General features: G+C 43.8%; 4 protein-coding genes across 4 annotated transcripts; all 4 read left to right on the top strand.

Moving 5' to 3' along the window:
• The first annotated feature begins 16685 nt into the window (after nt 1-16685).
• On the top strand, nt 16686-20403 carry LOC123427227 (BRCA1-associated RING domain protein 1). Its single transcript, XM_045111223.1, has 14 exons — nt 16686-16888; nt 17143-17196; nt 17277-17347; nt 17436-17543; nt 17658-17926; nt 18069-18174; nt 18257-18315; nt 18430-18530; nt 18689-18875; nt 18979-19073; nt 19166-19298; nt 19397-19562; nt 19784-19902; nt 19989-20403. Exons 1-14 carry the CDS (start codon nt 16809-16811, stop codon nt 20304-20306), a joined length of 1866 nt encoding a protein of 621 aa, XP_044967158.1. The 5' UTR covers nt 16686-16808; the 3' UTR covers nt 20307-20403.
• Nucleotides 20404-20590: 187 nt separating this feature from the next.
• LOC123427228 (actin-related protein 2/3 complex subunit 2B-like) lies at nt 20591-23276 on the top strand. The gene is made up of 9 exons (XM_045111224.1): nt 20591-20841; nt 20932-21040; nt 21136-21202; nt 21300-21653; nt 21741-22053; nt 22155-22246; nt 22333-22389; nt 22740-22791; nt 23020-23276. Exons 2-9 carry the CDS (start codon nt 20982-20984, stop codon nt 23214-23216), a joined length of 1191 nt encoding a protein of 396 aa, XP_044967159.1. The 5' UTR covers nt 20591-20841; nt 20932-20981; the 3' UTR covers nt 23217-23276.
• Nucleotides 23277-29041: 5765 nt separating this feature from the next.
• LOC123430527 (very-long-chain aldehyde decarbonylase GL1-7-like) lies at nt 29042-33024 on the top strand. The gene is made up of 9 exons (XM_045114392.1): nt 29042-29149; nt 29329-29552; nt 29642-29874; nt 30056-30275; nt 30449-30830; nt 31302-31502; nt 31614-31712; nt 32157-32327; nt 32484-33024. Exons 1-9 carry the CDS (start codon nt 29090-29092, stop codon nt 32643-32645), a joined length of 1752 nt encoding a protein of 583 aa, XP_044970327.1. The 5' UTR covers nt 29042-29089; the 3' UTR covers nt 32646-33024.
• A 7316-nt stretch (nt 33025-40340) lies between these two features.
• On the top strand, nt 40341-45986 carry LOC123430525 (very-long-chain aldehyde decarbonylase GL1-7-like). The gene is made up of 10 exons (XM_045114391.1): nt 40341-40452; nt 41354-41577; nt 41727-41959; nt 42987-43206; nt 43405-43786; nt 43861-43968; nt 44218-44418; nt 44520-44618; nt 44922-45092; nt 45238-45986. The coding sequence occupies exons 1-10, from the start codon at nt 40393-40395 to the stop codon at nt 45397-45399; spliced, it is 1860 nt and encodes a 619-aa protein (XP_044970326.1). The 5' UTR covers nt 40341-40392; the 3' UTR covers nt 45400-45986.
• The last annotated feature ends 24190 nt before the right edge of the window (nt 45987-70176 follow it).

The following is a 70176-nucleotide window of genomic DNA, read 5'->3' as shown; positions in this document are numbered from 1 at the left end:
ATGCTAGTGGGAATCATATTATCATTACTATAAACTTGGCTTGCATATTCAGATGGCAGGCTTCCTCAAATGCATGAGGTCTTCATGAGCAAGCAAGTTGGATGCACACCACACTTAGCTTCATTTGAGATTTCATACACTTATAGATCCAGTGCATCATTTTCATGGCAATCCCTACTCCTTGCATTGACATGTATTGATGGGCATCTCCATAGCCCGTTGGTACGCCTAGTTGATGTTAGACTATCTTCTCCGCTTTTACCCCTTTGATATCTACCACCATATGCTATGTCCATGGCTCACGCTCATGTACTGTGTGAAGAATAAAAAGTTGATTCACTTTGAAAAAGTATGATCCAATTGCCTCACTTAATACACCATGGTGCTTAACATTTTATTAATGTGGTGAAGACGAAACCATGCTTTGCTAATATGAAAGATTAATGGGGGTAAACCATTCTTTAAGGATCGTACACTTTGAAAGATTGGTGATTTTGTTGCTCGTGCTTATAATTATTACTATGTTGATGTTTGTTAATTCATTGCTTCTTAATGAGCATACATGCAAAAGATTACATATTGGATAGCATTTCACATAAAAAAAATTGTTTTTATCATTTACCTACTCGAGGACGAACAAGAATTAAGCTTGGGGATGCTTGATACGTCTCCAATGTATCTATAGATTTTTATTGTTCACTATTATATTATCATCTCAAGATACTTTTTGGGGCGTAATGCACCAATTTATATTATTTTTGAGCACTAACCAATTAACCCAGTGTCCAGTGCTAGTTGTTGTTTTCTGCGTTTTTTGTGTCTTCAGGTTTTCAGTACTAAACAAAGTCCAATTGCCATGAAACTTTTTTATGATTTATTCTGGACCAAAAGAAGACATGGAAGCTTTGAGAGAAGACCTCAAGCCACACGAGGATCCCACAAGGCAATAGGGCGAGATGCCTTGTTGCCTCCCTGTGACCCTCCTTGCCTCGTTCTGTGGCCTATAAATCCATAAATATTCTAGAAACCCTAAAGATATCCATGAAACACTTTTTACACCACCACAAGACTTTGTTCCACAATAACCCCATCCAGAGCTTTGTTCCGGAACTCTGTTTGAGGGGGATCGATCACAGAGGGCCTCTTCATCAACCTTGGTGCCCTCGTGATGATGTGTGAGTAGGTCACCAAAGATCTACAGGTACGTAGTTAGTATCTAGATGACTATCTCTCTCTCCCTCTTGATCTTCAATACAATGATCATCCCATCTTCGCTTTGATCTATCCAATGTAATCCTTTTGTATGGTATGTTTGTTGGGATCCGATGAATTGTGGGTTTATATTCAGATTATTCATGAAAAGTATTTGAATATTCTCTTACTTTTATGATTCTTATTTGCATGATCATCTTAGCTTCGTAAATCTATCTGATCTATTAAATTGCTTTGGCCAAGTAGTTTGATCTTTCTTAAGTGGTAGATGTGTGTTATAGTGGGTTCAACTTGGCGAATTTCTATATCCCAGTGATAGAATGGGACAAGATGCGTCTTTATGTTGCTGCCACTAAGGATAAAACGTTGGGGTTTATTCATATTGATTGAGTTTACTTTGTCTAAATCATGTAATCATTCCCCAAGCATTACTCTATTTTACTTAATAATCTAGATGCATGCTGGATAGCGGTCGATGGGTGGAGTAATAGTAGCAGGTGCAGGCAGGAGTCGGTATATTTGCTTATGGACCTGATGTCTATATATACATGATCATTGCCGCGAAAATTGCGTAACTGACCGTTGTTCTATCAGTTGCCCAACAGTAATTTGTTTACCCACCGTATCTTGCTTTCATGAGAGATGCCACTAGAGAACACTACAACCCCCGGGTCTATTCACTTATATATTTAGAAAAATTATAATTTCCTCACTGTAATTATTTGTATTTTATTTTCTTTGTAAGTCACAACTATCTACAATTATATACACACCTCATTCGCTTGCAAATAACGAGATCAAGGGGATTGACAACCCTCTTGACCGCGTTGGGTGCAAGTTGTTTGCTCTTTTGTGTGCCAGCGCTGAAGACGGTTGAGGATTAATATTCCTATTGGTTCAATAAACCTTGGTTTCTTAATAGAGGGAAATATTTACATGCATTGTGCTGCGATAACCCGTTCCTCTTCATGAAAAACCCAATGCAAATCACAAGCATCGAGGGGTGAATAGGCGCTTTAAAATAATTATGGTTTAGGCTTGAACAAATGCAAAATAAAACTAGCATTTAATATGTCAAGAACAAAACCTAAAACAACTAGGCTCACCTATGTGCACCAACAACTTATGCTGAGGAAGACAAACAACCAAGTGACAACAAGATATATAACAAGAATTAACATGGCTATCGCAAAGTAAACTGCATAAATTAGGGGCTCGGGTAAGAGACAACCGAGGCACGCAGAGACGATGATGTATCACAAATTTCACACACTTGTGGATGCTAGTCTTCAGTTGGAGCAGTGTGGAGGCACAATGCTCCCCAAGAAAGCCACTAGGGCCACCGTAATATCCTCACGCCCTCACACAATGCAAGATACCGTGATTCCACTAAGGGACCCTTGTGGGTGGTCACCGACCCCGTACAACACAAGGTTGGGGCAATCTCCACAACTTAATTGGAGGCTCCGAACAACACCACGAAGCTTCACCACAATGGATTGTGTCACCAAGGTTACCTCAATTGCTCGGGGCAATCTCCACAACCTAATTGGAGACCCCGACGCTTGCCCGGGGCCTTGCACCATAACGATTGAGCTTCGGGACACCACCAACTGTCTAGGGCGCCAACACACCCAAGAGGCACAAGCTCTAGTGTGCGCAAACACCTAAGAGTGATAATCTTCTCAAACTTCACTTCCACGTATCACCGTGGAGAACTCGAGCCGATGCAACTCATGCAATGGCAGGAACACATGAAGTGGTCAAGTCCCTGACTCCCAAATCCCACCACCACATAAAAAGTTACGGAGGAATATGAGAGGAAGAACAAGGAGGTCACAAAGAACTCCAAGATCTAGATCCAAGGAGTTTCCCTCACATACAAGAGAAAATGATTGGTAGAAATGTGGATCTACATCTCCTCTCTCTTTCTCCTTAAAAAGGAGCGAGAATCATTGGAGGGATCGAGAGTTAGCAAGCTTGAAGATGGTCAACAATGGGGAAAGAACTTGAGATCCAAGGATAAGGACCATTGGGGAAGAAGGCCCCCTTAAATACCCCCCGAATCCAGCCGTTGTGCTCACAAGTCATGCTCAAGCGGTACTAGCGCTTAGCACAGCCAAAACATCCCACTGAAACAGAAAAACATGAGCGATAGTTCTGCGAGAGAGGTAGTACTGCTCGGGGGAGAGGTAGTACCACTTGAGAGGTAATACCGCTCGGGGGAGCAGTACTACTGCTTATAAGAGGTACTAACGCTCTCTGCTACCACGAAATTCGTGAGGAGTTCTAGAAGCATAAATATGGGTGGAAGTAGCTGGCCGGTAGTACCGCTTATAAGAAGTATTGCCGCTCTACTACCGCTTATAAGAGGTACTACCGCTCGGGGAGCAGTACTGCCGCTTAGAGCTGAAAAACCGCCCAAACAAACAAAACGATGCTCCAATACTAAAATAATTATAACTACTACGTACGAACTCCGTATTTAGCAAACTCAAGCTTGTTGGATAGAGGACGACAAGAGCTATCCAACATGGGATAGTTATATTAAGAACAAGCAATGGGGAATAAATGCAAATAGGATAAAGAAGATGAACTTCCCAAACATGATCCGGCAAAATCTCCAACACTAAAAACACAAAGATGATGCATACAAAATCAGTTTTCGATGAGCTTGAGCTTATCACGATGAATACCATAAGCTCCAAAACTCATATAAAGAAAGGCCAAACAATAACCAACAAGGATGATGATGTCAACAATGCAATGGTTTGAGCTCTCAATGAACGATACAATCAAGCTACCCACTCGAGAGCCCCCTTGATAGTACGACCATCGATCCTATAACTTGGTCTCCCAACTACCACCATGAGACCGGTAAAATATAAAAACCTCTCAAGGTCCAGCCTTTGACTTGCACATAGTCCACTTGAGCTAGATGACGAACATCTTTTCCTCCTCAAGATGGACCACCTTTCTTGATTGCGCCAACTCAATGAAGATTATTAGATTCCTCCCCCATACTCCATCATGGGTGAGCCTATCTTTGGAAAATCTTCACAAGTCCATTATCACCATAATGGACGACAAGCTTCAATCATGTGATCTCTTCGTGATGCTTCACTTGAACTTGCACACCTCAACCGTGATGACGATCACTGCTACTTCTCAAACAACAACACCAGAAATTGGCACGTTGACGGAGACTTGGCTTGCATTGGTTTTTCCCTTGAAGAGGAAAGGGTGATGCAACACAGGAGCAGTAAAAAGAGCTTGCACCCAACGCTATAAAGGGGTTGTCAATCCCTTCAAGATTGATTGCAAAGTGAGATCTGAAGGCGGAAAGTGCAACGAAGTAAAATAGTAAGGCTGAAAATATGGTGTGAAGTAGACCCATGGGCCATAGTGTTCACTAGAGGCTTCTCTCAAAATAGCAAATATTACGGTGGGTGAACAAATTACTGTCGAGCAATTGATAGAACCGCGCAAAGTCATGATGATATCTAAGGCAATGATCATACATATAGGCATCACGTCCGAGACAAGTAGACCGATACTTTCTGCATCTACTACTATTACTCCACACATCGACCGCTATCCAGCATGCATCTAGTGTATTGAGTTCATGACGAACAGAGTAATGCCTGAAGCAAGATGACATGATGTAGAGGGATAAACTCAAACCAATGATGAAAACCCCATCTTTTTACCCTAGATGGCAACAACACGATGCGTGCCTCGCTACCCCTTCTGTCACTGGGTGAGGTCACTGCACGGTATGAACCCAAAACCAAGCACTTCTCCCATTGCAAGAAGCATAGATCAAGTTGGCCAAACAAAACCCACAACTCAAAGATAATTACAAGGATATGGAATCATGCATAAGAGAGATCAGAAGAAACTCAAATAAGATTCATAGATAATCTGATCATAAATCCACAATTCATCGGATCTCGACAAACACACCGCAAAAGAAGATTACATTGGATAGATCTATATGAAGATCATGGAGAACTTTGTATTGAAGACCCAATAGAGAGAAGAAGCCATATAGCTACTAGCTATGGACCCGTAGGTCTATGGTGAACTACTCACGCATCATCGAGGAGGTCATGGTGTTGATGAAGAAGCCCTCCGTATCCGAATCTCCCCTCCGGCAGGGCACCAGAACGTGCCCTGGATGGGATCTTGCGGAGACAGAAGCTTGCAGCGGCGGAAAAGTATTTTCGTGGATCCCCTAATTTTTTTAGGGATTTTAGGGAATTTGTAGGCGAAGGAGCTAGGGCAGGGGAGGCCCAGGGAGCCCACAAGCCTAGGAGGCGCGCCCCCCTCGACGCGCCATGGGGGCTTGTGGCCTCCCCCGGGACTCCGTGCCTTGGTTCCCAAGCTTTCTGCGTATCTTCTGTTCCGGAAAAAATCTTTTTGGAAGTTTTATTCCGTTTGGACTCCGTTTAAAATCCTCCTCTAAAAAAGGGTCAAAAACACGGAAAAAACAGGAACTGGCACTTGGCACTGAGTTAATAAGTTAGTCCCAAAAAAGATATAAGAGCCATACAAAACATCCAAAGTTTAACAAGATAATAGCATGAAACCATAAATAAATATAGATACGTTGCAGACGTATCAAGCATCCCCAAGCTTAACTCCTGCTCGTCCTCGAGTAGGGAAGTGATAAAGACTGAATTTTTGATGTGGAATGCTACCTAGCATAGTTGTCCTTTGTAACTTCTTTCATGTGACATGAATGTTCAGATCCGTAAGATTCAAAACAATAGTTTTCTATTGACATGAAAACAATAATACTTCAAGCAAACTAGCAAGGTAATCATGAAATTTCAAAATAACAAGGCCAAAGAAAGTTATCCCTACAAAATTATATAGTCTAGCTATGCTCCATCATCCCCACACAACAAATTTAAATCATGCACAACCCCGGTATTGTCAAGTAATTGTTTTCGCACTCTTACTTTGTCAAACCTTTTTCAACTATCACACAATGCATGAGCGTGAGCCATGGATATAGCACTATAGGTGGAATAGAGTGTGGTGGTGGTTGTGAGACAAAAAAGAGAGGAGATGGTCACATTGACTCGACGTATCAAAGGGTTATGGAGATTCCCATTAATAGATATCAATGTGAATGAGTAGGGATTTCCATACAAAGGATGCACGAGAGCTATAAGTATGTGAAAGCTCAAAAGGAGAACTAGTGGGTGTGCATCCAACTTGCTTGCTCACGAAGACCTAGGGCAATTTTGAGGAAGCCCATCATTGGAATATACAAGCCAAGTTATAAAATAAAGATTCTCGCTAGCATATGGTGGTGACAAAACAAGAGGCTCTCAATCATGAAGAACATGGTGCTATTATGAAGCACAAGTGTGGAAAAAGATAGTAGCATTGTCCCTTCTCTCTTTTTCTCTATTTTTTTATTTGGGCTCTTTGGGCTTTTTTTTATGTGGGCAACTTTGGCCTCTTTTTTTTATTTCCTCACATGGGACAATGCTCTAATAATGATGATCATCACACTTTTATTTACTCACAGCTCAAAGCTCAGAACGATGATGACTCTATAGGAAATGCCACCGGCAGTGTACCGGGATGTGCAACTATCTAGCTTGGTGTATGACGCTGAAACATCTCGCTAGCTTTCTTACGATCATGCAATGACAATACGAGAGTGACGGCACAAGTCATGAGACGGAACGGTGGGAGTTGCATGGCAATATATCTCCGAATGGCTATGAAAATGCCATAGTAGGTAGGTATGGTGGCTGTTTTGGGGAAGGCATATGGTGGGTTTGTGCACCGGCGAAAATTGCGCGGCACTAGAGAGGCTAGCAATGGTGGAAGGTGAAAGTGCATCTATACCATGGACTCACATTAGTCATGAAGAACTCACATACTTATTGCGAAAGTTTTTATTAGTAATCGAAACAAAGTGCTAAACGCATACTCCTAGGGGAAGGGTTGGTAGGTGTAAACCATCGCGCGATCCCGACCGCAACACAAAGGATGACAATCAATAGATCAATTATGCTCCGACTTCCTAACATAGCGGTTCACCATACGTGCATGTTACGGGAATCACTAACTTCAACACAAGTATTTCTAGATTCACAACACCCTACTAACATAACTCTTTATTATTACCGAATCCACGTCTCAAAACTAATTGAGAGGAATCAAACTTCTCTTTCTACTCAATGCACATGAAGATGGAAGTTTTTGTATCCTCTTTGGGTACCTATAACATTTGGAACTACGTTCATAGCACAAACCAACTACCAAGTCACGCACCGCCATGCTCTAAAAGATCTAAGTGAAGCACACAGAGCAAAATTATCTAGCTCAAAAGATATAAGTGAAGCATGATGAGCATTCTAGCAAATTCACGATGAGTGCATATCTTTCTCGAAAGGTGTGCAGCAAGGATGATTGTGACACAACAAAAAGAAAAGACTCCTACGATACAAGACGCTCCAAGCAAAACACATATCATGTGGTGAATAAAATATAGCGCTAAGTAATGTTACCGATGGATTGAAGACGAAAGGGGGGATGTCTTCCCGGGGTATCCGAAGCTGAGGCTTTTTGGTGTCCTTGAATTTGTCTTGGGATGCCTTGGGCATACACAAGCTTGATCTATTTCCACTCTTTATCCCTTTGTCCATGAGAACATAACCCAAAACTTGAAAACTTCACAACACAAAACTTAAACAGAAACTCGTGATATCATTAGCACAAGAAAACAAACTACCACCTCTTTAGGTACTGTAGAAATCTCGATTCTATTTATATTGGTGTTAGATTACTTTATTCTCACTTTTCCATGGCTAGTACCCCCCCCCCCCCCGATACTATCCATAGTTTCATCAAAACAATCAACCAACTCAACAAAAACAGAATCTATCAAAAACAGACCAGTTTGTAGCAATCTGTATACTTCCGGTACCTCAAAAATCCTGAACAATTACGACTGCCTGAGAAAAAGGCATATCAACCAGCAGCAAAAAGAATCAACTCAAAATCTCTTTCTGAATAAAAATGAAAAATAATCTCGTGAGCGAAAAGTTTATGTCTTTTTCCAGCAGGATCAAACAACCATCACCAAGACTAGTCATAAAGGTTTTGCTTGGCTCAAACACAAAAAGAAACACAAAAGACACAATCATAACAGAATTATGATGGTGTGGACGCAACAAAATAGAAAGCAAAAAGCAAAGATAAGTTCATTGTGTTGCCTCCCAACAAGCGCTATTGTTTAACGCCCTTAGCTAGACATTGATAATTCAATGATGCTCACACAAAAGACAAGAATTGAAGCACAACGAGAGCATCATAAAGCATGTGAAAATCACATCTAAGTCTAACATAATTTATATGCACAGACATTTTATAGGAAAACAGATTGTCAAGACAACCAATAGTTTCCATATGCAAGGAAGAAGAAAGAGACAATATCAATCTCAACATAACGAGAGGTGATTTGGTAACATGAAAGTTTCTACCACAATATTTTCCTCTCTCATAGCAATTACATGTGGGATCATAATCAAATTCAACAATATAGCTATCACAAAGGATATTCTTTTCATGATCCACATTCATGCAAAGTTGACGCTCTTAAAAAATAGTGGGATTATCATCAACTAAAGTCATGACGTCTCCAAACCCACTTTCAATCTTATTGCAAATATCATATTCATCATGAGGCTTAAACAAATTTTCAAGATCATAAGAAAAATCATTACCCCAATCATGATCATTGCAACAAGTAGTGGACATAGCAAAACTAGCATCCCCAAGCTTAGGGTTTTGCATATTTTTAGCATGATTGACACTAATAGGATTTACAGTGAAACCATTGCAATCATGCTTTTCATCCAAGGAGCCCTCGTGAATCACTTCATAAATTTCTTCATCGCGATTTTCAAATTCACGCATCTAAAGCAAAACTCAGTAGAAAAAGTCAAGTGCACTCAACACACTAGCAATTGGATCAACATAATTGGATCTCTTAAAGAGATTAGCAAGTGGATGAGGATCCATATCTATATATTTTTAGCAAGCGAAGATGCAAGCATATTGAAGGAACATAGCACACAAGCAAAGGAAAGACAAGCGAAAGAAAAGGGCGAACGAAAAAAAAAACGAAAAAGGCAAATATTTTTGTAAATTTTTGTTTTCCAGAAGTGGAGAGAGGAAAACGAGAGGAGAAAAAAAGTAAATGCAAGAGATGAGTTTGCGACACTTACTTGGATGAGTTCTTGACTTGATCCTCCCCGGCAACGACACTAGAAATCCTTCTGCTACTTCTCAAACAACAGTGCCAGAAATTGGCACGTTGACGGAGACTTGGCTTGCGTTGGTTTTTCCCTTGAAGAGGAAAGGGTGATGCAACACAGGAGCAGTAATTATTTCCCTCAGTTTGAGAACCAAGGTATCAATCCAGTAGGAGAATCTCGTCAAGTCCAGAGTACCTGCGCAAACACAAAAGAGCTTGCACCCAACGCTATAAAGGGGTTGTCAATCCCTTCAAGATTGATTGCAAAGTGAGATCTAAAGGCGGAAAGTGCAACGAAGTAAAATAGTAAGGCTGAAAATATGGTGTGAAGTAGACCCGGGGGCCATAGTGTTCACTAGAGGCTTCTCTCAAAATAGCAAATATTATGGTGGGTGAACAAATTACTGTCGAGCAATTGATAGAACCGCGCAAAGTCATGACGATATCTAAGGCAATGATCATACATATAGGCATCATGTCCGAGACAAGTAGACCGATACTTTCTGCATCTACTACTATTACTCCACACATCGACCGCTATCCAGCATGCATCTAGTGTATTGAGTTCATGACGAACAGAGTAACGCCTTAAGCAAGATGACATGATGTAGAGGGATAAACTCAAACCAATGATGAAAACCCCATCTTTTTACCCTAGATGGCAACAACACGATGCGTGCCTCGCTACCCCTTCTGTCACTGGGTGAGGTCACCGCATGGTATGAACCCAAAACCAAGCACTTCTCCCATTGCAAGAAGCATAGATCAAGTTGGCCAAACAAAACCCACAACTCATAGAGAATTACAAGGATATGGAATCGTGCATAAGAGAGATGAGAAGAAACTCAAATAAGATTCATAGATAATCTGATCATAGATCCACAATTCGTCGGATCTCGACAAACACACCGCAAAATAAGATTACATCGGATAGATCTCCATGAAGATCATGGAGAACTTTGTATTGAAGACCCAAGAGAGAGAAGAAGCCATCTAGCTACTAGCTATGGACCCGTAGGTCTATGGTGAACTACTCACGCATCATCGAGGAGGTCATGGTGTTGATGAAGAAGCCCTCCGTATCCGAATCTCCCCTCTGGCAGGGTACCGGAACGTGCCCCAGATGGGATCTTTCGGAGACAGAAGGTTGCGGCAGCGGAAAAGTTTTTTCGTGGATCCCCTGAATTTTAGGGATTTTAGGGAATTTATAGGCGAAGGAGCTAGGGCAGGGGAGGCCCAGTGAGCCCACAAGCCTGGGAGGCGCGGGCATGTGGCCTCCCCCGGGACTCCCTGCCTTGGTTCCCAAGCTTTCTGCGTATCTTCTGTTCCGGAAAAAATCTTTTCAGAAGTTTTATTTCGTTTGGACTCCGTTTAAAATCCTCCTCTGAAAAGGGTCAAAAACACGGAAAAAATAGGAACTGGCACTTGGCACTAGTTAATAAGTTAGTCCCAAAAAAGATATAAAAGGCATACAAAACATCCAAAGTTTGACAAGATAATAGCATGAAACCATAAAAAATTATAGATACGTTGGAGACGTATCAATCACCACTTGATGTCATCCTCCATGGGATGTATGAGATCTTGCTTTTGATGCATGCCCATGGAAACATACCTAACCCCACAAATAACACTCACAAAGTTCATGGGTTAGTACACAAAGCATATTGGACAATACTTACAGTACCATGAGATCACTTGATCCCATTCGGTACATCTTCTATGCTTTGTGCGTTGATCATCTTGAATCACTCTTTGCCTTAGTCCCGATCAACCTTGTATCTTATATACTCTCTTCATAAAGGTGATGTCTTTAAGATAAACATGAATGTTCGTACAATCTTCTTCTTCAAAACATACTTACAATAGGCTTAACTCTAATATGACCAATCTTTGGATAAATCCTTGAATACCACCTTGGTCATCACATAAACTCCGTGAAACCAACAAATGGACTTCAAGAAATGCCTATGGACAAATCCTTTGAATATAACTCAAGGCAACTATTAGTCCATAGGGATTGACATCAATTACCAAAACCACACATGGAGAAATATGATTTAACACTTTTGTTGTTGTGGTGGGATTTGAGTGTGAGGGACTTGACCACTTCGTGTGTTCTTGCCATTGCATTAGTTGCATCGGTTTGAGTTCTACATGGTGATACGTGGAAGTAAAGTTTGAGAAGCTTATTACTCTTAGGTGTTTGGGCACCCTGGAGCTTGTGCCTCTTAGGTGATTTGGCGCCCTAGACTGTTGGTGGTGCCTCGGAGCTTAATCATTGTGGTGTAAAGCTCGAGGCAAGTGTTGGGGTCTCCAATTAGGTGGTGGAGATTGCCCCGAGCAATTTGTACCTCCTAGCACAATCCATTGTGGTGAAGTTTTGTGGTGGTGTTGGGATCCTCCAATTAAGTTGCGGAGTTTCCTCGAACCTTGTTTGTAAAGGTTCGGTCGCCACCTTCAAAGGGCACCGCTAGTGGAATCATGACATCTTGCATTCTACGAGGGCGTGACGAGGTTACGATGGCCCTAGTGGCTTATTGGGGAGCAATGTGCCTTCACACCGCTCCAAACAGAGATTAGCATCCGCAAGGGTGTGAACTTCTGGATACATCTTGGTCTCCGCATGCCTCGGTTATCTCTTACACGAGTCCTTTACTTATGCACTTTACTATGTGATAGCCATATTGTTTCATGTTATATTTTGGTATCACTTAGTTAATTATCTTGCTTAGCATAAGTTGTTGGTGCACATAGGTGAGCCAAGTTTTTTTAGGTTTTATGCTTGACAAATTAAACGCTAGTTTCATTTCGCATTTGTTCAAGCCTAAACCGTAATTATTTAAAGCGCCTATTCACCCCCTCTAGGCGACATCCACGTCATTTCACCCCGGTGGTAGGACGTGCCCTTCCCGTTATGGACGACATGTTGCCTCCTGTGGCAGATCTTTGTTCTAGTATTTTTTTATTTATTAGAAAACCTCGCCAAGTTTTGTCTAATTTTGAAAACTTTTATTTCCGCAAAAAACAACACCATGACAGTTCTGCTGAAAACAATGTTAGCCCGTTAGTTTCATCCAAACCATGCAAATTAGAGGCTAGAATAAGAGCAAAAGTATTTGGAAAAGTAGATACGATTGAGACGTATCAAGCTTCAATCTCGAGGGCTATTATTTGGCACCGTGCTAGAACATGGAGCACCTGGAGGATGTGGGAGGTGATGACTACTTTTCTGATCATACACAACATGATCGTAGAGAATGAGCATGATGACAACCTCTTTGACCAACGGTGGGATTACCATGGTGAAAACGTTGAGCCGTAGTATGGAGCAACAACTTCTCCCTAGTTCAACCAATTTCGTTATAAAATGTGTGATGGACCACTCACATTCAACTTCAAGATGATTTCATTGAGCATATGTAGTCTCACATAGAAAACCAATAGATGCATGTGCTCTTTTTATTCTAGTGTATTTGCTATAATTTTAAATTCATTTGGTTGTAAACTATGCGTTTTTTATTTATTACATTGTTAAAACTATATGACTTATTTATTTAATCATGTGCAATATTTCATTTTATTTTTTTATTTAATTTATATGTATAGAATATAAATTGAGATTTTTTTGCAAAAAAAGACTAAGATGGACTAAATGGGTCGGCCAATTAGGCACACTACCCAGAAGCGCACAGACTAGTGGCGGATGACAAACTTTTTTCAAGGTGGGGCGAACTCTAAAACATAGAAAAAGAGATGCAAAACGAGACTCGTCCTAAAAACCTCCTCATAACAAAGTAATGGTATCTAGAAGACCCAAACAATGGTAGTGCACTACTCTTTTTGAAAATATCAAGATTGCCAAGCTATTATGTGAAAATGATACTAGAACTTTTAAAAAAGATACCTTCACCGTTTGATTTGCTAGATGTTTCCTCTTCCTGCCATCTTCTTCCTTTCTTTTCACCGATAAATTGACAACATCGTCGCGCAACATGTCGTTGCCACCGAAGCAAGGTGGATAAGAATCCATGACATACCTAGGCTTTCCAAGTAGCACCTCTAGAACATCGTCATGCCCCCTCCGCACCCACACGCGCTATAGCTACCTCATGCCTCCGTGTGCTGCTCTTGCTAGCCGTCGGGAACGCACCCTACTTGTAACCGCTCCTCGCAAGGTTCATGCGGAGGATTGGGAGAGGACTAGATAGGCGCAAATCTATATCTCGCTTATAGTGAGACTAGCATTCTTCTTGGCGAAGCTTTCATACACAACGCGCGTGTATGGGCCGGCCCAATAGCTTCACAATAATTTCGTTCGTTTGTCACTCATCATTTATGTGCTTGCTTGTGTTTTTTGTTTAGTTTTCTTATTACTTCACCATTTTTCGTCATCATAATTTGATTTTTTGTTTTTATTTCATTTTTTCTTGGTTCCTCCTTTGTTGTCATAATTTTTATCAATTTTTCTTTTCTTTCTCATTTTTCTTTTGTCTTTTGTTTCTTTCTTGGTTTTAAATGTTTTTCCATATATGCCAAGAATATTACTCTAATAAATGCTTAGTAATTTTCAATACAAAATTAACGTTTTTAATACATGTTCATCATTTTTTGTATACATATTTTAAATACTTCATTAACATTTTTTAGAAACAATTAATTTTTAAAATTCATATCGAATATTTTCTCTATACACAAATTAACATTTTCAAATGTTTTATTAGCATCTTAAAATACAATATTAACATTACTTTAATATGCCCAATGTTTTTCCTATACATGTTTATCATTTTTAAAATTCTTGATTATAATTTTTTCGTTTTTTTTTCAAAGGCTTGATTAATATTTTGTAAATACACAATCAACTTTTTTCCACACACATTGTATAGAAGAAACAGTTTTTTATACACAGTTAACAATTTTCAAATGCTTGGTTAACTTTTTTGAATACACAGTCGAAAAATATTCTATAGACATTTTTAAATTTTTTGAATGCTTAATTAATACATTTTAATTACATAGTCAACATTTTTACATCAATTTACAACTTTTAACATTTCTGAATACAGACATACTCTAGAGTATAGATTCATTTATTTTGCTTTGTATGTAGTCATCTAGTGAAATCTCTTAAAAGACTTATATTTAGGAACGGAGGAAGTATTTATTTAGAAAATTCAGAAGTATAAACGTAAGTAATAAAAATAAAGGAAAACAAAATAAAAAATGTAAAAAAATCAAGTCATCGCCTTCGTGCCCTTGGACCTTCCAATTATAGACAAATGTGGTGCGAGAGCATGTTATGTCTCGCTCTAAGGGAGACGTCGCGCTGTCCCCAGATTGGTGGCTGGTACGTGACTTGCATATGGCCCAATAATACCCAATATCACGTGGCACCATGAATTCTTAGCAACTTTTCCTTTTACGGATGTTTCAGCAATCTATCTTACTAACGTGTACATATGCATAGCGACAAAGAGGAAATCGAGGTAGTGCGAGTGTCCCACCTTACCGTATCGAGAGCTCCACCTGTGGCAGACGTCATCCCTACTTTCAACCCAAACAACTAAAATGCGAATAAAACCCACCTTCTTTTTGCTTAAAAACCACGTCCTCTACATTGGAGTTGGCCTTAGAGTTGCCCTCAAAGCAGGCCAAAGGGTCATCTTGGCACGACACGACCCAATCCTATGTAATCGTGCGTGCACGGCATGACTGAGATACACATATTTACTAGATGAGCCATGTCGTGCGGGCCCATGTGTCCCACTCGCTGGCCAGACACGACGTAATTAGTAAATGACCCAGCCCATGACAAGTTTAGCATGCTGGATCGCATGTTGGCTAATTTTAGGTTTATTGGGCTGTATTTTAGGTCACATATATAAAAATATTCAAGTAAAAATAAAACAAACGTGTCATGCTCTGTCGGCCCGCGTACCCAGCCTCTAGGCCCAACACAGTCCCAAACGTGCCACGAGCCGTGCCAAGCGTGCTAGCAGGCCGGCCTAGCTGGCACGACCCAAGTAGCCAGCTCTGGGCCTCTGGTTGCGCTAAGGTTTCGTACTGTCCGTCGGTGTTTCCTATTTGATGCTTAAGCGCCCGTTTGCGAACAGGCGCCTGAAGGCGCGTCTAGTTGGGCTCGGCCCATCTTGCCTTTTTTTCTTTGTGGAACAGAAAACTTCAACGTGTCTCTTGGTATTCGAATCAAGGACCTCCTGGTCGTTCGCACAACGCGCTAGCCACACGACCTACATCACCTCCTATTCCTTTGAACACTCTTTTCTTTTTATGACTTATTTTACTTTTTTTCTTATTTAGAATGGTTTTTACTCGGGTCTTTATTTTTTTATCCCTTTTCCTCATTTGAATGAATTTTCAATTTTGATGAATTTTTTTTGGATACGTTGATCTTTTTTCCAACATTGATGAACCTTTTCCGGATTCGATGATCCTTTTTCCAAAATTGATGATTTTTTTAAAAAATTGATGTTTTTTTTAAAATTGATGATTTTTTTTAGAATTGATGATTTTTTTTTGAAAATATGTGAACTCTTTTCAAAATTTATATTTTTTTTGAAAATTCAATGAATTTTATTCAGACTCGATGATTTTTTTAAAATTCAATGAACTTTTTCAAACTTGATGTATTTTTTAAAATAGGATGAACTTCTTTTCAAAATCAATGACTTTTTTTCAAACTCGATGTGTCTTTAAAAAGTTTGATGAACCTTTTCAAAATGGATGATTTTTTTTAAAATTTGATGAACTTTTTTTACTTTTTAAACTATTTTTCGAGTCAATGAAATTTTTTATGTCAGTTTTTGAGATGTCAATGGTCAAACAGTTCGACCGATCAATAGTAAATTTTTTGTGAGAACTTGACCGATCAACAGTAGGTTGCGATCCAGCGAATGGAAGCCGACGAGTGACATTGCTTGTTGGGCCAGCCCACGACCTCGGGGCTGTGAGCGCCAGCTTACCGAATTGACGCCAGCAGCGCCAATTAGGAGCTCCCCTGTCCGCCGCCGATCCTACGCGGCTAGGCTACCCAAGGAGGAGGAGCCCCCCACTTTTCCCACCAGAAGCTGAAATTTTCCCGCGAATGGCGCCCGATTCCGAGCCGCGTCCGTCCACGCGCCCTCAAAACAGTTCCACCTTCCCGCCGGCGCCACTTCTCCCCCCCATTTCCAGAGGCCACCCAGGGTATTTCACCGGCTCCAGAGCCAGCGACCTCGCGCCATCACAGCACAACCCTTCTTCGTCTGGAGAGCGCTACCCAGGAGCGTGGTCGTGAGCGGCGGCGGAGATGGAGGGCATGAGGAGGTTCGTCAACCCGCTCAAGCTCAACGTGCAGAAGATGGAGCTGGAGCTCACCTGCCCCGTCTGGTACACGCCACCTCCGCCTCCCCTCCCCCCCACCCCGCCCCACTCCGCATCTATGTTCTACGGATCCAGATGCGGATTGAGGCCAGAGCTTTTCTATGATTTGACTAGAGCTATAATAAGCCTGTAGATCGGAACTGTGTCATCCGTAATACGAGCACCGACAACCCCTGCATACAAAGAAGCGAACTTTGCCATAGTTGGATCTGGTGAGCGCTTGATCTGTGACGGCTGACCATCTCTTTTTTTTTTGGCAGCCTGAAGTTGCTCAGCGCGCCTACGATGCTGCCGTGTTGCCACACCTGCTGCAGGTTACTACCCTGACAACCTAACCTACGTGCCATTCTCTCTACTCATACCTCCTTGTGACGAACCTCTTGAATTCTTTCAGCAAATGCGCCACTACGCAGGCTATGAATGGCCACAGCTGCGCCATTTGCAAACTAGCCTATCACCCTCAAGGTATAAATTGGTAAACTGAGGTGTTTGTGATTACCGAGTTTTGGCTTTGACCAATTACTCACCTGATACTACCAAAAACCGCTTGCAGATTTAAGGCCCGCTTCTCAAATTGAGGCATTGGTGAACATTCAGAGGAGCATCAGCTCTACGGTCAGCAGCATGTCTCTGGAGCTCGGGAATCAAGCAGCCATTCCTGGTACACTGTCGACCAATTCCTGTTTTTGTGCTGTCAGAATAACAAGCACAAGGTTTCTACTATCCGTGAGGCCATAATATGTTGATTGATTTGGAAAACCCTTTGTTTTGTCAGTTGCAAAGGTCGCATCTCAACAAACTCCAGAATCAGGAACGACAAGTTCTTACAACTTGGTTACTTCATTGCTGCCATGTAACCAATCAGCTGGACCTGCAAATGAAAATGTAGACGGTGCACAAGCAATGGATCCTGCACCAGGAAACAGAACTGATGATGTGAAAGTTGAGCCCACGGTTATTGTACAGACAGGGCCGTGTGGGTCTCAAACTCCTAATGGCTCTGGGGATCTGGAATGTGACAGCAACTACCTTGAAGGAGAGTTGGTAATATTCTATCTCATGCAGATGAACTTTGTTTGTTAATAATAGCTTGTTTCTACAAGCGAATTTTCTTTTCTCTCTCTTTGCATCTGGTATGTCCTCTTTATAATAAAAATCCCACTCCTGAAATTGGTCATCCTCTCAGATAACAAGCGGATCACCTCCTCAGAGTACGTTGAAAAGAGGGCCGAATGTAACAGATGATCATACCAGAGGGCTGAAGAGGCAAAAGTCCTCAGATCAGAGTGAAAGTAAGCATTTTGTTTCTAACCAGTCACCTCTTTGAATTTCCAAAAATGGAAGGCACTAATGTGATTCCAAACATCAATGCAGAACAACCAAGTATGACTGGATGGAAATGTGAGTTTTGTCACACTTCGGAAATTAGTCAGGTCAGACAATGGGGAATTTTTGATCTGTGTTGTATTCACCCGCAAGTGTTTGACTAGCCATGCCACTGACTGTTTGTGTACTGCACAATCTAATGTACTTTTTAAAACTCACAGTGTACCGGCCCTTTCTTGCATTGTCTGAATGAAGAACTAGTGAAGGATGATCAAGCATGGAAATCAAATGTTCTCCATGTCCATGAGAAATGCGCTGAATGGTATGTTCCATGCAAGATTTGTGGCTATCCTTCTGTACTTACAAAACACTTCTCTGACTGAAAACATACATTTCACTTTGCATTTTATGGTTTTATTTGTTTTCTGGCTTCTTTTCTAGTATATGTGTCGTGATTACTAAGTTTCAGTACCAATACAGGGCTCCTCAAGCATACTTTGAAGGTGATATGATAAAAAGGTTGGAGTCTGAGGTAGCCCGCTCTTCCAAGATGAAGTGTGGTATTTGTGGATTAAAAGGTGCGGCACTGGGCTGCCTTGTTAAGAGCTGCCGCAAGAGCTACCATTTACCATGTGCCCGTGGGGTCTCAGACTGCAGATGGGATGAAGTAAGTCCTTTATTCTTTCATCCGCATCAAGTTAAAATGCACTTCCTTTTTCTGGTAAACATTTTGTCAAGTCCTATAATCAAATGAATGTGATGTGCTTTAGGGAGAGTTTGTTATGCTGTGTCCTTCCCATTCATCAAAGAGGCTCCCATGTGAGAGATCAAAGTCAAAAAACAAGAAGGCTGCCCAGCCGCAGCAGTGCGTTTTCTGTGCATGTTATTTATTGCTGCATTTTGCTATATCTGCATGTACTATCTCTTGATGGGCTTCTCCTTTCCTCAATTTGCCAGACCATCTTCTGATACTACAGTGCTTGGTGATTCGAACTCACCATTCCCAATGGAAATGAATGAACTTTGGACCTCATTTTGTCCGGCAAGTGAATGGGTGATATGTGGATCTGCCCTCTCTGATCAAGACAAGGTAATTCTTGCTTGTTTGATTATATCATTCACATACTATTACTTTGTGTAGCTGCTCTGATAACAAAGTTGTCTTGGTTATCTCTGGAAACTTAACAGGAAATCTTGAATCAGTTTGAGTACCACTCAGGCGTCACAACAACCAATAACTGGAGTTCAAATGTAACTCATGTACTTGCTAATACAAACGAACACGGAGCATGTGGTAGGACACGGAAGGTTCTCCTGGCCATACTTGCTGGGAAATGGGTTGTCAATGTGAACTGTAAGTACATGTCCTCTGATGACTAAGTTCTCATGAATTGGTCCCATTTTTTTTTTTTTGGCCACTGCACATATTTGACATAATAGTTTTGTACTTATCCTGGTTATTAAGCTTAGCAGCACATTACCTGCTGTGTGCCATTGTGCCTGAATTTACTTTGTCTTCCCTTGTCATACCCATTTTGGAAGGAAGTTCTTACGCAGCATTTTTCTGATATTTAGGGCTGAATGCTTGCCTGGAAGCTAAAAAACCAGTCCCAGAAGAGCCCTATGAGATTAGCTCTGATGTTCATGGCGCCATTGATGGTCCTCGTATAGGAAGACTACGAGCAATGCAAAAGGTTTGTATAGAAATTCGTTGAGAAGATTAGCAAAAAGTAAAACAAAATCTTAGCAGCTATTGAGTGCATACATTTTTGTTATGTAGGCACCGAGTCTATTTTCAGGGCTGGCCTTCTATTTCATTGGCCAACCGCTGACATTCAAGGTTGAGCTTGAAGAATTGATCGCCGCGGCAGGGGGGTCTATCTTGGGCAAGGCTGATCTCTCTAGCACATCCCTGATTGTTTACAACAAGGAAATTCCGAAAGGATGTAATGAAGATGCCGTTGATGAGGTTTTCAGCAAGAGGGAAGCCGAGGCTCTAGACCTGGCAACAACATTTGGCTGCAGGGTTGTTCCCCATACATGGGTTTTGGATAGCATAGCATCCTGCACACTTCAACCCACCGGACATTGTATCTAGGTTAGCAGTTGGAATGAAATCTTCACATTTTTTATCGAGAATACATTCCAAATGCTGTAACATGAGCACCAAATGAAATGAAAGAAAGTTCTCTTTTTATCGTCGGTGACTTTGTGTTGTCACATTCTTGCTTTTCTTGCCTAATAAAAGAAAATCGTATGTTTCACCTACCGATCGTGACTGGTGCAGATGGTCTATTTTTTCTCATGGGAAAGAAAAAGATAGGAGGTGAAACCTGTAGCTGCAGGTTTGCTCAAAAAGACCCAATGGTTGCGGGTGGATTTAGACCTGAAATTTTTGTTTTACACCTTTGGGTGCTGTTCAAGAGTTTCTGAATTTGGCTATGCAGTTCATCATTCACTGCTGGAGCAATGGGGGAAAAGCATGGAATGATTGTGGAGACGTGGAGTGCATTGGAAACAAAGCAAGGGTGAAGGAAGGCTGAGGTCACTAGGTGTCTACTTAGGTTGCTTCTGAAGCAGTCCACCAATAACATGGAGAGGTCCCCTTCAGGCTCTCCAGTCTCACCAGTCAGGTACTCACCATTTGTCCTTTAATTGTTGGTGTGGTGTTGCCTCATGCCAAAACGACACCTGCATCTCTTCATTTTTCCCACCCTCACCAGAACCATTATAAAGGGACGGATGACTCCGGTGGATCCTCGGCGGTGAAGCCATGGCGTTCTTCAACGGCGGGTCGCGGGCGCTCGTCGAAATCCTGACGAGGTTCCAGAGGTGCGTGCTATCTTCTCAATTTGTAGTATTTCATTTTGACAGATTGTCGCTGTTAGCTTAATTGATTTATGGTGTTCATGCCTGGATGTTTGCAGCGCTGAGAGGCCAATGCCGGTGGACCACACCTTCTTCGAGTTCGGGTCAGTGCGATACCATGTACAGGTGAATGATCTCATAATTTGAATCAGTGACAAACCATGTGCATATCTGCTGTCAGCGGCACTCTCACAATCTGCCAGCTGATCGTGTGTATGTGCAGGCCTCGGCGTCGGTCCCCGAGAACGTGTACCTGTCGATATCGACGCCGTCCCTCTCCCACGAGGCGTCGCCGTCGACGAGCCTGCCGGAGTTCACGCTGCAGGAGGCGAGGAAGATGTACCGCAAGTTTGCGGAGATCGTGGAGCCGGCCAAGGAAGGGTACGCGCTGACGCTGAAGCTCAACTTCTCGGCCCTGGCCCGGCCGAAGGACCGCGCCAGGGCCGTGAGGCAGGTGTCGCTGCTGCAGTCCGTGGTCCTCGGGTCGCAGCTGAAGCACCTGCTGGGGAACCTGGGCTCCTCCGGCGCCACCAAGCTCGTCTACAACCACCGCGACCCCTTCTTCGTCAGCAGGACGGTACGTCGCCACTTCCTTGCGAGCCCCGTGCCATGCATGGACACGAAGCTCAGTTCGCTGATGGTGGTGTTGGGTTGGCCGTTGCAGCCGGGGAAGATAAGCGCCGTTTTCCCCATGCGGTTCCGGGACGACACAGACATCGCCGTGGCCGCCTCCTTCTTCCAGGTGGGTGCCCGACACCATCTTATCAGTAGTGGTTCAGTGATCAATCAGTACCCACCTAGCTGCTTTTCGCCTGCCCGGAGACCTGAGTGGTGGCGTGTACGGTGGCAGGAGCTGCAGGACGCCGGGAGCGCCTACGCGAGGGCGCCGAGGTGCAGCTGGTCGGCCATCCCGCCGCCGGAGCTGCGCGGGGAGTCCGTGCACCACCTCACCACCAACGGCGGCTTCGTCTCCTTCGGTACGTCGCCTTGTCGTTGTCTCTCCGTTCCGTCTTGTGTCGGCCGGAGTTGGATTTATTTTCTTTGACGTGCTGGGTATATATGCATGATGCGCGCGCAGACATCTTTGAGCGGCACGTGAAGCGGAAGAGGGCCGCGAAAACGGCGTGGATCCTGCTCAACTTCCAGGCCTACGTCAAGTACCATATCAAGGTTAGCCCGATCAGCTCCCACTTTTTTTGAAAGTAGCTCGATCGGGTCCCAGTTAAAATGCTGGTTATATGTGTCCGTGGATGCAGTGCACCCGAAACTACATTCAGAGCAGGATGAGGAAGCGGCAGGAGAGCTTGGCAGAGGTGCGGACCTCCCCCCATCTTTATACCAAGAAAAGGCATAGATAAAAACCAAGAAAAGTGAAGGCAAAAATTTACTTTACACCACACCTGTAATACTTCTATTCTATACTCCCTGAAAGAAAAGCATACGGTTTTGCCAAAAAAAAAAGGGTTGCGTGTTTACGGTTTATCGGACATTAAAACCAAGAAGAATGAGGAGAATGGTTGTAAACACGGCTGCCATTTGTACGTACTTGCCTACCCTTGACAACTCTCGCTGACCACTGAAAGAGTTTGAAATATGCAAGCTCCCGTAGCTGAAACCATGTTTGTAGTGATTGTGCTAAATCGTTTGTTTCACTGAGCTGCAGGTAATCCAAAATGCAAGGCTAAGGGGAGGCGATGACAAGAAGAAATTACAAGGTAATTTTACCTGCAAACATATGCTCTCTACTAAAACAGAATTCACCCACTTGTGAAAAGGAGAATGTTGGTTGTGACTAGTTCCGCAGCTGAATTTGAATTTGTGCTAACATTATTCCGATAGCTAGGACCATGCAAACAGAACAATATATGCAGCAGATGCAGGTCTGGTATCTTTGCCACATGGGATAGGATAGGATCATCAAACCTTTTCATTTTGTCTCGCAGCGAGGAAGAAGGGCAAGAGAAGGCTGTTCAGCCTCGGCAAGGCCAAGAAGCTGCAGAAGGGTTTCAGGGCCGTCATCGACGGGATCAGGCGGCTCCGGCAGAGGATCAGAGTGAAAGCTCTGGACCGCTTCAGGCGGTGCTTCGTCGTGCCCAAGCTTGCTACCAAGAAGCATAATTACCTCAGACTAGGAGCATGAACGGAGAAGATTTCCATTCTGATGTCAGGACGCGCCCTCAGGCATTGGCAATTGGATAAGTAGTACTTCCTCCGTCCTAAAATAAGTATTCCAACTTTATACTAGCTTTAGTACAACTTATTTTGAAACGGAGGGAGTACTCCTCGTATATGAGTTTGGATCAGGCTAGCTTTTTTTTCAGGACAGGCTAGATTCAGATGAGCCCTAGAGTGAACCAAAAAATCGTTAAAAATACTAAATAAATTTAAAAAAGTGATTTTTTTTTGATGTGTGTGTGTGAAGGAAGATGCCTGAGTGTGTCATGTACGTTTTAAATTTCAGAACATTTGGTTGTCCGGGCAGCTTTCAGCAAAAAAGACAAATTTCGAGTCTGTGAAAAAGTTTAGTGTTTGTGCATTGTTTGGACTTTGGACCCTATCTTGCTTTTGTTGCCGAGAGCCACTCAGATGTCTAAATGCTTTAAAATTTGGCACCCACCTCATGCATTAAACTATCTTCCATGCAATTTCCTTTAAATTTATAGTATTTATTTTAAATTTATTGTTCAGCGAGTATAGATGAGCCTCGGCTCAGAATTAGGTACGCAGATATGCAAAGTTAAGTGTGCATAATATACTCTCTTCTATACATAAAAGATATGCACCTAAGAGCATCTTTAGTTGAACACCCGGAAAAGTCTTAACATGCAAAAACCTGCCGTTTTGTAATTTAAGGGTATCTAAACCATCACCAAAAGCCGTAGTCTCAAAAACTTTTGTGGCAATAAATAAATAAATGATAAGTGCCACACGTGAGGTGCGTGGCACTCCGGCCCTGATGTTTTTCAACGGTAATTCTAGTCACGCAAGGATGACAAATTTTAGTGACACAGGACAATTTTTTGTCGAAAAAAATAAAGCACGAAAGTTGTCATGTCTGTCAATTAAAGTTGCCATCCTCGTATCACTAAATTTGCCATAAAAATCGCTCAGAGTTGCCATCTGCTCGTGCCACACATTAGATACTTATCAGAGTCCCCCCAAAAAAGCCCCCTTCCTCCCAACAGATAGGGGCAAATCACTTGTTGTATTTGTTTATACAATTACTCCATTCAAACTATTTATTGTGTTTAAATTTGAATTTTAAAACTTGAAAACAATAAGTTTAAAATGATGTTGAAATGTTTGTGTCGTTCAAATCAATGCATGAATTAATATGTTATTGAAATGGATTTAAAGTTTGCAAAAGGAAGTGAGATATAGCAAAGGAAATCTTAGGTAAGTTGTGTTAGAAACTTAGAATGCAACCTAGAAACGCCGGATTTTTTGGGGAATTAAGTTTTGGGGGCGGCTTTTTACGAGTTAAGTTTTGAGTTTCAACTAGAGATGCCCTAGTTTATACTCTTAACACCCTTTAAAACTCAAAATGAATCTAAAATACTGAATTTGAGAACACTGTGTTCTAAGTGTGAGCCTTGATGAAGAAATCTGCATGAATCTTTGACATGACATATTGCATTGGAAGCGAATAGTTTGTTGACAGTGGAAGCACATCAACCATGCATCCACGCTAATATGCTTGGTTATCTTATGCTTATATGGATCATAGATAATCTAAATAAAATCAACACTATCACATAGGAGCGAGGTGGGTGCGCCACATGGCACCAAGATCAACCACAAGCCGCTGAAGCCTTGCACACTACGACATACATAAAATTTCATTACTAAGAGGTAATCAACGTGATTCAGTTGGGGCTCGGTGACCCAATGTCTCATCGCAGTTGGTGAAAATGCATCGACCCCCCCTAGTAGGTATTTGGTGATATATGACAACTTAATAAAAGGGACTGATGTTTGTTCAAGTATATTTTAGAATGCAAGTTGGAAAGATGGTTGACGAGGCTAAGGACATCTTTTGCAGCTTTTTGTGATCCAAGATTACTTTGATTCCATATATGTGATCAAGTTTGTGAGGTGATACTTTTCTTTCAGAGTGCTTAGAGGTCCACCCTCCAAATCACTGAAACGCCTCAAACATTTCCACACTTTCCCTTACATTTCACATTGTTTGGAGCAACCAACTCAAATCCACTTGGAGACTCCAATTGCATTCCAGAGAGACAGACGTTGTGCCTAAATGCCATTCGGAGCCTTCAACTCATCTTCATTGAAACCTCCGAAGCTGTTGTGCAAGCCTCCGTTGCTCGGTCGGATCCTTCAAACCATCATGTTCGGATATTCCAAATGTGTCGAGTAGTGTGCTCACCAGATCTAGTACACATAATAAGAGACAACTAAAAAGATTCCCGCTATATCTCAAGTTGAGGCTGCCCAACCCCTTGCTCCTAACATTTATTCACATTGTTGATTTGACATCTCCATGTCCATGCCCCGCGGAACTTGGTTAACAACCAATACATGTGCTAATCTAATATTTTTCATGTGTTCTCACATGGACTATGACTAGGTACTATTTCAGAATAACCATTCAAGCATAGAGTTTCACAACAAGCTAGGTGCTTGTCAACAAATACAAATGATATTATTCAATGAACATGTAATAATCTATAAAATAACATTTAATAGTTAATGTATACAATGAAATATAAACATCTCTATGATTGCCTCGAGGGCATTCTAATAGTAGCTTGTGCTAAGATTTAATTGCTTGTATCTTTGAATTTCACATCTTGCGATACATATCTTCAAAGGAAAAAAAAATGTGATATAGCTCGTGGTTGCTAGTTTCCTTTGACTACTTATCTTGCTTAGCATAGGTTGTTGGTGCACTCAATTGAACCTAATCTATTTAGGATTTGTGCTTGAAAAGTAGTATCCGATTAGTCAAATTAAAAAAATATATTAGAACGCCTATTCACCCCTCTTGTTGACATCTAGGCATTTCACTACTCTACCTCGTGCTCCGTCCATCACCTCCCCCGTGTGCGCCACACTCCAGATGCCACCCGCCCATCTTTCATTGAAGCCCGACGGCGACGAGCCTTGCGACAACAATCGTGGTAAGTACGAGGACAGAAAGACACAACAATGTGTGGTAGGGATGAGGAGTACTACACGAATGATGCAGCACATCGATGGCGTTGCCGTGCCGGAGTGGCAAACCTCATTGGGGATGATCGTGGCTTCGATTTGAGCGTGAATCACCCATAGGCCATGCGAGTAAGTATCAATGTGGAACGGACAAAGGACGGCGAATTTATTCAAAGACTTCTTGCCTCGCGTTGGTGCGGTCCTTGATGTCTTTAACGTGCTTGATTCGTCTTCCTCAACACAACATAGACTTTCTAGCACGGTTTCTTGGCCTCGGGTGCTCTCTATCACCATCGTTGTTGCAACATTGTGTCTGCCGGAGCTGGAGTACGTACATCGAGTAGAGACTAAGCCAACAATGCATCCCCGAGGGAGGGCTCGTGGTGAGAGGTTAACCAGAACCAACATGGCCACACATTGATGGCGAGATTCCCATGGCGTGAGAGCCAGCATGTGACACTAGTATGTGTCAGCACAAGGCCGAGGAAGAATGGTTGGAAGTAGGAGTAGGCCAGACCGGGACCACTTCTCATTGGAAAGTAGAGTTGCAGTCAGATAGAGGGCTTTCATAGGGTATGTTTTTCGGTGAGAAACAAAGTATGTGTGTGTGCGTGTTGTGTTTCAAACAAAGAATAAGCCTTGAAAGAATGGTCCATGAATTGCCTTAGTTACAGTTAAGGGTCGATCAAAAAGCGAGTAGGCCGAGAGCTTAATAAACATTTGATAGTTCAACTCCTTAAGTTCATAACTCGTGTCTTAATGAAAATACCTAATTATTGCTTTCAACTCGTCGAAATTAATAAGCCTAACAAACAAGCTAGCGAGTTTCACAAGGAGCTCGATCTTATGTAACAACATCTTCATGGCACATCAACCCATCTATTCAAGCTAATCAACCCAACCCCGCTCATATGAGGCAACAACCTAGCAGTTTTTCCTTGTAGTCACCATCTTCCTTCACAAAAGTCACACCCACACTCTCATCTCTTGTAGTCTGTTAAGCTTAACGAGCTTAACAAGGCTTTATCTAGTCAAGGAACCTAGGATCACAGGCTTAATGAGCTTTAAATGAACATGACCAAGCAGAGTTTTTGCTCTTTAAGCTTAATGAGATGGGCCTTACTGAGCACGAGCTTAGTGAGTCGAGCAGCTCGTTAATTCATCCCTAACTACAGCCAAACAACTATGACCAAATGTAAACATAACATAATTTCATTCAGCTTCTGAAGTGCATCAAAATTATACAACCCAGTAGTGAAACTAAAGAACGTCCGAGAATTTGATCAGTGTGTAATATTCACTACTTTGCCATGCTTAAGCATTGCAGTTCTATTTCTACCCGTCTAATGCTCCATCACCGTCAGCGTACATCAGCACAAGTATGAAGGAGAGAATGGCTAAGCAATTACATGTAGCAGCTCTTTCATCAATTAAATAAATAAATACAGCTTTCAGCTTTCCGTGATACTTGTCAGTTATCACAATGGCAGCATTGTAATGCCGCCTACATTTCTTTCGTGAGGTTAGTTGATGATATTGTATTAGCTCTGAACATGGTTTACATTTTGACTTGTGCAATTTCCTAGAAATGATTGATTGCCTGGTCTCTAAGCCTGTCGATCTGTCCACAATTGTTACCACGAAATATAAATTTCTGCACAGCTGGCTTCGCAAACATATGTATATTATTTTCTGCTCTTCACTGGCTATTCGATTTACTGTCTCTTTTGCATTGACTAGATTTGATACCAAATTCATAGTAGGAACGCGTTAATTTTGCAGGAATCTGAAAAGAAAAGGTATCCCGCACCCCAAATTCCATATGAGCCCAGCTGAGGGTGCAACATAGACAGAATTTGGATACGGAAGCCTTCGCCTAACAGACAAGTCAGTAGCAAGCAACAGCATGTTTTGTGTGATCAAAACACCCTAAAAGCATGTTCTACTACTTCTGTTCAGGTTGTACTACCTTGGAAGGACAAGTCACAGTTAAGCACCGTTGGTGCATTAAATATAGCAAAGAAACAAATACTGCTAACGGAAAGGAAACGTGCAGCACCACATGAAAAAAACCCGACTTCCTTTCCACAATGTTGCAAAAAACATACAAAATATATATCTTCAGCAAAGAAGAAATATGAGCTCAAATTCGAGTCGATGAAGAATTGGCCTCCGATTTGTACAACCACTCCTCCACACAAATGAGCTAATCGTATATTGCAAAAACATGGCAAACATACTTCATACCAGTGGAAAAGGTGCAGGCTGAATGGTGCAAATATTCTTGGAAGGATTGGGACTAATAAGGAAGATTATCGGTCATCTCAAGTGACCTCAGCGCATAAAACTAGCATGTCTTGGCCTATCAAGTCAGGGTGATATCAAGTAAAACCGAGTAACCGACCAGGCAAGTTATCCAAAAATACAAAATGCGTGCACCTAAACTACGAGCTAGACGTGTAGTGCCCAGGTTCCTTGTCTCATTTGGTCTTCTGCCATAAGAATACCATATATGCCAACATCACATGTCTAAAACACTTGAGAGCATATTTGGAATGCAGGAATTTCACCCAAAAAAAAATTATGTTTCCAGTATTTTCCATGTGGCTTGCTCTTTCTCAGACTAATATAAATGTTTTTGGGAAATAAACTGAATGAATTACAACCTATGAACATTAAAAACCCACTTTGTAACTTTTGTTGTTAATTTCCTTACCTGTGGGGGTATTTTCTGTGATATCAATTCGTCCTTGCATATAAACTGCAACCGGGGCTCGAAGCACTTGTCTGAGGGAGCTTCTTACACTTGGAAGAGAGGAAGGGCATCATCCATCCATCACCATGGCAACACGGCCGGGCCCTTTGACTGAATGGCCATGGCAGTGGATGGGAAGCTTCAAGGTATGATATCTGGTTACCTTTTCATGTGCTCCTTTCTGGTGTTCGTTTGGGGTTCAGAAATTAAGCTAATGACACAATCTTAATGAAGAAGCCACGGAACTTCTTCATTCGTATTCAACCCATATTACTCCCATCCATCAGTACTTACATTTAACCTGATGCTCTATCCATGCACACAGTACCTGGTCTTGGCGCCTGCGGCGTTGCACACTGCACACAGGTTGGTCACCAAGGGGTGGGGAGACATGAACCTAGCATACGCCACCATGTTACCGGCTCTGCTTCTGAGGATGATCCACAACCAGATCTGGATCAGCTTGTCTCGCCACCAGACCGCTCGCAGGAAGCACATCATCGTCGACCGCAGCCTTGAATTCGACCAGGTGGACCGGGAGAGTTCCTGGTATGTCATGTGCGCACCCAGGTGGCCATACACAATCACATATATTCAGATATCTTGTAATGACAAGTGATCCTTGCTATTCTGTATAGGGATGATCAGATCATCTTCAACGGGTTGTTCTTCTACCTGGCCTATGTAGCCGTCCCGAATGTAAGTCAAATGCCAGTGTGGAGAACCGAGGGAGTCATCATCACCGCGTTGCTTCACATAGGACCTGTCGAGTTCCTCTACTACTGGTTCCACAGGGCGCTTCACCACCATTTTCTCTACTCCCGCTACCACTCACACCACCATGCTTCCATCGTCACAGAGCCCATAACCTGTAAGTAATAGCATCCAGAAAATGTAAGTTTTTTTGCGCCTTCTCGGCGTGCTTCTTCTAATACAAACGACATGCACTTTGATCCATGCCCGAGAAAAGAAATCTCTAAATGCTTTTTATGTTAACAATTAGTGTTTGTGTGTTGAACTCTAATACAACTTTACCTTATGATGATTGGCAGCTGTCATCCATCCATTTGCTGAACAAGTGGTTTATTTCCTGCTATTTTCGATCCCCACGATGACACCGACTTTTATGGGCTGTGGTTCTGTCCTGGCCGTCGTCTTGTACATCACGTACATCGACTTCATGAACAATATGGGGCACTGCAATTTTGAGCTGGTGCCAAAGCGGTTCTTCCATGCTTTCCCTCCTCTTAAGTACCTCATGTACACTCCCTCGTAAGTGTAACATTTGAACAGCAAGCTTACGATATAGTTAAGATGTAACCAGATGATGAGACTTGGGCCACTGGATTCTGCACACAATGCACAAGAAGTCGAAACGGTTAGCCATAGCTTTACAGAACCTCGACCAAGTTATTCACTGTTATTTTTGTCCAACATTTTCGCAGGTTTCATTCTCTCCATCATACACAGTTCCGTACAAACTACTCGTTGTTTATGCCGTTCTATGACTACATATACAACACCATGGACAACTCAACTGACGAGCTGTATGAGAGAACACTGAAAGGAACGGAAGAAACACCAGACCTTGTTCACTTAACGCATATGACCAACTTGCGATCAACTTATCATCTTAGGGTTGGGATTGCCTCTATAGCCTCTAGACCCTCGGATAACCCTGTATGGTATATGTGGATGATATGGCCAGTGGCATGGCTGTCAATGGTACTGGCATGGGTTTATGGATCTTCTGCGTTTGTCGTTGAAAGTCTCAATCTGAAGAAGTTCAAGATGCAAACATGGGCAATACCAAGATACAACTTCCATGTAATGTGTTTTCTCTTCTGTATGAATCATACACTTTGACAGTTTTGCAGACTGATAACATTTTTTCCTGTGCAGTATGGCTTTATTTGGCAGAGAAAATCCATCAACAGCTTAATTGAGAAGGCAATACTAGATGCTGATGGAAGAGGGGTCAGAGTTCTCAGTCTAGGACTGTTAAATCAGGCATGGTGGCCATACTCTCGAAACAGGCTTTTGCCCCGCTTTTTTTGTTGGTGGCCATACTCATCTTACATAACTCCCTATCTGTACTTGCTTTCACATGACATTCTGGTCTGATCAAACATATTCAGGCATACTAGCAAAACGCATGTAGGGACAACCTTTTGATTACCTCTAACCAGTATATGGACCTAATAGGGCATTTATCATAAATTGTTGCCAAAGTTTAGTGCACGGTACACACAAACTGGGCTGGGCAAAGAGATATAATCCCTTATATTGCTGGTGCAGGCAAAACAACTCAATGGAAGTGGTGAACTATTTACACAAAAGTATCCAAAATTAAGAGTTCGTCTTGTTGATGGAAGTGGCTTAGCAACTGCAGTGGTGCTCAAGAGCATCCCTTTAGGTACAAAGCAAGTTTTTCTTTGTAGAAGCAGTTCTAAATTAGCCCATGCCACGGCTACAGCTTTATGTGAGAGAGGTGTCCAGGTACCCATCCGGCTGCTCCTTTCTTGAATTCGTCTGTTAGCTTATTTTACGTCATAAAAAATATTGGCTCTAACTGTACTCCAAGTATTGCAACAACTCAATTTTGTGCAGGTAATCATGAACCAAAAGAAGGAATATGACATGCTTAAGTCGCGAGTTCCGGAGAACAGCACTGTCTATCTGAAATTCTCCAGTGATGAAATACCCCAGGTAAAAGCTATCTGGCAAAAGGGATTGGAATCGTCGACAGACCTTCTAGAGTGATACGTCTAACTGGGGTATCACTAGTACAGACATGACAGGACAACAAATGCTTCTTAAACCTTGTTAAGATCATTCACATAATTTTGGTTGCTAAATACTCCCTCTGTTCCTAAATATAAGACCTTTTAGAGATTCCACTAGAAGACTACATATGGAGCAAAATGAATGAATATACACTCTAAAATATGTCTATGTACATCCGTATGTAATTCATAGTGCAATCTCTAAAAGGTCTTATATTTAGGAACGGAGGGAGTAGTATGCATATCATCTACCAACAAATGATAAGAAATTACTCGGGAGACCTATGTAACTAACATAGTAAGATAACAAATAACTAAAGGAGCAATAGCAAGCAGAATATTCATGATTACTCCTTCACGACAACAGATCTGGATAGGAGATAACATAGATGATAAACAACAACGGAGGGCACCAAGTGGAACAATATTCATTCCTACATCACATTTTCCCCTTAAGAAGACACGCAAGGATTGCACTTACCTGAGTACCCCAGCAATGAAGATCCCAGAGGCAATGCAGAATGTCCACACCTGTGAGGTACTGACAATATGTTTTCATTACCTGTTTGTGTAAATTTTGAGCTATGCAAAATAGGGCCATTTAATGTGCACAAACTTCTTATCCAACATCGGAATAGGCCTAGATGTGTGGTCCACACTGACATGTATGTGTTGCTACTCGCCGTATGAACAGAATTGGCTTCCAAGAAGGGTGATGAGCGCGTGGCGCATTGCTGGGATAATACATGCTCAGGAAGGTTGGAACATGCACGAGTGTGGAGATGATATGATGGACATCGAAAAGGTTTGGTCGGCAGCTATTAGGCACGGATTCATTCCTCTGTCAAAAGCTTGATTCTTCTGAATCCTGGCAGATGTGCAACAACAATGCAAAGTTAAGCTTCGGTATTAAAAGAATAAGGAGGATATGCTTATCCACATGCTAGCTTCAATGAGTAGGGTCCCGCATATATCTAGATGGAAAGCCATGGGCGTGATATACATAGCTACTCATACGTATATACCGCTTACATGTAATGTATGAATAATCAACTTGTAGACAATTATCAAAGCAGTCATCAGACTATCGTGATCTTCAAGCGGTGTAGGAATGACGTAAGCTAGAGCGAGATCCAGTGACTTCGGGTTCTCAGCCTTTGTGGTTCCTCTACATACATCACAGTGGTTTGGTGCCCTAACAAGATGGTGTGTGCAAGCTTTGTAAATAATGTGGACGCATGGGTGGACCAGCGATATGAGGCGAGAGCGAGGATGAGGGATTGGTGAACCTGCAGCCAGTCATTCTGAATCCAGGCCCTCGCTCTGGGCCCCGGCCATCGAAGCATGAATGAAAAATATCTTTTTTCTTCTTTGAGACCAGGAAGGAGTTTTTTTCTACAGCAGATGAGAAAGGAGTCTTTTGAAAAGAGTACGAACTAGAAAGAAAAAAACACCACGTTGAGGGTACCTATGTCACAAAACCGCCACTTCCCATAATTTTCTTCGAGTTTGGGACACACCACATAGCAAATAACACCGACTGTCACTTGAATGAATTTTGACAGCAGAACTGACATGCTGGACCGGTACGTCAGAAGCTACATGATGATTATGCGGACACTATAAACTTACAATGCATGAATCTGAAAAAGAACAAGTAATCGTTCACATACCATATTCATCAAGAGGGGCCTCGTAGTCATAGCTGGTTGTGATGTAGGGGCCACCTGAGGTGAGCCCAAAGTTGGTGCCTCCATGGTACTGATCATAAAAACATTGACGATCGATCAACATGTGCTGAGCTACGAGTGGACCCCATCTGTCAGCTTTCTTGTACCCCATATCTTCTCCTTTCCTCTCCCTTTCACCCTCTTCCTATTTCCCTCTATCTAGAAATCCGTCCTATGTGCACGAACCCACTGTTGTGATGCAAATGCTAGTGCCTGTGGGCACCGTGCTGGGGGCCTGGGCTACCTCAGTCGCCACCAACTTTGAGCCTTAGATGTACCACCGTCCTAGCCCTTCCAGTTGGCGGCGACAGATGGAGGACATGTTTGCGGTGTGGGGTTCCTGGTGTTGACCCACACCTCAAGGTGTCGGCATATGGCCCGCATGTGGCCGAGATATCATCAGCTGCTATGTCAAGGACTACACAGTCCGTGGAGAATCATGTGCTAGCTAGACTCGCATGCCAAGCAAGGACATGCCAATACCCATTTGTGGTCGAGATTCAGTGCAGCCCATGCTCCCCCTGACATTCTATTGAACACGGCTAACATTTTGACTTCTAGATTATCCTAGAAGTGATTGATCTTTAAGATTTGTCGGTCTGTCCTTAATTTTATCATCAGGTACTCCCTCCGTTCCTAAATATAAGTCCTTTTAGAGATTTCAATATGGAGTATATATGGAGCAAAATGAATGAATCTACACTTTAAAATACGTCTATATACATCCGTATGTAGTTTGTATTGAATATAAGTTTCTGTACATTCACAGTTTGACTTGACTAACTTGCTTACACGAATTGCAGCTCACGTCACACGCACATGTTTATTATTTTGTTCCCACTACATCATTTCCTGTTTCTGTTTTTTTACCATTTATATTTCTCTTGAATCGACCAGAAATGTTAGCAGCTCACTAGTATCTCTGATCTCAAGATAAGTGGCAGTACATGATTCCTCCTTACAAGCACAATCGTGCAGAATCTGAGAGGAAGAAGAAGAGGAAACTAGGGTTCTAAGGTAGCCGCCGCCGCCGAGCCGTCCTGATCGATCTTCGATGCCCTCCTCTTCTCGCCCCCTGCCTCCTTGTGTAACCAGGCTGCGTTCGCCCACTGGCCACCCAACACTCTCCGGTTGGGCCTTCGGTCTCTTCTCAGTGGGCCTTGGGCTTCCATGCTGTCGGGTCCGGTAGTTAGCTGTGATGCTGGCCCACTGGTGGCAGAGTTGCTAACACCCGCCCCTCCTTGAGTTGCGGCTTGCCCCCAAGCCGCTGCACACGGAAAACGTGATTGCAGCTCATCACGGTCTTCCCAGGTAGGATCAAGGCTATCGCTTGACCATCGTACCAGAACCTGGTCCACCACACGGTTGGCCTTGGTCTTCTGACGACTGTCAAGAACTTCCAGGGGAACAGCAAATTGGTTAGAATCATGTGGTAAAATTGGGGAAACTGACACACCTGGCTGCAAAGCTTTGCGGAGTTGGGAGACATGGAACACTGGATGAATCCGAGAGGTCTCCGGTAATGCCACCCTGTAGGCAACTTGACCAATGCGCTCAAGGATGAGAAAAGGACCAAAGTACCGGAAAGACAGCTTGTGGCAAGCACGACGAGCGACAGAGCTCTGGACATAAGGTTGGAGCTTGATGTAGACAGAATCACCAATTGCAAAGGTCCGTTCAGACCGCCCTTTATCAGCTTGGTGCTTCATCCGCGTTTGTGCTCGTAGCAAGTGTTGCCGGATCAAGGAAGTCATTTCCACACGCTCAGAAAGCCAAGTGTTGAGGTCATCGACTAGGGTAGCTGCAGCTGCTTCAATCCCCCAATGCCGCGGGTCATGGCCGTATAGCACAAAGAATGGGGACTTGCCATGTGCACTATGCCAACTCGTATTAAACCAATACTCTGCCAAAGCTAACCAAGAACTCCATTTCTTGGGACAGGAATGGACAAAGCAACGTAAGAATGTCTCCAAACATTGGTTCGCGCGCTCTGTCTGGCCGTCCGTAGCTGGGTGATAAGGGGTGCTCATTCTCAGAGTTGTGTTGGATTGTTAGAATAATTCCTGCCAAAATCTGCTTGTGAAGATGGGGTCTCGGTCAGATAGGATGGAATCAGGAAGACCATGCAGCCTGTAAACTTGATCAATGTAAGTGCTTGCTACTTGAGACGCCGAGAACGGGTGAGCCAGAGGAAGGAAGTGGCTGTACTTGGAAAATTTGTCAACAACAACCAATATACAGTTATATCTGCCGGACTGGGGTAACCCTTCAATGAAATCCATGGAGACCATTTGCCAAGCACGATCCGGTACGGGAAGGGGTTCGAGTAAACCTGGGTATCTGCACCGCTCTGGTTTGGCTTGTTGACATACAACACAGGCTTGGACAAAGTCAGTAACCACACGCTTCATGCGAGGCCATGCGCACACAGCCTTCAAGCGTTGGTACGTAGCCGGAGCTCCCGAATGACCACCGATGGCAGACTGGTGTCCTGCGAGCAATAGTTGTTGCTGCTGGAGAAGATTGCGGCCGATCCAAACTCTGCCCTTGTAGCGCAATAAGCCACTCTCAAAGACAAAGTGTCGGTGTGACCGTGGGTCTGATTGTAAATCATCAATGATCTTCTGTGAAGATGGGTCCTGTGCATACCCTTGACGCACTTCCTCCAGCCATGCTGGCTGGCAGAGAGATATCGCATAAAGTTCATCAGTTTCAGAAATCGGACGCCGGGAAAGAGCGTCTGCTGCGCCATTGTCGGACCCCTTACGATAACACAAACGATAGCGCAAACCCAAGAGTTTAGTGAACGCTTTTTGCTGCCACGGGGTGTGCAGCCGCTGGTCTTCAAGATGCACCAGGCTGCGTTGATCGGTCTTGATCACGAACTCAGCAGATTGCAGGTATTGCCGCCAATGATCAACAGCCAACAAAATTGCCAACAATTCTTTTTCATAGGTGGAAAGCCCCTTGTTGCGCGGTCCCAAAGGTTTGCTTAAGAAGGCCAATGGGTGCCCATCTTGTTGCAGAACTGCCCCAACGCCAAAATCGTTGGCATCGGTTTCAATGGTGAATTGTTTATGGAAATCTGGCAAGGCTAGGACAGGGGCTGTAACCAATGCTTGTTTCAACGCCTCGAATGCTGTTGTACACTCGCTAGTCCATACAAATGGAACATTCTTCTTCAGCAAATGTGTGAGTGGTTTAGCAATAATACCATAATGACGGACAAATTTACGATAGTATCCGGAAAGCCCCAAGAACTGCCTGAGCTGCTTGACTGAGTGCGGCAATGGCCATTGTTGGACGAGCATAACTTTATCCGGCTCAGTCGAGACCCCTTGCTCACCAATGATAAATCCCAAATAGGATAGTTCCCGCTGCGCAAACACACACTTTGACATTCTGATTTGCCATTGATCAGCTCGTAAGAGTTGCAACACTTGAGTGAGATGTTGGACATGTTCAGAGAAGGTCTTAGAGAACACCAAAATGTCGTCAAAGAAAACCAGAGCACAAACTCGTGCAACCGGCTTCAAAGTCTGATTCATAGCACCCTGGAACGTTGATGGGCCCCCCGTGACTCCAAATGGAAGCACTTTGTACTCATAGTGACCAGAATGTGTTTGGAAGGCTGTTTTATATTCTTCACCTTCAGCTAGGCGTATTTGGTGGTATCCAGCACGAAGATCCAATTTAGAGAACCAACTTGCTCCAGACAATTCATCAAGCAACTCGTCGATAACTGGCAGAGGGAATTTCGGAGTCACTGTCAAAGCATTGAGCCTGCGGTAATCAATACATAAGCGCCACTGGCCATCCTTCTCGTGCACCAAAATGGCGGGAGACGCAAACGGACTGGTTGAATGTTGAATGATCCCAGCTGCCAACAGTTCCTCAACTTGCCGCTCAATTTCATCTTTTGTTTCTGGGGAGTGACGATATGGACGGATGCTGATTGGTTGGGCGCCTGGTAACAAAGGAATATGGTGATCGCAGGCTCTGCGAGGGGGAAGACCTTGTGGTTCATCGAACACATCTGAATACTCCTGCAACACCTGCTGAATCTCCTCGGGTACAGGTGCATTTGAAGTGGCTGAGTCGACGGTTTTGTTGTCATTGGGCATGCGACAGAGGTACACAACATGCTCGACCTCCCCTTGAGTGCACAACTGTTGTAGTTCCACGGCAGAAATTTGTGGGCAAACACTGTCCGAGAAGTTATGTCCTTGCAACTGAATCACCTCGGAAGAAGTACGGATGGTGATGGTTTTCTGAACCCAATCAATGTCCGGGTTGAGTGCTTCCAACCAATCCATACCCACAATAACATCAAAACCTCCCAATGGTAACACTTTAAAAGATGTGGAGAACTGATGGCTTTGGACTACCCATGGACAGTTAGGAATTTCCGATTCACAATGTAATTCAGCACCATTGGCGACCTTGACGCGGGCTGTCTTCGTCAATGGTTGCAATCCTTGGAGCCCTTCTGCGTGTCTGGCATTGATGAATGAAGCTGAACTACCCGAATCCACGAGGACTTCCACATTTTGCCCTTGAATCTGAGCACTGAATTGCAGCAACTTGGAGGACTCGTTCCCATTGAATGCCTGAAGTGAAACTGCAAACACAATGTCGTCAATTGCATTGTGATCTTCACTGGTCTGGCCTTCTTCAGTTGGGGTAACACCCATGAAGTCCATGAATTCCTCCAAAACGTGCATCTGGATGGTGGCTGGACAAGTGTGATCGCGCCCCCATCGCTCTCCACATTTGAAACATAATCCTCTGGCTCTTCGATATGCACGCAGAGTATTGAGGGAATTTGTCTCTGAAGCCACTTGACGCGGAGAATCAACGGGAGCCGCACGCGCTGCATCGACGCTGCGGCGATCAACTGCAGCTATTGGTGCAGGAGGACGCGGTTGATGAAGAGGAACTGCGTGGAGTGGAATGCGCGGTGCAGCTCGGTAAACTTGTTCCGGAAGGTGGATGTTCTCTGGGCGAGCTCCTTCGTGCACTTCCTCCTGGACCAAAGCGAGCGAGCAACCGTGTCCAGGTCAGGGGGGCGTTGGATCATGACCGCAGCTCGCAAATCCGCCCGCAATCCACCGATGAAGCGTGTCAAGAAATAAAATGGATGAATTTGATCAGAATAAGATAACAAGTGATTCATCAAATTTTCAAATCGCTCAATGTAATCTTGCACGGAACTGGATTGTTTAATGGCAAAGAATTGACGAATTAAGAGTTGGTGGCGGTCGCGACCGAAACGGGTCGACAGAACAGAGCACAGTCCGTCCCAATTCAGGCCTAAGACCTTTTTCCTAACTGATTGTAACCAAACTGCGGTGGTGGGGGAGAAATTGAGGGTAGCCATTTGTACCCAAACAGACTCTGGAATCCCATAGATGGTAAAGTATTGTTCACAAAGATCTTTCCACAACATCGGGTTCTCTCCGTCGAACACAGGAAAAGGAACAGAAGGTGGACTGGGAGCATTTGAGGCAAAAAATGGCGCTAAATTCCCTGAACCCCCGGCTGGTGATAGACTATTGACAGCGGTGGGTGACTGTAGTTGGAATTGGACCGTACCGTTGGCCGGAGGGGCCGGCGGGCTGACCAACAACCCGTCGACCGCCGTCCGTGGAGGTGGTGCAGTGCCGAGGCCATCGGCCCGAGGAGAGATGCGCGCCGAAGGACCGTCCGAAGACGAATTGCTCCTCTGCGCCAACAGACCGGGTTGATCTCTCGCTGATGCCTCCCCTGCGTCCTTCCCCTTGTCGTCCATGTGCTGCTTCTGGAGTAAGCCGACTGCCTCCTGCAGATCTGCAATCTGCGAGTCGATCTTGGGCCTCCAGGACTCAAACTCGGCCGCGACGGAAGACTTGATGTCCTCCTTCCACTCCGCCCCTAACTCCTTGAATAGATCCTTGAGGTCGGCCTTGGTGACGGGATCCATGGCTTCCCGTTGAAGACGATCCGCCCGCTGCTGCCGGGTTTCGATGATGGACGCCGCCAGGACAGAAGCGAATTTTTGTGGCTGGCTCTGAGTACCAAGTGTTAGCAGCTCACTAGTATCTCTGATCTCAAGATAAGTGGCAGTACATGATTCCTCCTTACAAGCACAATCGTGCAGAATCTGAGAGGAAGAAGAAGAGGAAACTAGGGTTCTAAGGTAGCCGCCGCCGCCGAGCCGTCCTGATCGATCTTCGATGCCCTCCTCTTCTCGCCCCCTGCCTCCTTGTGTAACCAGGCTGCGTTCGCCCACTGGCCACCCAACACTCTCCGGTTGGGCCTTCGGTCTCTTCTCAGTGGGCCTTGGGCTTCCATGCTGTCGGGTCCGATAGTTAGCTGTGATGGTGGCCCACTGGTGGCAGAGTTGCTAACAAGAAAGATGAAATTCCTAATCAGAACGCGTGAATCACAGGAATGACAAAGGACCCCACATCCCAAATTCCAAAATGAAGCCCAAGAGGGCAACATAAGCAGAATCGGAGACAGAAGCCTTCACCTAAGTAACACAAATGCCACAAGCAAGCAACAATATGTTTTGTGTGGTCAAACTCATTAAAAACATGTTTCGTGACTTGGATTTGAATACTTCTGTCCAGAATGTACCTTGGAAGGCAAGCCACATAAAATACAGTTGGGGAAGCGGACACTGAAGAAATAAAGACTGGTAATGCAAGGAAACATGCATGTGCACATGAAAAAAATGGCTTCTTTACACAATATTGCAAGAACATATTGTAGTATCCAACCGTCCATGCGTATAAAAATGCAACCAGAGCTTGAAGTTGTTAGCAGAGCTTGCTTGCTGAGGGAGCTGCTTACCTTGGAAGAGAGGAAAGTGGTCGCGCATCCATTACCATGGCAGCACAGCCAGGCCCTTTGACCCAATGGCCATGGCACTGGATGGGCAGCTTCAAGGTATGTTACATCTTATCGGCACTTTACGTGCTACTGTCTGTTTGGAGTTCCTCTCTGATATTTGTTTTGGGTTCAGAAATGTAGGACATGATATTTTATTTTATCTAGCTAAATTCATGTTCACAAATTTAGGAACATCGTATGATTGAGCTACTTCAATGATGTTATTCATATATTTATATATTTCCTTCAAAAAGTTTGCATTAAAATAAAGTTTTATACGCATCATACTGTCCCAGTACTGAAGTCAAGTGGAACAGGAATTGCAGCAAAAGTTGCATGTCACAGTGAACACTCAGACTATTCTGTTATCAATTAAATAAAACTACCTGTATTTTGAATTGTAAATAATACTATATATTCTACCTGTACTTCTAAGTTTTTCACATGATACAGAAAAACTGCTTCAAGACAAACGATGGAAGCAAACTATATTATCATTCTATTATGCTCCGTCTCAATTTAAGAAACACGAGAAAGATAAGAGGATAGGGACCTTTGACAAATTCCTTTGCATGCTTCTTGCATGGTGGATAGCGACCAGCGTACGATAGCATAGGCACTGTTAAAATTTCTGATAGCAGCAATCAAATCATAAAGATGTATTGCTGGGCAGCTCATGTCATTCTCATGAAACCTTGAACAGTTTGCATTCCTTGGCCTTGTCATCCTAATATGAACCGACGACAATAGCTTTACAGTCACGTAGTTCACGCACATAATAACCAACTGAATGAACATACACAAACCTCTATTTCTCTTGAAAACGTAGAAGTTTGCAAGCTTGGAAGCCACGGCAATAGCTTCCGAACGATCAAAGATCTGATTACCACCTGCTATACACCGCTGATTAATTCCCATCCATCAATGTCACATGATACTAACCATGCACTGCAAGCAGTACCTGGTCTTCGCACCTTCGGCATTGCACACAGCGCACAAGGTGGTCACCAGTGGGTGGGGAGACATGGATACAGCATACGCTGCCATGCTACCAGCTCTGCTTCTGAGGATGATCCACAACCAGATCTGGATCAGCTTGTCTCGCCACCAAACCGCACGGAGGAAGCACATCATCGTTGACCGCAGCCTTGAATTCGAGCAGGTGGACCGGGAGAGATCCTGGTAAGTCATGTATACGCACATCCTGCTATTCACCTCTATCACACTCAAATTAACTGGCACATACCTGAAATCCAATGGTCCATCACAATCGCATGCTAAAATATGATATCTTGTGTGCAATGCTAAGTTGTCCTTACCATTCTGTACAGGGATGACCAGATCATCCTCTCTGGGCTGTTTTTCTACTTGGGTTATGCAGCCATACCGAGTGCCAGATTCATGCCAATGTGGAAAACAAAGGGAGCTATCATCATGGCGTTGCTTCACATAGGACCTGTTGAGTTTCTCTACTATTGGTTCCACAGAGCGCTGCACCACCATTTCCTCTATTCTCGGTACCACTCACACCACCATGCCTCCATCGTCACAGAGCCTATAACATGTAAGTAACATATCATTTGGAACTGAGGGTTAACACAATGATGCATAACGACACCAACTTACACACAAACGAGGATCACGCAAAAATAATCATTTGATCACCTTAGTGGCATTAAGTTCACAAGTGTCTAGATTATGTATTTGAAAATTTGTGTTCTAAAAACTGCCAAAAACACCTGCTGCTCACCTGCCCTTTCGCGAGGCAGGCCTGACACGAGACCCTATCCTGGCTGCGCCTAATGGTCCCGTCGCCGGAGCATGAGGCCTCACTCCAGGACCGGTGGATGAGGGCGAGGGATGCCACGCCACCATCGCTACGCAAGGCGCTGAGGTCAGCCGCGCTCCTGGTGCCCTGGATGATATGGAAACACAGGAATGCGTGTGTCTTTGACCATATTACTCCGTCGCTCGACGAGCTCTTGGATAGGATCAAAGATGAGATTAGGTGTTGGGCGAGAGCCGGGGCCAAAGGGCTTAGGGTAGTCATGCCCCCATCCTAGGATGTCCACTAATCCCCTTGTAACAATGCTGTAATTGCCTCTTAGGAGGTTGTAATCCCCCTTCTTTTCAATACAAAGAAACGCAAGGCTCTTTGCGTTTTCTCGAAAAAACTGCCAAAACTAGGTTTTTTTTAAAGATAATAACACAAGATATAAATGACATCTGGAAGCATCTGCACATACATCAAGATCTCGCAGGTTGGAGTTGCAACTTAGAATATCCATTCTGATCCCAGGAGCATAAGAAATTCAACGCTTAGACATGTCCAAAGAAAACAATAGAAGTCTCACGGACGACATTCTGAGACTAAAAATACTGTTCAGAATTGAGGTGTTACCATCTTGGTCCTTCCCCAAAACAATGTAGTTCAGATTTCTCTACATGTTCTATTGCTTAATGAATCTTTAAGTGCTCGCAATGTTAACAATTACTGTTCTGTTTTTGCAGAAAGCATGTTGGTGTGGTATTTATGAAGCTAATGCACAACTCTCTTTAAACCTAACGATTTTTTACCATATGATTGGCAGCTGTCGTCCATCCATTTGCTGAAATTTTAGCTTACTTCCTGCTATTTTCGATCCCCATATTGATACCACTATATACGGGATATGGTTCTATCATGGGTATTCTCTTATACCTGACTTACGTCGACTTCATGAATAATATGGGACACTGCAATTTTGAGATGCTCCCCAAGTGGATCTTCCAAGTTTTCCCTCCTCTCAAGTATCTCATGTACACCCCATCGTAAGTATAACATTTTAATATCAATCTTACAATCATGTTAATATGCAATCAGGTGATGAGACTTTGGGTTCATTATGTTCTTAATCTAATTTCACCACTGGACTCTGCAAACAATGCACAAAAAGTTAAAATGGTTAGTCATAGCTTCATAAAACCACAAACCAAATTATTGAAAGGTATATTTTCACACCTCCACAGGTATCATTCTCTCCACCATACACAGTTCCGTACAAACTACTCATTGTTTATGCCGTTCTATGACTACATATACAACACCATGGACAAGTCATCTGGCGAGCTGTATGAGAGAACACTGATTGGAAAAGAGGAAACACCAGACGCTGTTCACTTGACGCATATGACCACCTTGCAATCGACTTATCATCTAAGGGTTGGGATTGCCTCTATAGCCTCTAAACCCTCAGACAACCCTGTATGGTATATGTGGATGATATGGCCAATGGCATGGCTGTCAATGGTACTGGCATGGGTTTATGGATCCTCTGCGTTTGTCGTCGAAAGTCTCAAACTGAAGAAGTTCAAGATGCAAACATGGGTGATACCAAGATACAACTTCCAAGTAATTGGTTTTCCGCGTTGTATGAATATAATGCCTTAATAGTTGCAAATTAATAGGATTTTCTCCATGTGCAGTATGGCCTGATTAGGGAGAGGGAATCCATCAACAGGTTAATTGAGAAGGCAATATTAGATGCGGATGAAAGAGGGGTCAAAGTGCTCAGTCTTGGACTCTTAAATCAGGCATGATGACCAAACTTTTCTCGCATAACTCCCTCTTTATACTTGCTTCCACATGACACTTAGCTTATCGGGTCAGAAAACACTAAGAAACATTGGCAAAAACTATGTAAGGACGACCTTTTGATTACTCAGACCAGATTGTGGAACTGATACGGTTTTGAATAGAAATGTTGCAAAAAAATCAAATGCACGTTAATTGCACACAAATAGTCAGCGCAAAGATATTAACCCTCATATTCTTGGTCCCAGGCAAAACAACTCAATGGAAGTGGTGAATTATTTGCACATAAATATCCAAAATTAGGAGTTCGACTTGTTGATGGAAGTGGCTTAGCAACAGCAGTTGTTCTGAAGAGCATTCCTTTAGATACAAAGCGAGTTTTTCTCTGTGGAGGCAGTTCTAAGGTAGAACATGCAATAGCTACAGCTTTATGCGAAAGAGGTGTCCAGGTACCTATCAGCCTGCTATTTTGTTGATTTCGTTTAGCAGCTCACTTCTTGTATGAATTGATCTCACAAGAATGACTATAAATCTGTGCAATTTTGTGTAGGTAGTCATGAATCAAAAGAAAGAATATGACATGCTCAAGTTGCGAGTTCCAGAGAGCAGTGTTGCCTATCTGAAATTCTCCAGTGATGAAACGCCACAGGTAAAACAGTAAAAGTTATCCGGGAAAAGGGATAAAAATCATCAAGAAGCTTTCTAGAGTGGATATATCATGAGTGGGTATAACTAGTAGATATATTAGACAGGACTGTGAATGCTTCTATAAACCTTGTCAAACTAATTCACCCAATGTTTTTTTGACGGAAAACAGTAGCACCACATTATGCTGCAGTACCATCCACCAGCAAATGACAAGAAATCACACTGTAAACCTATGTGGCTAGCAAAATAGCAACAAACACTTTGAGAAGCAACACATTCAATGACTACTTCTTCACTGCTACAGATCTGGATAGGAGATATCATAGATGATAAGCAACAAATGGGGGCACCAAAAGGGGCAACATTTATACCTACATCACAGTTTCCCCTTCAAAGGATACGCCAGGATTGCACTTACTTGAGCAACCCTGCAATGAAGATCCCAGAGGCAATGCAGAACGTCCACACCTGTGAGGTACTAACATATGTTTTCAATACCTGATTCTGCAAATTTTGAGAAAAGCGAAATATGATAGTTCCACATACACGACTTCCTATCCAAGATTGAAATAGATAATGTGATTGACACTGACATGTGTTGCTACTCGCTTTATGAATAGAATTGGCTTCCAAGAAGGGTGATGAGCGCATGGCGCATTGCTGGAATGGTACATGCACTAGAAGCTTGGGACATGCACGAGTGCGGAGATGATATGATGGATATCGAGAAGGTCTGGTCGGCAGCTATTAAGCATGGATTCACTCCTCTGTCAAAAGTTTGATTCTTCTGAATCCTGGCAGATATGTTACTCAATAATGATGCGAATTTGAGATTCAGTGTTATGGTTTGTCAGATAAGCTTATTGTCTTGCTGGCTTCAATGAGCAGGGTTCGCATATATCTGGATAGAAATCCCGACGCGCGGTATCGATAGCTAAGAACTTAGTTGTTCTATACATGAAATGTATGAATTACCAACTCACAGGAAATCCTTATGGCATGTGCCGCATTGTCGGTGATATTCAGAGGGGGTAATTCGAACTATGTACATGACCATGGAATGAGGCGATTCCAGGAGAGATCCAGGCAGCACATTTCTGGATTTGGGTAGTAAGTAGTACAGCTTAATCGACGCGTTGGCTTTGAGGAAGTCGTCCTCCTTCCCCACGCAGCCCGGGTAGTAACTCTGAAAGGCGGCACGACAGGAGGACATTCAGCGAAATCCCCGGCGACAGCATTCGCCGGACAATTCGACGCGGCCTGGATTCCGGCGACTGCAACCAACCCGGAACGGAAGAGAGAGAAAAAAACATGGGGCGTCGACGACGCTCGCGTGAGAAGAAGAGCAAAGGAATGAAAACAATGAAAACCGGGAATGAAACAAGGAAAAACGAAAAACACTGATGAAACCAAGAAAGAATCAAATACAGTAAAACGAAAGAAAATAAATAAATTAGAAAACAAAAGAAAAAAAATGAAAACAGAGAAAAAGGAAAGAAAAGGAAAAAAATTAGCAAAACACTAGGAAGAAGTGAAAAAACCCCGGTGAAGAAACAAAGAATTGGAAAAAAAAAGAAAGGAAAAAAGGACAAAATCACTGTCCTGGCCCACATCACGAAAGTATTCAATAGAATGAACTTGTCATAAAAGAATTTCATGTTTTGACCCTTTTAGAAACACCAGAGCCCGTGACGTTTCTCATCAACTAACAAACGTCATACTAGTCTGCGTTGCTACACTTCCGCAACGTCATACTAGTGTGCCTTTGTGTTGGGGTGCAACGCCAGCCACCTTGGCGTTTCCATGTTGGGGTGCAACGCCAGACACCATGGCGTTTCTGTCTAAGATAGTTATTAGAGCCCCGCCCTCCCCCACCAGGCCACCACTCCACTCACTCTCTTCTCCTACCTATCCCCCGAGCTCCAGCCCATTTTCCATCTTTTCTCCCCCACTTGTCCCCTCTCAAATCCTTCCAAAAGGATTGGTTTGGTACGTGGATCCGGTGTCATTACCGTTGCTTGAGGTAATCTCCTTCATCTCCCAATTGATTGAGCATTCCACATGTCCATCCACATAATGTGGTGCTCCTCCCAATTGATGACACTCTTATTGTTTTGTCGGTTTGTCCTACAAAGCATTAGAATAATACATCAGTTTCATTTTCTCGTGTTAGACATTGATCAACGGGTGATACAGAAAACTCACTTATGTAGCATCACACTTGTCTCGACGTGATCCGGCGGGCTGCATTGTTGGACTCCGAACTGCTTTGAAACACGATGAGGAAGATGCCACTCGACCGCAAAAAAGCATATCATGGGGCACCACACATGCCAAAGATGCTGGTCACGAAGGCACATATTGCTTAGAGAAAACTGCCTAAGTACCGTGTACGGCCTCCAATTGACCTACATCACAACAAGTCACTCGCCCATGCACGAAATTTTTTCAGAAAAGATGCTAAAGCATTTGGCTAATTACATGTTCATAAGTCAGCATGTCAAGCTCGCTTATGTATGCCTTGTACCGCCCTTGCGATACTCGACCATTGGATATTAGCCCATGTGTGTGCGATAGTGGGGTACCACTCCTCATCCCCGCCAGAAGGGTACTTCCAAGGTTCTTTCGGAGGAAGGCTGAGGTTACGGCCAACAGGGATACGCTCCCACATCCAAACCTGTAGGGCCCAAACGAAACCTCCAAGAGTGGATGTCGGCTTACTCCTCATACATGCTCCATCCAACTGCAGATTTGCACACACATTAACCGACCACCCGCAAATACCTATTTAATAAAATGAAAATGCATCATATTAAGCAGTACCTGACGGTACAAGAAGGCTAGTGCCGCCGAACCCCAACTCCACTTAACATCCCAGTCACGAAGAGGATCCAAGAACATCCACGAGGATGTGTCCCCTTGCCATCCAGAAACACCACTTGGGTCAAAAGATTCCATAGGTAAGCCATGGCGTACCTCTCCACAACATCCGGACTAGCATCCTTTGTCCACTTGCAAAAATGTTTCTGTATCCACGAGAACAACACGCCAGATGCCCTAGGATCCTTCCTGGTTTCATGAGTCCATGGCTCAGGTTCAACATCAACCAATGCTGCAACCCGTTGTCGCCACCCATCAGACCTAACCTTCCCCGTAAGAGCCCTGCCCTCGATCGGAAGCCCGGTGATCATAGCAATATCCTCCAAAGTTATAGTCATTGATACGCCTCCGTCGTATCTACTTTTCCGAACTCTTTTGCCCTTGTTTTGGACTCTAATTTGCATGATTTGAATGGAACTAACCCGGACTAACATTGTTTTCAGCAGAATTGCCATGGTGTTGTTTTTGTGCAGAAATAAAAGTTCTCGGAATGACCTGAAAATTTACGAGGAATTTTTATGGAATATATGAAAAATACCTACGCAAAGATCCACCGGAGGAGGTGAGCCAGTGGGCCACAAGCCCAGGAGGCGCGGCCACCCCCCTGGCCGCGCCTACCAGGCTTGTGGGGCCCACGTTGCTCCACCGCCTCCAATTCCAGCTCTATTTAGTCCGTCTCGCCTGGAAAAAAAATCAGGGAGAAGAGTTCATCACGTTTTACGATACGGAGCCGTCGCCACCTCCTGTTCTTCATCTGGAGGGCAGATCTGGAGTCCATTTTGGGCTCCGGAGAGGGGAAATCGTCGCCATCGTCATCATCAACCTTCCTTCATCGCCAATTCCATGATGTTCTTCACCCTTCGTGAGTAATCTCATTGTAGGCTTGCTGGCCGGTGATGAGTTGGATGAGATCTATCATGTAATCGAGTTAGTTTTGACGGGGATTAATCCCTAGTAGACACTATGTTCTGAGATTGATGTTGCTACTACTTTGCCATGCTTAATGCTTGTCACTAGGGCCCGAGTGCCATGATTTCAGATCTGAACCTATTATGTTGTCGCCAATATATGTGTGTTTAGATCCTATCTTGCAAGTTGTAGTCACCTACTATGTGTTATGACCCGGCAACCCCGGAGTGACAATAGCCGGAACCACTCCCGGAGATGACCATAGTATGAGGAGTTCATGTATTCACCAAGTGTTAATGTGTTGGTCCGGTTCTTTATTAAAAGGAGAACCTTAATATCCCGTAGTTTCCATTAGGACCCTGCTGCCACGGGATGGATGGACAATAGATGTCATGCAAGTTCTTTTCCCTAAGCACGTATGACTACATACGGAATACATGCCTACATTAGATTGACGAACTGGAGCTAGTTACTTATCTCTCCGTGTTATAACTGTTGCATGATGAATCACATCCGACATAATCATCCATCACCGATCCAATGCCTACGAGTCTTTTACTACTGGTCCTTGCTATGTTATTTTGGTGTTGCTGCTGCTGTTACTCTGTTGCTACTGCTATTACTTTGCTGCTACTGATTACTGTTGCTACTGCTGCTATCACCCTACTTTTCTACTGATACTTTGCTGCAGACACTAAATCTTTCAGGTGTGGTTGAATTGACAACTCAACTGCTAATACTTGAGAATATTCTTTCGCTTCCCCTTGAGTTGAATCAATAAATTTGGGTTGAATACTCTACCCTCGAAAACTGTTGCGATCCCCTATACTTGTGGGTTATCAAGACATTTTTCTGGCGCCATTGTCGGGGAAGCACATCTATATTCTCTGAGTCACTTGGGATTTACGTCTGCTGGTCACTATGAAGAATCTGAGAGATCCAAGAACTAATGTCTTGCCCTCAACTACGAGGACAGGTAAGGAACTGCCATCTAGCTCTGCACTTGATTCACCTTCAGTTATGAGTAAGTTTGCGACACCACCTCCTCCTAGAAATCTTGATATGTCGCATGTGCTTCATGATGCTACTTCTGCTGCCCATGATGCTTATGATGATGCTATGCTTGATACTGCTTTGCCTGATGATGCTATGCTTGATACTGCTTTGCCTGATGATGCTATGCCTGATACTGCTTTGCCTAATGATGATATGCTTGATACTGCTTTGCCACTAGGTGCATTCCTTGATGCACAAATTGCTAGAGTTGCTGCTAGATGTGATGATACTTCTGAAACTGCTGATACTATTGAAGTAGAACCTACTATTATGCCTGAATTGCCTGATATGCCAGATACGCGTTATGTTATGGAGGGAGAGATTGCTGAGGATTTTCTTGCGTGTAAGGATAGCTATGATGTTGAGAAATTACTACGCAAGTGGAAAGAAAAATCTCTGAACGCTAGGATGAAATACGACCCGAAGTTTGCCACTTCGCCTATCTTTGTGACTGATAAGGATTATGAATTCTCTGTTGACCCTGAGTTAATCACTCTTGTCGAATCTGACCCTTTTCACGGTTATGAGTCTGAAACGGTGTAGCCCATCTTACCAAACTGCACGATATAGCCACCCTATTCACGAGTGAGGAAAAGATTCGCCACTACTATATCCTCAAGTTGTTTCCTTTCTCGCTAAAGGATGATGCTAAGACCTGGTTCACTTCTCTTGCTCCTGGTTGTGTGCGTAGCCCCCACGATATGGTCTACTAATTCTTTGAAAAATATTTCCTTGCCCATAAGAAGCAAGCTGCCTTGTAGGAAATATACAACTTTGCACAAGCTGAAGAAGAGAGTCTCCCACAAGCTTGGGGGAGGCTCGTCCAACTACTGAATGCTTTGCCTGATCCCCCTCTCGAGAAGAATGAAATACTTGATATCTTCTATAATGGACTTACCGATGCTTCCAAAGACCACCTAGATAGTTGTGCCGGTTGTGTTTTTAGGGAACGAACCGTAGAACAAGCTGAGATTCTATTGAATAACATCTTGTGCAAGGAGAATGCTTGGACTATTCCCGAACCACCTCCTAAGCCAACTCCGAAGAAAAGAGGTATTCTATTCCTCAAACCTGAACATATGCAAGAAGCTAAGAAATCTATGCGAGAGAAAGGCATTAAATCTGAAGATGTCAAAAATCTACCACCTATCGAAGAGATCCATGGTGTTGATAACCCGATACAGGTAGTAGAAGTAAATTCTCTGCGTAGGTTTGATGAGAGTGATATTCCTTTTGATAAACCTGCTAGCTTATGCCTGGATGAATTTGATAACTTTGTTGCCAAACAACAGAGTTTCAATGATTATGTTAGCAGACAATTGGAACAGAATGCTCGTATGCTTAGTCATTTAAGTGCTTGTGTGGACAAAAACGTCAATGATCTTAAACTTCTGAGTAAACATGCCTCTATGGTTACTACTCAGGTAGAACAAGTACTTAAAGCTCAAAATGACTTGCTCAATGAGTTGAATGACAATTCTGTCAAAGTTGTCACTAGAGGCGGTAGAATGACTCAGGAACCTTTGTATCCTGAGGGTCATCCGAAGAGAATTGAACAAGATTCTCAAGGAGTTAGCACTGATGCACCTAGTCATCCTAGGAAGAAGAAGAAAGATGATAGGAACTTGCACACTAGCAACTCTGTTGCTGCTACACCTGAGAGTCCAAACGATGCCTCCGTGTCTGATGCCGAAACACAATCTCGCGATGAACATGAGCCTAATGATAATATCAATAGTGATGTTCATGATGATGCTCAACCTAGCAATGATAAGGATGTGGAGATTGAACATGTTGATCTTGATAACCCACAACCTAAGAATAAGAGATACGATAAGAATGACTTCGATGCTAGGAAGCATGGTAAAGAAAGGGAACCATGCGTTCAGAAACCCATGCCCTTTCCTCCCAAACCATCCAAGAAAAAGGATGATGAGGATTTTGAGCGCTTCGTTGAGATGATTAGACCTGTCTTTCTGCAAACGCGTTTGACAGATATGCTCAAAATGTCTCCGTATGCTAAGTACATGAAAGATATTGTTACTAATAAGAGGAGGATACCTGAGGTTGAGATTTCCACCATGCTTTCTAACTATACCTTCAAGGGTGGAACTCCTAAGAAACTAGGTGATCCTGGTGTGCCCACTATACCTTGCTCCATTAAAGGCAACTACGTTAGAATTGCGTTATGCGATCTTGGAGCCGGTGTTAGTGTTATGCCTCTCTCTCTCTCTTTATCGTAGACTTGAACTGAATAAGTTGACACCCACTAAAATCTCTCTGCAAATGGCCGACAAATCAACTGCTTTCCCTATCAGCATTTGCAAGGATGTGCATGTTTTGGTTGCCAACGTCACTATCTTAACAGACTTTGTTATTCTGGATATTCCTGAGGACGATGCCATGGCGGTCATCGTTGGAAGACCCTTTCTAAACACTGCAGGGGCTGTTATAGATTGCAACAAAGGCAATGTCACTTTCCATGTCAACGGTAATGAGCATACGGTGCACTTTTCGAAGAAACAATATCGAGTACATTGCATCAATGCTATCGAAAAAACTTCATCGATTCTTATTGGGAGCTTTGAATGCCCTATTCCTCCTGTTAAGATGAAGTATGATTTGCTTGTTGGGGAGATACACATCCCCATTGAGGTAACCTAGTGACTATTCGAAAATTCTCAGTTCTCTTTTGCGATTCGAAAAGGTTTGTCGAGGAGACTTGATCAACCTCATTGACGAATTTCTTTTGATGACCATGAGATGGATGAATCGAGGAGTCACAAACCTATGTTCCAAGCTTTCACTTTCGGTTGCTTAGAAGAAAAATGATAGGTTTAGTTTAGTTTTCCCTGCTTTCTGTTTTAGCGTCCCGTGGAAAAGTACCCCGAAAATAAAAGTTCTCCGAACGTCCTGAAAATCAAGTATGATTTTTTCTAGAATTTTTGAAAAATACTGAGATGAAGAGCTAGTCTGGGGGCTGCACCAGTGGGCCATAAGCCCTGGAGGCGCGGGCACCTCCCTGGCCACGCCTACCTGGCTTGTGGGGCCCATGTGCACCTCCTCCACTCATTCTAGATCCCATCTGCTTCTCCTACCTCCAGAAAAAATCGTTTCGCAGCTCAAACCCGTGTTCTTGCTCCTCTTGCTGGGATTTTCGATCTCTTTGCTCAAAGCACCATTCTCCGAACTGTTTTGGGGAAATTGCTCCTTGGTGAGTAACTCCTCCATTGGTCCAATTAGTTTTTGCTCTAGTGCCTTATACTTCGCGTATTTTTGCTACCTTGGTGACCCTGTTCTTGAGCTTTGCATGCTAATTTTAGCTGGCCCCAAGTAATTTTGATGCGTAATATGACCTCTAGGCACTTGTGGGAGTAGTTGCTACGAGTTTTGTTGAGCCTTATTCACTTTTCCTTAGAATCACTAAAAATTTCAGAAATTTTCAGAGATAGGAAAAGGGAAAAAATGAAGAGGTTCTTAAGAGGCTCTTCAAGACGTGACCCCAAGGAGGATGGAAGTGAGGAGAAGCCCAAGTATCCGGTCCCTCGAGTCGCAGAAGTTCGAATGTGCGAGTGGCCAAACGATGTGTTCTTACGTGCCGCCGGACTTTATGAGGATTTTTATCACTTGGTGGAGAACGCAGGCCTTACCGCCTTCGTTGAAGATAAGTGTCCGCAATACCTCCTCCTCACTAATATTTTCGTGCAAAGCTTTAACTTCTATCCAAGGAAGAATCCTCCTATGGTTGAGTTCAAATTATATGATATCCCCCAGCGCATGTCACTCCAGGATTTTTGCAATGTTTGTAAATTGCCTTTTGTTGGGGATATTCATGAACCTCGTCCACGGGACTTGGAAGCTTTCATCGATACAATTGCTGTAGGAGAGGAGAGAGGAGTGTCTTGCGCTAGAGTTGCTAGCATACATTTTCCCGTGCTTCGGTACTTCTCACTATTTGTGGGAAAATGTTTGGTTGGCCGTGGGAAGGCTGGGTCACTTAGTTCCCCAGATCTTGCGGTCTTGAGCGAAGCCCTTTATAACGACAAAACTTATAGCTTGGGCGCTATAGTAGCTCAACGGTTGAACATGAACCGTTCTAAAGGTGTTGTCTATGGAGGTATCTATGCTACCCGTCTTGCCATACACTTTGAGATACCCATTAGACTGGACGAGGAAGAAGAGATTCTTCTTCCCGAGAGATATCTAGATTATGATAGCATGGTTCGCCATGACTTTCTGGATAGAGATATAAATAGAAGGATGATTTATAACCTGGTATTTAGTCAGGGTACTCGTGAGACTATTACTTTGCCTGCTCCTTCTTTGTTCAATATTCATGCAGACAGGTACATTATTATGCCCTCGGACATCTACGCATATTGGGGCTTGGCCCAACCACAGGTGCCCGTGCCCGAGCCGCCAGTCGAGTACCAGACGCCAGTTTATGAGTGGGAGCCAGAGGAGCTCACACAGTAGTGGCATCCTCAGTCCACTCCGGAGTACCCCAGAGCTGGTTATTTCCCTCCTTGGAAGTAGACCAACTTAGGCCAAAAGCCTAAGCTTGGGGGAGTACGTGTTTCTCACCGACCTTACATTCTTGCTTATGCTTTCATTTTGTTCGTCGGTGTTCACACTTTGCCACTGTATCATCCATGCTAGTTTATTTTCTTCTTCTCGTTTTCTTTTCGTGTGTCTGTCTAGTTTGAGAAAACCCAAAAATATTTTATTTTTCTTCTTTTTCTTGTTGGGAGTTTTCCCGTGTAAATAGTTTTTTTTTCTTTGGGTCAAGGTAGAAGACCATGGTTACAATGTTTAGTGGCTCTCGCATGCATACCTGTTTAGCTATCAAGAGCCATATTACTTTGTCTTCTCCTTTGTGTTTGCCTGCAGATTCCAGCTTTAGTCCAATGCACGAGCACTCTTATTATTGTTCACATCGTTCGGTCGTGCAAGTGAAAGGCAATAATGACGATATATGATGAAGTGACTGAGCCTGGAAAAGCTGGTATGAACTCGATCTATTTTGTTTTTGTAAATATGACTAGCTCACTATTCCTAAGTTCAGCTTTGTTGTGAGAGAAACATGTTTGCAATGACAACTTAGAGATCATAGTTGCTGATGCCATGCTTACTTAGCTAGGAGCTTATAATGGTTTGCCTTGTATGCCAACATGAATGTTGAGATGACTATGATGTAGTATGATAGGATGGTATCCTCCTTTGAATGATTCAAGTGGCTTGACTTGGCGCATGTTTACGCATGTAGTTGAAACAAAATCAACATAGCCTCTATGATATTCATGTTCATGGTGATTTATGTCCTACTCATGCTTGCACTCAATGCTAGTTAATCTAATGCATTTTGATGACTGTTGTCGCTCTCTAGTTGGTCGCTTCCCAGTCTTTTGCTAGCCTTCAGTTGTACTAAGCGGGAATACTGCTTGTGCATCCACTTCCATAAACCCAAAGTTGTTCCATATGAGTCCACCATACCCACCTATATGCGGTATCTACCTGCCGTTCGAAGTAAATTTGCATGTGCCACTCTCTAAACCTTCAAGAAATTATCTGTTTTGCGTGCCTGAACCTCTCACGTGGTGACAGGGGGCTATCAGTATCTTGCATGCTAGGTGTGTTATCCTCGATATGTGTTTATTCACTATCATTCACGAGAAAGGGGCCGGTAATTGGAATTCCCAGTTCCATGCTCAAATCGAAAAGATAATTGCAAACAAAACTCCCCCTGGATTGATGTTGGTATGGACTAATTGGGGAACGTAGCATGGGAAACAAAAATTTTCCTACGCGCACGAAGACCTATCATGGTGATGTCCATCTACGAGAGGGGATGAGTGATCTACGTACCCTTGTAGACCGTACAGCAGAAGCGTTAGAGAACGCGGTTGATGTAGTGGAACGTCCTCACGTCCCTCGATCCGCCCCGCGAACAATCCCGCGATCAGTCCCACGATCTAGTACCGAACGGACGGCACCTCCGCGTTCAGCACACGTACAAATCGACGATGATCTCGGCCTTCTTGATCCAGCAAGAGAGACGGAGAGGTAGAAGAGTTCTCCGGTAGCGTCACGGCGCTCCGGAGGTTGGTGATGACCTTGTCTCAGCAGGGCTCCGCCCGAGCTCCGCAGAAACACGATCTAGAGGAAAAACCGTGGAGGTATGTGGTCGGGCTGCCGTGGAAAAGTCGTCTCAAATCAGCCCTAAAACCTCCGTATATATAGGTGGGAGGGAGGGCCTTGCCTTGGGGTCCAAGGACCCTCAAGGGGGTCGGCCGAGCCAAGGGGGAGGACTCTCCCCCCCCAAACCGAGTTGGACTAGGTTTGGTGGGAGGGAGTCCCCCTTCCTTCCCACCTCCTCCTTTTTTTTTCTTTCTCTCTTGATTTTCTTCTCCTTGGCACATAGGGCACTTGTGGGCTGTCCCACAAGCCCACTAAGGGCTGGTGTGTCTCCCCCAAGGCCTATGGGCTTCCCCGGGGTGGGTTGCCCCCCCGGTGAACTCCCGGAACCCATTCGTCATTCCCGGTACATTCCCGGTAACTCCGAAAATTTTCCGGTAATCAAATGAGGTCATCCTATATATAAATCTTCGTTTCCGGACCATTCCGGAAACCCTCGTGACGTCCGAGATCTCATCCGGGACTCCGAACAACATTCAGTAACCAACCATATAACTCAAATACGCATAAAACAACGTCGAACCTTAAGTGTGCACACCCTGCGGGTTCGAGAACTATGTAGACATGACCCGAGAGACTCCTCGGTCAATATCCAATAGCGGGACCTGGATGGCCATATTGGATCCTATATATTCTACGAAGATCTTATCGTTTGAACCTCAGTGCCAAGGATTCGGATAATCCCGTATGTCATTCCCTTTGTCCTTCGGTATGTTACTTGCCCGAGATTCGATCGTCAGTATCCGCATACCTATTTCAATCTCGTTTACCGGCAAGTCTCTTTACTCGTTCCGTAATACAAGATCCCGCAACTTACACTAAGTTACATTGCTTGCAAGGCTTGTGTGTGATGTTGTATTACCGAGTGGGCCCCGAGATGCCTCTCCGTCACACGGAGTGACAAATCCCAGTCTTGATCCATACTAACTCAACTAACACCTTCGGAGATACCTGTAGAGCATCTTTATAGTCACCGAGTTACGTTGCGACGTTTGATACACACAAAGCATTCCTCCGGTGTCAGTGAGTTATATGATCTCATGGTCATAGGAATAAATACTTGACACGCAGAAAACAGTAGCAACAAAATGACACGATCAACATGCTACGTCTATTAGTTTGGGTCTAGTCCATCACGCGATTCTCCCAATGACGTGATCCAGTTATCAAGCAACAACACCTTGTTCATAATCAGAAGACACTGACTATCATTGACCAACTGGCTAGCCAACTAGAGGCATGCTAGGGACGGTGTTTTGTCTATGTATCCACACATGTAAATGAGTCTTCATTCAATACAATTATAGCATGGATAATAAACTATTATCTTGATACCGGAATTATAATAATAACCATATTTATTATTGCCTCTAGGGCATAATTCCAACAGTCTCCCACTTGCACTAGAGTCAATAATCCAGCCCTCACATCACCATGTGAATTACATTGTAATAAATCTAACACCCATACAGTTCTGGTGTCGATCATGTTTTGGCCGTGGAAGAGGTTTAGTCAGCGGGTCTGCTACATTCAGATCCGTGTGCACTTTGCATATATTTACGTCCTCTTCCTCGACGTAGTCGCGGATGAGGTTGAAGCATCGTTTGATGTGTCTGGTCTTCTTGTGAAACCGTGGTTCCTTTGCTAAGGCAATGGCACCCGTGTTGTCACAGAACAAGGTTATTGGATCCAGTGCACTTGGCACCACTCCAAGATCCGTCATGAACTGCTTCATCCAGACACCCTTCTTAGCCGCCTCCGAGGCAGCCATGTACTCCGCTTCACATGTAGAATCTGCTACGACGCTTTGCTTGGAACTGCACCAGCTTACTGCACCCCCGTTAAGAATAAGTATGTATCCGGTTTGCGACTTAGAGTCATCCGGATCTGTGTCAAAGCTTGCATCGACGTAACCTTTTACGGCGAGCTCTTCGTCACCTCCATACACGAGAAACATCTCCTTAGTCCTTTTCAGGTACTTCAGGATATTCTTGACCGCTGTCCAGTGATCCACTCCTGGATTACTCTGGAACCTACCTGCCATACTTATGGCCAGGCTAACATCCGGTCTAGTGCACATCATTGCATACATGATAAAACCTATGACTGAAGCATAGGGGACGGAGCGCATATGCTCTTTATCTTCATCAGTTGCTGGGCACTGAGTCTTACTCAATCTCGTACCTTGTAAAACTGGCAAGAACCCTTTCTTGGACTATTCCATTTTGAACCTCTTCAAGGCTTTATCAAGGTATGTGCTTTGTGAAAGTCCTATCAGGCGTTTTGATCTATCCCTATAGATCTTAATGCCTAGAATGTAAGCAGCTTCTCCTAGGTCCTTCATAGAGAAACTTTTATTCAAGTAACCTTTTATGCTCTCCAAAAGCTCTACGTTGTTTCCAATCAGTAATATGTCATCCACATATAATATTAGAAACGCCACAGAGCTCCCACTCACTTTCTTGTAAATACAAGATTCTCCAACCACTTGTATAAACCCAAATGCTTTGATCACCTCATCAAAGCGTTTGTTCCAACCAGTCCATAAATGGATCGCTGGAGCTTGCACACCTTGTCAGCATTTTTAGGATCGACAAAACCTTCGGGTTGCATCATATACAACTCTTCCTTAAGGAAACCGTTAAGGAACGCCGTTTTGACATCCATCTGCCAGATTTCATAATCGAAAAATGCAGCTATTGCTAACATGATTCTGACGGACTTAAGCATCGCTACGGGTGAGAAAGTCTCATCGTAGTCAACTCATGGAACTTGTGAAAAACCCTTTGCCACAAGTCGAGCTTTATAAACGGTCACATTACCATCAGCGTCCGTCTTCTTCTTAAAGATCCATTTGTTCTGAATAGCCTTGCGGCCCTCAGGTAATATCTCCAAAGTCCACACTTTGTTCTCATACATGGATCCTATCTCGGATTTCATGGCTTCTAGCCATTTGTTGGAATCTGGGCCCACCATTGCTTCTTCATAATTTGCAGGTTCATTGTTGTCTAACAACATGATTGATAAGACGGGGTTACCGTACCACTCTGGAGCAGCGCGTGATCTCGTCGACCTGCGTGGTTCAATAGAAACTTGAACTGGAGTTTCATGATCATCATCATTAACTTCCTCCTCAACCGGCGTCGCAACGACAGAGGTTTCCCCTTGCCCCGCGCCACCATCCAGAGGGATAAGAGGTTCGACAACCTCGTCAAGTTCTATCTTCCTCCCACTCAATTCTCTCGAGAGAAACTCCTTCTCGAGAAAAGCTCCGTTTTTAGCAACAAACACTTTGCCCTCGGATTTGAGATAGAAGGTGTACCCAACTGTCTCTTTTGGGTAACCTACGAAGACACACTTTTCCGCTTTGGGTTCCAGCTTTTCAGGCTGAAGCTTTTTGACATAAGCATCACATCCCCAAACTTTAAGAAACGACAACTTTGGCCTTTTGCCATACCACAGTTCGTATGGTGTCGTCTCAACGGATTTTGATGGTGCCCTATTTAAAGTGAATGCAGCTGTTTCTAATGCATAACCCCAAAATGATAACGGCAAATCAGTAAGAGACATCATAGATCGCACCATCTCTAACAAAGTACGATTACGATGTTTGGACACACCATTACGCTGTGGTGTTCCGGGCGGTGTTAACTGCGAAACAATTCCACATTGTCTTAAGAGAGCACCAAACTCGAAACTCAGATATTCACCCCCACGATCAGACCGTAGGAACTTGATCTTCTTGTTACGATGATTTTCCACTTCACTCTGAAATTGCTTGAACTTTTCAAATGTTTCAGACTTGTGCTTCATCAAGTAGACATAACCATATCTACTTAAATCGTCAGTGAAGGTGAGAAAATAACGATATCCGCCGCGTGCCTCTACGCTCATTGGACCACACACATCGGTATGTATGATTTCCAACAAGTCACTTGCACGCTCCATTGTTCCGGAGAACGGAGTCTTAGTCATCTTGCCCATGAGGCATGGTTCGCACGTGTCAAGTGAATCAAAGTCAAGTGACTCCAAAAGTCCACCAGCATGGAGTTTCTTCATGCGCTTTACACCAATATGACCCAAGTGGCAGTGCCACAAAAATATGGCGCTATCATTGTTTACTCTAACTCTTTTGGTCTCAATGTTATGTATATGCGTATCGCTATCAAGATTCAACATGAACAATCCTCTCACATTCGGTGCATGACCATAAAAGATGTTACTCATAGAAATAGAACAACCATTATTCTCAGACTTAAAAGAGTAACCGTCTCGCAATAAACAAGATCCAGATATAATGTTCATGCTCAACGCAGGCACTAAATAACAATGATTTAAGTTCATCACTAATCCCGATGGTAGCTGAAGTGACATTGTGTCGACGGCGATTGCATCAACCTTGGAACCATTTCCTACGCGCATCTTCACTTCGTCTTTCGCCAGCCTTCGTCTATTCCGCAGTTCCTGCTTCGAGTTGCAAATGTGAGCAACAGAACCGGTATCGAATACCCAGGCACTACTACGAGAGCCGGTTAAGTACACATCAATAACTTGTATATCAAATATACCTGATTTTTTTTTGCCCGCCTTCTTATCTGCCAGATACTTGGGGCAATTGCGCTTCCAGTGACCCATACCCTTGCAATAGAAGCACTCTGTTTCAGGCTTAGGTCCAGCCTTGGGTTTCTTCGGCGGATTGGCAATAGGCTTGCCGCTCTTCTTCGAATTGCCCTTCTTGCCTTTGTCGTTTCTCTTGAAACTAGTGGTCTTGCTCGCCATCAACACTTGATGCTCTTTACGGAGTTCAGACTCTGCGACTTTCAGCATCGCAAACAACTCGCCGGGAGACTTGTTCATCCCTTGCATGTTGTAGTTCAACACAAAGCCTTTATAGCTTGGCGGCAGTGATTGAAGGATTCTGTCAGTGATAGCTTCTTGCGGGAGTTCAATCCCCAGTTCAGCTAGACGGTTTGAGTACCCAGACATTTTGAGCACATGTTCACTGACACACGAGTTTTCCTCCATCTTGCAAGCATAGAATTTATCGAAGGTCTCATACCTCTCGATCCGGGCGTTCTTCTGAAAGATAAACTCCAACTCCTGGAACATCTCAAATGCTCCATGACGCTCAAAGCGACGTTGAAGTCCCGGTTCTAAGCCATACAAGACTGCACATTGAACTATTGAGTAGTCCTCCTTACGTGCTAACCAAGCGTTCTTAACATCCTGATCAGCCGTAGCGGGTGGTTCATCTCCTAGCGCAGCATTAAGGACATAATCCTTCTTCCCAGCTTGTAAGATTAGCTTAAGATTATGAGCCCAGTCTACAAAGTTGCTTCCATCATCTTTCAACTTAGCTTTCTCTAGGAACGTATTAAAATTCAGGATGACTGTCGCGTGAGCCATGATCTACAACACAAATATATTCAAAGTGGACTTAGACTATGTTCAAGATAATTAGAGTTCAACTTAATCAAATTATATGCTAAACTCCCACTCAAAAAGTACATCTCTCTAGTCATTTGAGTGGTTCATGATCCACTTACACTATCCCAAGTCCGATCATCACGTGAGTTGGGTATAGTTTCAGTGGTAAGCATCCCTATGCTAATCATATCAACTATATGATTCATGATCGACCTTTCGGTCCCATGTGTTCCGAGGCCATGTCTGCACATGCTAGGCTCGTCAAGCTTAACCCGAGTGTTCCGCGTGCGCAACTGTTTTGCACCCGTTGTATGTGAACGTTGAGTCTATCACACCCGATCATCACGTGGTGTCTCGAAACGACGAACTGTAGCAACGGTGCACAGTCGGGGAGAACACAATTTCGTCTTGAAATTTTAGTGACAAATCACCTCATAATGCTACCGTCGTTCTAAGCAAAATAAGGTGCATAAAAGGATTAACATCACATGCAATTCATAAGTGACATGATATGGCCATCATCATGTGCTTCTCGATCTCCATCACCAAAGCACCGGCACGACCTTCTTGTCACCGGCGCCACACCATGATCATCCATCAACGTGTTGCCATCGGGGTTGTCGTGCTACTTATGCTATTACTACTAAAGCTACATCCTAGCAAAATAGTAAACGCATCTGCAAGCACAAACGTTAGTATAAAGACAACCCTATGGCTCCTGCCGGTTGCCGTACCATCGACGTGCAAGTCGATATTTCTATTACAACATGATCATCTCATACATCCAATATATCACATCACATCGTTGGACATATCACATCACAATCATACCCTGCAAAAACAAGTTAGACGTCCTCTAATTTTGTTGTTGCATGTTTTACGTGGTGACCAAGGGTATCTAGTAGGATCGCATCTTACTTACGCAAACACCACAACAGAGATATATGAGTTGCTATTTAACCTCATCCAAGGACCTCCTCGGTCAAATCCGATTCAACTAAAGTTGGAGAAACCGACACTTGCCAGTCATCTTTGAGCAAAGGGGGTTACTCGTAACGATGAAACCAGTCTCTCGTAAGCGTACGAGTAATGTCGGTCCAAGCCGCTTCAATCCAACAATACCGCGGAATCAAGAAAAGACTAAGGAGGGCAGAAAAACGCACATCACCGCCCACAAAAACTTTTGTGTTCTACTCGAGAAGACATCTACGCATGAACCTAGCTCATGATGCCACTATTGGGGAACGTAGCATGGGAAACAAAAATTTTCCTACGCGCACGAAGACCTATCATGGTGATGTCCATCTACGAGAGGGGATGAGTGATCTACGTACCCTTGTAGACCGTACAGCAGAAGCGTTAGAGAACGCGGTTGATGTAGTGGAACGTCCTCACGTCCCTCGATCCGCCCCGCGAACAATCCCGCGATCAGTCCCACGATCTAGTACCGAACGGACGGCACCTCCGCGTTCAGCACACGTACAGCTCGACGATGATCTCGGCCTTCTTGATCCAGCAAGAGAGACGGAGAGGTAGAAGAGTTCTCCGGCAGCGTGACGGCGCTCCGGAGGTTGGTGATGACCTTGTCTCAGCAGGGCTCCGCCCGAGCTCCGCAGAAACACGATCTAGAGGAAAAACCGTGGAGGTATGTGGTCGGGCTGCCGTGGAAAAGTCGTCTCAAATCAGCCCTAAAACCTCCGTATATATAGGTGGGAGGGAGGGGGCCTTGCCTGGGGGTCCAAGGACCCTCAAGGGGGTCGACCGAGCCAAGGGGGAGGACTCTCCCCCCCAAACCGAGTTGGACTAGGTTTGGTGGGAGGGAGTCCCCCTTCCTTCCCACCTCCTCCTTTTTTTTTCTTTCTCTCTTGATTTTCTTCTCCTTGGCGCATAGGGCACTTGTGGGCTGTCCCACCAGCCCACTAAGGGCTGGTGTGTCTCCCCCAAGGCCTATGGGCTTCCCTGGGGTGGGTTGCCCCCCGGTGAACTCCAGGAACCCATTCGTCATTCCCGGTACATTCCCGGTAACTCCAAAAACTTTCCGGTAATCAAATGAGGTCATCCTATATATAAATCTTCGTTTCCGGACCATTCCGGAAACCCTCGTGACGTCCGAGATCTCATCCGGGACTCCGAACAACATTCGGTAACCAACCATATAACTCAAATACGCATAAAACAACGTCGAACCTTAAGTGTGCAGACCCTGCGGGTTCGAGAACTATGTAGACATGACCCGAGAGACTCCTCGGTCAATATCCAATAGCGGGACCTGGATGCCCATATTGGATCCTACATATTCTACAAAGATCTTATCGTTTGAACCTCAGTGCCAAGGATTCGTATAATCCCGTATGTCATTCCCTTTGTCCTTCGGTATGTTACTTGCCCGAGATTCGATCGTCAGTATCCGCATACCTATTTCAATCTCGTTTACCGGCAAGTCTCTTTACTCGTTCCGTAATACAAGATCCCGCAACTTACACTAAGTTACATTGCTTGCAAGGCTTGTGTGTGATGTTGTATTACCGAGTGGGCCCCGAGATACCTCTCCGTCACACGGAGTGACAAATCCCAGTCTTGATCCATACTAACTCAACTAACACCTTCGGAGATACCTGTAGAGCATCTTTATAGTCACCGAGTTACGTTGCGACGTTTGATACACACAAAGCATTCCTCCGGTGTCAGTGAGTTATATGATCTCATGGTCATAGGAATAAATACTTGACACGCAGAAAACAGTAGCAATAAAATGACACGATCAACATGCTACGTATATTAGTTTGGGTCTAGTCCATCACGTGATTCTCCCAATGACGTGATCCAGTTATCAAGCAATAACACCTTGTTCATAATCAGAAGACACTGACTATCATTGACCAACTGGCTAGCCAACTAGAGGCATGCTAGGGACGGTGTTTTGTCTATGTATCCACACATGTAAATGAGTCTTCATTCAATACAATTATAGCATGGATAATAAACTATTATCTTGATACAGGAATTATAATAATAACCATATTTATTATTGCCTCTAGGGCATAATTCCAACATGGACGGCACCCGAGGATTCGGCTAGCCGTGTAGTGTGATTGATTGGTGGCGAGGGAGTCAAAACTTTACTTTTCGGTCTGGGAACCGCCTATAGCATGTGTAGCGTGGAAGATGGTGAGAATTCTTGGTCATTGCGTTGACAATGAAAGCATGCCACCCAAAATTATTATCTCTATTTTCAAAGCTTGAGCTCTGGCACCTCTGCAAATCAATGCTTCCCTCTGTGAAGGGCCTGTCTATTTATGTTCCTGTTGAGTCATCCTCCTCTTATAAAAGCACCAATTAGAGAGCACCTCTGTCATTTTTATGCTCTGCTTTTAACTGTGTTGAGTATGACTGTGACTGGATCTTCTTTGTCGTGAATTACAATGTTTAGTCAGCCCTTGGTCTTTGAAGGTGCTCTGCATTTATGTTTTGCAGTCTCAGAAAGATCTAGCAAGATACCACCTATTCGCACTGCTTTATGATTGTTTTGATTGAAGTGTTGACGTTGGAGACTTATTATTATTTGCTCGCTAGTTGATTATGCCATTGATATGAGTTTACCGTGAGACCTAGATGTCATTTTCTTATGTGGTTTGCTTGTGATCTTGCTGAAACTCTGGATATGAGTTAGACATAGTCGCAACAACAAGATCAAACAAAGTTCGTCAAAGTTTTTCTTTTGTCTCTTTCAGTTTGTCAATTGAATTGCTTGAGGACAAGAAAGGCTTTAAGCTTGGGGTAGTTGATACGCCTCCATCGTATCTACTTTTCCGAACTCTTTTGCCCTTGTTTTGGACTCTAATTTGCATGATTTGAATGGAACTAACCCGGACTAACATTGTTTTCAGCAGAATTGCCATGGTGTTGTTTTTGTGCAGAAATAAAAGTTCTCGGAATGACCTGAAAATTTACGAGGAATTTTTATGGAATATATGAAAAATACCTACGCAAAGATCCACCGGAGGAGGTGAGCCAGTGGGCCACAAGCCCAGGAGGCGCGGCCACCCCCCTGGCCGCGCCTACCAGGCTTGTGGGGCCCACGTTGCTCCACCGCCTCCAATTCCAGCTCTATTTAGTCCGTCTCGCCTGGAAAAAAAATCAGGGAGAAGAGTTCATCACGTTTTACGATACGGAGGCGTCGCCATCTCCTGTTCTTCATCTGGAGGGCAGATCTGGAGTCCATTTTGGGCTCCGGAGAGGGAAAATCGTCACCATCGTCATCACCAACCTTCCTTCATCGCCGATTCCATGATGTTCTTCACCCTTCGTGAGTAATCTCATCGTAGGCTTGCTGGACGGTGATGAGTTGGATGAGATCTATCATGTAATCGAGTTAGTTTTGACGGGGATTAATCCCTAGTAGACACTATGTTCTAAGATTGATGTTGCTACTACTTTGCCATGCTTAATGCTTGTCACTAGGGCCCGAGTGCCATGATTTCAGATCTGAACCTATTATGTTGTCGCCAATATATGTGTGTTTAGATCCTATCTTGCAAGTTGTAGTCACCTACTATGCGTTATGACCCGGCAACCCCGGAGTGACAATAGCCGGAACCACTCCCGGAGATGACCATAGTATGAGGAGTTCATGTATTCACCAAGTGTTAATGTGTTGGTCCGGTTCTTTATTAAAAGGAGAACCTTAATATCCCGTAGTTTCCATTAGGACCCCGCTGCCACGGGATGGATGGACAATGGATGTCATGCAAGTTCTTTTCCCTAAGCACGTATGACTACATACGGAATACATGCCTACATTAGATTGACGAACTGGAGCTAGTTACTTATCTCTCCGTGTTATAACTGTTGCATGATGAATCACATCCGGCATAATCATCCATCACCAATCCAATGCCTACGAGTCTTTTACTACTGGTCCTTGCTACGTTACTTTGCTGCTGCTGCTGTTACTCTGTTGCTACTGCTGTTACTTTGCTGCTACTGGTTACTGTTGCTACTGCTGCTATCACCCTACTTTGCTACTGATACTTTGTTGTAGACACTAAACCTTTCAGGTGTGGTTGAATTGACAACTCAACTGCTAATACTTGAGAATATTCTTTCGCTTCCCCCTTGAGTCGAATCAATAAATTTGGGTTGAATACTCTACCCTCGAAAACTATTGCGATCCCCTATACTTGTGGGTTATTAGTCATCTCACCAAGAGGAAGGTGAAATGAGTGCGTCTCCGGCCTCCAACGATCCGTAAGGGCGGTAAGGGTCGTGGCGCACAACCATGGTGGCATGCCTTTAAAGTTGAGCACAAACTGAAGAAGATCCATTCTTCTAAAATAAGCCTCATACCGAGGGTCATATAAGAGAGATTTATTCGGGTCGTGCCCCCTCAACCAAAGTAGTGGATGAACCTAAACAAACAAACGCATAATTTATTACTTCTCTCAACTTGTCACAATATGAAAATCAACCAATATAGAAAAATAATCATCAAGGCGAGGATAATTACATCTCCTCTTTCCACTAGCACCGCACGATGCTTCTGCTCGTAGAAATCATCAAGGTCCGGATATTTATCCGGATGAAACATCCTAAATAATATGAACAAATTCTTTTAGGACATGCATTCACCATCACACTTCAAAACCTAGGTTACACCTAGTGCCAAAAATCTAGGCATTCACCATCACAAATTTAGTTTTACTTGAAAACCTAGGGCATTAACCATCAAAAATTTGATTTTACTTCAAAACCTAGGTTACACCTAGTGGCAAAAAAAGCTCCACAAATACAAAGTTATTGCAAAAACTATTTGGAGGGATTGGAAGAGCTTACCGGCCTCTTCGATTTGCCCCAAAGAACCGACAAAACGGTTGAGGGAGGAGGGAGAACGAAGGAGGGGATCGGGAGGAAGAGAGAGGAGTTTTTCGCCTATGATCACAGTGAAGAGAGGAGGAAGAACGGGTGGTTGGTGGCGATGGGGCGGGGCGGGGAAGATATCGCCCGCAGAAACGCCATGGAGCTAAGGGTTTTGGTCGTTGGGGGAAACACCACATTACACTGCGTCCATTTTGATACGTCCATTTTGCATCATTCTTTCATGTTGATATTTATCGCTTTTTGGGCTGTTATTACACTTCACGGTACAATACTTATGCCTTTTTTCTCTTATTTTCCAAGGTTTACATGAAGAGGGAGAATACCGGCAATTGGAATTCTGGCCTGAAAAGGGAGCAAGTTTGAGATACCTATTCTGTGCAACTCCAAAAGCCGTGAAAATCAACGAGGATTTTTTTATGATTTATAAAAAATACTGGGCCAAAGAAGTACTAGAGGGGCGCCAACAGGGGGCCACAAGCCTGCTAGGCACGGCCAGCCCCTGGCCACGCCTAGGGGGCTTGTGGGCTCCCAGCTGGCCCTCTGGCTCCCCTATTTTGCTACAAGAAGGGTTTCGTTCCGGAAAAAATCAAGGGGAGGCTTTTCGGAGGATTCGCCGCTGCCACGAGGTGGAACTTGAGCAGAACCAATCTAGAGCTCCGGCAGGATGATCCTGCCGGGGAAACTTCCCTCCTGGAGGGGGAAATCATCGCCATCGTCACCACAAACACTCCTCTCATCGAAGGGGACTCGTCACCATCAACATCTTCATCAGCACCATCTCATCTCCAAACCCTATTTCATCTCTTGTAACCAATCTCCGTCTCGCGACTCCGATTGGTACTTGTAAGGTTGCTAGTAGTGTTAATTACTCTTTGTAGTTGATGCTAGTTGGATTACTTGGTGGAAGATTATATGTTCAGATCTTTGATGCTACTCATTACCTCTCTGGTCATGAATATGATTATGCTTTGTGAGTAGTTACTTTTGTTCCTGAGGACATGGGATAAGTTTTGCTATAAGTAGTCATGTGAATTTGGTATTCGTTCGATATTTTGATGCGTTGTATGTTGTCTCTCTTGTAGTGGTGTTATGTGAATGTCGATTACATAACACTTCACCATTATTTGGGCCTAGAGGAAGTCATTGGGAAGTAGTAAGTAGATGATGGGTTGCTAGAGTAACAGAAGCTTAAACCCTAGTTTATGTGTCGCTTCATAAGGGGCTGATTTGGATCCACTAGTTTAATGCTATGGTTAGACTTTGTCTTAATTCTTCTTTCGTAGTTGCGGATGCTTGTGAGAGGGATTAATCATAAGTGGGATGCTTATCCAAGTAAGGGCAGTACCCAAGCGCCGGTCCACCCACATATCAAACTATCAAAGTAGGGAACACGAATCATATGAACATGATGAAAACTAGCTTGACAGAATTTCCCATGTGTCCTCCGGAGCGCTTTACCTCCTATAAGAGTTTGTCCAGGCTTGTCCCTTGCTACAAAATGGATTGGGCCACTTTTCTGCACCGTTGTTACTTTTGTTACTTGCTACTTGCTACGAATCATCTTATCACACAACTACTTGTTACCGATAATTTCAATGCTTGCAGATATTACCTTGCTCAAAACCACTTGTCAGATCCTTCTGCTCCTCGTTGGGTTCGACACTCGTACTTATCGAAAGGACTACGATAGATCCCCTATACTTGTGGGTCATCAAGACTCTTTTTTGGCGCCGTTGCCGGGGAGTGAAGTGATGTCTACCACGCAACCTTCTCCTTGTAGACGTTGTTGGGCCTCCAAGTGCAGAGGTTTGTTGGACTGTAGCAATTTTCCTTCAAGTGGGTGACCTAAGGTTTATCAATCCCGGGAGGCGTAGGATGAAGATGGTCTCTCTCAAGCAACCCTGCAACCAAATAACAAAGAGTCTCTTGTGTCCCCAACACACCCAATACAATGGTAAATTGTATAGGTGCACTAGTTCAGCGAAGAGATGGTGAAACAAGTGCAATATGGATGGTAGATATAGGTTTTTGTAATCTGAAATTACAAAAACAGCAAGGTAACAAATGGTAAAAGTGAGCCCGAACGGTATTGCAATGCGTGGAAACAAGGCCTAGGGTTCATACTTTCACTAGTGAACTTCTCTCAAGAATGATAACATAATTGGATCATATAACTAGCCCTCAACATGCAACAAAGAGTCACTCCAAAGTCACTAATAGCGGGGAACAAACGAAGAGATTATTGTTGGGTATGAAACCACCACAAAGTTATTCTTTCTGATCGATCTATTCAAGAGTCCGTAGTAAAATAGCACGAAGCCATTCTTTCTGTTCAATCTTTCATAGAGTTCGTACTAGAATAACACCTTAAGATACTTATCAACCAAGACCCTAATGTCACCTAGATACTCCATTGTCACCTCAAGTATCCGTGGGTATGATTATACGATATGCATCACACAATCTCAGAATCATCTATTCAACCAACACATAGAATTTCAAAGAGTGCCCCAAAGTTTCTACCAGAGAGTCAAAACGTGTGCCAACCCTTGTGCATAGGTTCCCAATGTCACGAACCCGCAAGTTGATCACCAAAACATACATCAAGTACTCACATGAATCAAACGTGTGCCAACCCATATGCATAGGTTCCAAATGTCACGAACCCGCAAGTTGATCACAGCAGATAGACACGTGCAAGACAAACATCAAGTGTTCTCAAAGACTCAATCCGATAAGATAACTCCAAAGGGGAAACTCGATTCATTACATGAGGGAGAGGGGGAAGAACATCATAAGATCCAACTATAGTAGCAAAGCCCATGGTACATCGAGATCAAGACATCTCAAGAACACGAGAGAGAGATATCAAACACATAGCTACTGGTACATACCCTCAACCCCGAGGGAGAACTACTCCCTCCTCGTCATGAAGATAGACGGGATGATGAAGATGGCCACCGGAGATGGATTCCCCCTCCGGCAGGGTGCCTGAACGGGCTCCAGATTGGTTTTTGGTGGCTACAGAGGCTTGCGGCGGCGGAACTCCCGATCTAGGTTTCTTTTTGGAGGTTTCTGAATTTATAGGAATTTATGGCGGTGGAATTACGTCGGTTGGGCCCACGAGGAGGTCACAAGCCTACCCTGCGCCACCTAGGGGGGTGGTGGCGGCGTCAGGGCTTGTGACTCCCTCGTGGCTCTTCTGGCCTTCTTCC

This window comes from Hordeum vulgare, chromosome 2H, assembly GCF_904849725.1.
Source record: "Hordeum vulgare subsp. vulgare chromosome 2H, MorexV3_pseudomolecules_assembly, whole genome shotgun sequence".
Classification (NCBI taxonomy): domain Eukaryota; kingdom Viridiplantae; phylum Streptophyta; class Magnoliopsida; order Poales; family Poaceae; genus Hordeum; species Hordeum vulgare.
This window is presented reverse-complemented; position numbering and strand designations above follow the sequence as displayed.

What these genes read in the sequence shown, in the direction of transcription:
- LOC123427227 (XM_045111223.1), top strand. Translation starts at nt 16,809, where the DNA reads ATGGAGGGCATGAGGAGGTTCGTCAACCCGCTCAAGCTCAACGTGCAG. An exon ending in CATGAGAAATGCGCTGAATG is followed by an intron (nt 18,531 to 18,688) that starts GTATGTTCCATG and finishes GTACCAATACAG; the next exon opens with GGCTCCTCAAGCATACTTTG. An exon ending in CCCTCTCTGATCAAGACAAG is followed by an intron (nt 19,299 to 19,396) that starts GTAATTCTTGCT and finishes GAAACTTAACAG; the next exon opens with GAAATCTTGAATCAGTTTGA.
- LOC123427228 (XM_045111224.1), top strand. Translation starts at nt 20,982, where the DNA reads ATGGCGTTCTTCAACGGCGGGTCGCGGGCGCTCGTCGAAATCCTGACG. An exon ending in ACGTCAAGTACCATATCAAG is followed by an intron (nt 22,247 to 22,332) that starts GTTAGCCCGATC and finishes CCGTGGATGCAG; the next exon opens with TGCACCCGAAACTACATTCA. An exon ending in GGCAGGAGAGCTTGGCAGAG is followed by an intron (nt 22,390 to 22,739) that starts GTGCGGACCTCC and finishes ACTGAGCTGCAG; the next exon opens with GTAATCCAAAATGCAAGGCT.
- LOC123430527 (XM_045114392.1), top strand. Translation starts at nt 29,090, where the DNA reads ATGGCAACACGGCCGGGCCCTTTGACTGAATGGCCATGGCAGTGGATG. An exon ending in GTGGACCGGGAGAGTTCCTG is followed by an intron (nt 29,553 to 29,641) that starts GTATGTCATGTG and finishes TATTCTGTATAG; the next exon opens with GGATGATCAGATCATCTTCA. An exon ending in TACCTCATGTACACTCCCTC is followed by an intron (nt 30,276 to 30,448) that starts GTAAGTGTAACA and finishes ACATTTTCGCAG; the next exon opens with GTTTCATTCTCTCCATCATA.
- LOC123430525 (XM_045114391.1), top strand. Translation starts at nt 40,393, where the DNA reads ATGGCAGCACAGCCAGGCCCTTTGACCCAATGGCCATGGCACTGGATG. An exon ending in TATCTCATGTACACCCCATC is followed by an intron (nt 43,207 to 43,404) that starts GTAAGTATAACA and finishes ACACCTCCACAG; the next exon opens with GTATCATTCTCTCCACCATA. An exon ending in TATGCGAAAGAGGTGTCCAG is followed by an intron (nt 44,419 to 44,519) that starts GTACCTATCAGC and finishes AATTTTGTGTAG; the next exon opens with GTAGTCATGAATCAAAAGAA.